Here is a 72089-nt window from a genome sequence, read left to right as displayed (position 1 = left end):
AGGGGGCCTTTAAGGGACAGTGGGAGTTGGCCACGCAAAGAAAGTGGCAGAGGGACTGGCAGGTTCTGAGGTGAGGGGGTGGGGCCATCGCAAAGAACCAAAAGGAGGTCAGGCATCTGATTAATTCTTCCACACACTGCAGACACCACACGTGGACTAAAATGGTAGCTGGAGGAAGACGGTGTCACACCAGAAGGCGGACAGGACACGGGCAATGAGGGATTCACACATGGAAAGCAGGTATTTGGATGAGTGAAAAATCAACCTTCTCTGGCAAAGTAGGTCTTGACGTTGCCCCGAGACAGGGCATTGCCTGTGACGTCAGGAGAAGCCACTGCTTTCCACCTGTTTTGTGGCCTTGGTTTGTGTCTCCGGGACATTAAGTCAGCTGATAAGTTGGGGAGACGTGTCTTCAGGGACCCACATAATCCACCTCTCTGTAGTGGGGTTCTCTGGTCCCATCAGGCGAACAGTCACACATCAGGAGGATTCTATCAGCTCTCACTTTGTTCCTAGATGGCTTGCCAAGCCACTGACTGAAAGGGATGGGGTTTGGTGTGTGACACCTCTTTTTCCGTTGTCTGGATCAAGTGACACAAAGAATTTGGGACTGTCAGGCAGAGGGGTTGAAGCAGAGACTGTCTTTGCTGAGTAACTGACAACGCAATGAGGGGATCAGTGAATCAGTCGTCATTGGGCTCCACTGCGTGCCAAGCTCCACTCGTTACCACGGCAGAGTCCAAGGTGCATCAGGCAGGGGTTTCAACTTATGCCTGCAGGGTGGAGATACCTGGGTAGCCTTCCAGCAAGGACGGCAGCCTGAACAAAGGCCTGGAGGCTGGGGAGCCAGGAGGTAAGAGCCTGACTAAGAAGGCAAACAGCTTCGGGGCTAGAAGGGAAGATCACAGAGGTGCAGAGGGAAGGGAAGGCCATATTCCAGAAGTTTGGAAAGTAGGATGAGCGGCTGCAACATTGGAACCGGCGCAGGGAGAGTCCCTGTGGATTCCTGGGAGCGAGTCTGCCGTGGTCTGAATGTTGTGTCCCCCTAAATTCCTACATGAAATCCTAACTCCCAGGGTGATGGAACTGTAGGTGAGGACTTGGGAGGTGCTTAGGTCACTGAGGGTGGAGCCCCATGAACGGGCTTCGGTGCTCGTCCCTCTGTGGCTGGGGCGATGACGTTCTCTGAACAAGAAGGAAGGGCCCAGCTTCACAGCCAGCCTGGAACCCAAACCCGCTGCAGCGCCACCCGCTGGAGAGAGCAGAGATTTGCCTCTTCTGCAAGCCAAGGGCCAGCTGTTTTCCCAGCTACCGGGGACCAGCCTGTGTGTGAAGGGGCCACAGGCTGGAGGAGAAGTAAGGGTTTCACCGCCTGAAGGGCCAGCATGGAATCGCTCCCTCGTGCTGGAGGTCACGGAGGAGGCAGCCCTGAGCAGGCCGCCGCTCGTCTGGGAGGCACCTCCCTCCTCCTCTGCTACGTGAAGCGAAGCCAGAGCGGGAACGCTGGGGCAGGTTGAAAAAGTCGGGTTTGGATCTGAAGTTCGAAGGTTCAGGACTCCTGACTTCACGGCGGTCTCATCAGCCCTGCGAGTTTCCAGCCATGGAAGCAGGTCCCGGACGCGTTTTAGGTTGATGGAAGCCTCTTCCTGAGTGTGGGCTCGGGCCTGAGAGTTCTACCTCTGTGATTCTTTACTTCTGGAAACTCCCGGCCTGTGCCTGCTGCAGAGATGCTCTTGTGCTTCTGTCATCTTTGCCCCGAGCCACGCTGGCTCCCTCTCTGCTGCCTCTCGTCTAAACGCTTCCTCTGTTTGTATTGACAGACAGAGCTCTTCCTGCGCCCCTGACGTAATTAGGGCCCTCAAAGACTGCCAAGCGCCGTGTCAGTGAGTAAATCTTCCCTGTTGGTCTGCACACTTATCATAGTTGCCTTCGTAAATCGACAGCGACTGGCAAAGTCTAAAGTAACTCTCCAGTTGAAAACAGGAAGGTAAAATTCAGATAAGTGAAGCGTTAATGCCTGATGACGTGAAAGAATCGTTACAGAATGGTCAGCGCTGGGCAGGGCAGAGCTGGTGCTCCTGGAGGTGAGGCCATGCCCGGCTGCATCTGGACACCCAAATGCAGGTCTCTCCACTCCTCTCGGCCTGTCTGTTCCACGTGTCCTTCTGCAGTGAGCTGGGCCTCCTGTCTCCTTGACTGAAATTTATTCATTTTTTTGTAGCACTTAACATGACCTGACATATATTTGTTTATTTAGTTTTTGTCGGTCTCCCCGCTTCCCCGTCATGGTTTGCTCAGGCTGCCGTAGCAAAATACCCCAGACTGGGTGGTTTAAACAACAGAAATTAATTTTCTCACGGTTCTGCGCGCTTAAGTCCAAGACCAAGGTTGCAGCAAGATTCAGTTTCTGGGAAAGGGCTCTTCTCCTGGCTTATACATGGGCTGCTTTCTGGTCAGGTCGTCACGTGGTGGAGAGAGATTCCTGTGTTGCTTCTTTTTTTATAAGGACACCGTTTCTATAGGCTCCACCCATATGACCTCATGCAGCCGTAATCACTTCCTTAAAGGCCCCCTTTCCAGTAGAGTCACATGTGGAGTTAGGCCTTCAACATACGGATTTGGCGGGGATACAATTCAGTCCATAGTAACCTCCGTTAAAACACAGACTCCTCTGGGGTAGGACTGTGTCTTTTTTGTCCATTCTTGTATTCCCATCGCTTAGAACATGTTCAGGTATATTATAGGTGCCCCATAGATATACATTAAAGGAATGAACGAATAAAAAGTAAATTTGGCTTGGAGAACAACCTTGTATCATACCAAAAGCCATGCCAGGCGGTGGTGTCAAAGTGTGTGTAGGCATCTCGTCCTACAGCTAGCACTGGAGGGTTTTGGTGGCTCTGATGCCAGGGCTTTCCCGCCCACCTGCCAGCCAGGTACGAGCTTTCTGTCGCCCATGAAGACTGGGGGTGGGACGTGCTGGGAGATCCACCTGCTCCTTCCTGTCGACCTTGGGTTAGCGCCGTCCACCTCTTGGCGCACGGGGCTTTACCGCTTGTGTTTGCTTTCATGCCTTTGATCCCATTTAATCTTTACAACAGCCCCTGAGGTCAGCCTCTTGATCAGCCCTGGGTAATAGGGACGCAGGAGAGGTCTGGAGGAGGGTGCTGAGCTGGATGTAGTCCGGGGGAGGGGCAGAGCCACAGCTCAGATGAGGCTCCAGGGATGGGCGGCTGTTACAGAGGACGTCCCGGGCTGGGAGACGGGGGACAGGGCTGTGGGTGCATTGCTCCCACCTAGAGCTCCCTCTGCCTCTCCATCCCAGGCCCCTGTGGCTCTTTTCACCTGGAGTGGGGAGAAGGAGCTCAAGCCCCAGGCAGCGCGGGCCAGTGTGGATCGGCTGTGCCCACCAGCTCACCAGCAGCTTTGCCTGTCCTGGGCCATGCAGGGAGGGAGCGGTACCCTCCACCACATCCCCAAGGACCCGGCTGGGTGCTTCGCGTCCTGGGTCAGGACTTCTAGAGGCAAAATTAAGAAGCGATGAAACATGGATGGAGAGAGACTAGAGAGAGAGAGAGGAGACTAGGAGAGAGACTAGATGGCCACAGCAGGCTACTCGGGGGAAATTTTGGAGTCAGCAGTCTCCCCAGAGCCCCTAAACACAGGGAACTGCCAGAGGAACCAAAGGGAGGGCCCAGCCTAGCTCCTGAGGCCCGGCACCTGGGGTCTGCAGGAACCCCAGGCCTGACCATGCTATTGTTCTGGGCCTGGCTGCCCAGCTGAGCTGGTCCCATCTTGGGACTGCGAGTCCGTCTCCTTCCTGCTGCGTTCAGTGGAGAGTTTCTCCTGTGTGTGCACCAGGAGTTCCTGCTTCATTATTTAGAAAGTCTTTAAGCTGATGCTCAACGTAGTTTTAGCCTCATTAACATATTTAAGTCACAATTAATTGGAAAATTACAGTAAGGTGTAAAGTGGGAATCATTGCTTTCAAATGGGTATCTATGCTTGTTGATGAAACCCAGTCGTTCGTTTCTTTCCAGGAAGTTTTCAGATCCCCAGCTGGGCTCTCGTGGACCTGGCACGTGGGAGCTGCATTACCAGAAGTACTGCTCTGCACTGCCACCCCCGCTTTGCCAGAAGGCGTGTGCGGCAGACCTGAAGGCCCCAGGCTGGCTGGCAGGAGGGCAGGTGCGGGAGGGAGCCCCCAGGAAGGGAACTGAAGCCCTCTCTGGACAAGGGTCGGCTCAATGGCAGTGGGCGCCCCTGCTTTATTCCAGAAGAGGTGGGGTCCTGGGGTCTGAGCTATGTTCTCCAGGGTCTCGTCTCCATCATGTATGTGGTGACAAGATACGAGACACTGGCCCCAGCGCTCCCCAGGGCAGGGCCCCAACTTTCTTGTTTCCACTGGGGCTCCAGGCCAGAGTAGATGAACATGCCGGCAATAATAACAACAATGGGGAACGTTTGTGGAGGTCATCTCGTCCCCTTAGTGGGTAGAGAGCTCACACTTGACCTTGTTGACTCCTTCCATTGACCTCCATCAAAGAGTCACTGAACTGAGGCTTGGAGGGGTCACTCGGCTAGCAAACTCAGATTGCTGGGGTGTGAATGCATGCAGGCTGGCTCCCAAATCAGGGCAACCGACCCCTGCATCCTCCTGCTTCCTGCCAAGGTGGTCCCCCCTCTCTCTCCCGACCAGGCGAGGTCCTGTGTGAGTGACGTGCACCCCGAGCCTCGCTACCTGGTCCGGCGACATATGAGGAGAGAGGATGCCGTGAGCACATACGGAGGAGCCCCAAGGGTACAGTCTTGCAACAACCAACATGATAGGCAGCCGGACTCTGGTCCCAGTGCCCTGGGGATCCACTGTGCAATATCCCTCGGGCAACCCGAGAACGAGAAACTTCCTCCAGTATGGGAGCGGCCTGGGATGTCGCAGCGGTGCTTCTCCTCTTGTGAGGCCCCTGAGCCAGGGGGCTGGAGCGGCTAAGATGCAGCCAGCCTTGGCCTTGGTTCCCCAGACTCTTTGTGAACTGGCTTCACACGCTGCAGGCACTAAATCAAGGTTGTAAGATGCCCGGAGGTTCGACTGAAAGCTGAGGAGGAAGAAGACCGTGGCCTCTGCTGTGGCGCGAGGCGGGCGGGGTCTGGCGTGCAAGGCTGAGTGAGACGGGGTCTTGGCTCCAGGCAGCCCCGCCTTTCCACCAGGACCTTGCCAGTCTGAGGCCCCCAACTTCCCACCTGCTCCGCAGGCATGCATCCCCTGAGGGGTTGGGGTGAGGGCATCCAGACCTTCCCTATAACTGATGGGGCCGCGTGGCCCTGCCTGTGATGGGGCAGCAGATACCCGGATAAGCGGTGATCGGAGCGCAGTGCTGGGGGATGCTTCCGTACTGGAGCGTGGGGATTCATTTCCCTTCCTGCAAACCGGAGGGATAAGTGGCAGGCATTTGCTTTTCCAGATTCCCTGAGTCGTCTCACGGGTTTGCTTCTGTCTGAGGCAGCCGTGCTCATTGCATAGCTGAAGGTCCACTGGCGTTTCTAGATATTTAACGCCTGCGCAATTAACCAGTCGTGTTACGTAATGTGTTCTTCAATGCTCCATTTATCTTGTAATTGAACATTTGTGCTTTCTGTTAGAGCGCATTGATTTTCACTTTAAAAACTTCCATTTGGAAGGGCAAGCAGCGGTTTAGATTTGAAGCAGGGAGCAGGGGGTGGGAGGTGATTTGGAAAGGGTCGGGCCTGCTGGAGGGCAGCCTCAGCTGCCTTCCCTGTCTTTCCTCTGGCCTCCTGGGCTGTGCATGCATGAGCTCCAGTCACTCTCCTGCAACCCTACTGCTGCCCCCTTTTTGGAGGGAAGTGTGGGCAGCCTGAGGAAGGACACACTGCTGCCCTGAGTGGGAAAGTGGGTCGGGATTCAAACCAGGCAGCGGGAGGCTGGAGACCAGCCCGTGACCACGGCAGGATGCTGCCTCGGATATCAGGCTCATGCCCAGAGGCCTCCGCCCACCCCTGGCCGTGCGCAGTCCCCTCCTGCCCCCACCTTTGGGGCTGGATTCTGGCTGGAGGGATGTCTGCTCCAGCAGCCCCTTGTCCGGAGCAGCCTCTGCTCTCTCCCCCACCGTCAGCTCCGGGCTTCCCGCGTGCAGGACCGCCCCCAGAGCGCACAGACTCCCTCTCTGATGAGCCCGTCCTGATGCTGTGAGAAAGGCAGAAATCAATAGTGACATCGGGGCTCCCTGTGCCCACAAGGCCCAGAAGCTGCCTTCTCAGCCAACTGTCTTCCAGGCAGAGCCCCCTGTGGGGAGAGGCGAAAGATACACGAACTAATGAAATCTCCTGCAGTTTCGACCTGCCCGTGTGTGCGCCTGCGTGTGTGCGTGTGCACGTCCTCTCTGGATGTCTGTGCAGTTTGTTTCTTCATACAAGAGCAGACAGATGGCTGTGTGCCGCGGTGCATATACGTTTCTATCTCCTGAGAGAGCTGCGTGCAGAACTGGAGATTTGAGTGTGTGTGCCTGTGTGTGAAATGAAGGTCTACAGCAACAGGTGTGTGTGTGGGGGGGGGGGAGTGCGTGTGTATGCAGTGTGGACCCATGCGTCTGAGTTTGTCCTGGGTCTGAGCGTAGATGGGGCGTATGTGCCTGAGCGCTTGAGTAGACTGTGTGTGTGTGTTGCCGTGTGTGGTGTGCGTATCTGCACACATGGGTGTGCATGTATGTGTGCCTGCTGGCTCGGGGAAGTGCGGTTTACAGGAGAAGTAAGCTGAGGTGTGGGCTTTTGCTAACCCCAAATCTGCATTAGCCGTAGACCTATGGGTGGGACTGCCTGCACTTGTGACCTTCTGCAGCAGACCCTGCCTGTCACCCTCGCCCCTCCAAGCAGCTGTGACCATGCCGTGGGGGCCCGTCACACTGCTCATCGCGGCTTTTCTTGGGATAGACACTTGACCCAGAGATATCCAGGTTTCCTGCCCATCCGAGTCCTCTGGTTCAACAAGATGAATTGAGATAAAGGGATTGTTCCTGGGAAATCATCACTTAGCTGTCCTCCACGGGGCTAGGTCACTGGCCTTTTTCTCTCATTGTCTGTGCACGAGGTTAGCAATGGAGACCAAAACAAGGAGCTGCAACTCCTGCTGCGGGGACTTAGCAATCCCCAGAGACCCAGGAGCCTGGTGGGTGGGCTTCAGCCTGTCAGCCTCTGCCTGTCCTTGGATGTCCATGGGATTCCCTTACTGCCTCTTCTTGTGTACCCACTATGTTTGGGCTAGCTGGAGAGAGCTGGAACATTCCCCAGGTGCAGAACACCTGGGCTTGGTCCTCCCTGGTCTTCCTGGCCGTGAGGATTAGAGGAGCTTGGGCATCCAAGTAAGTGTCAGCTGCTCACCATTCCACCCCTCTGACCCCTGCCATCTAGTCCTCAAAGGGTTTCAGTGGTTACGACGTCTCTGCCAAGTGCATCCATCATGGTGGGTTTGGCTGATGGTGGAGAAACTGTTGGGTACATGCGAGCTCCCCAAAATATAGCACACAGACCGCAGCCTGGGAGATGTACAACCAGGTCTGGTCTAACCATCACCTCCACCTTTAGTCTATGCTGTTTATTCATTTCCTTCATACAATTTATTTCTTAAAAAATAGTACATGGTCTCCCTTCAAACACCTAAGAGGACAAAGGTGCATGTGTGTGCGCGCGTGCACACACACACACACACACACACACACACACACACACACACACAGGAAATGCAATACCCAGACCCAAGACAGCCAGCCAACAAATCATCATCTTGGGAGAAATGTCATTCCCTGTGACTATAGCAGGTGGATTAAGAAAAGCATTTGGTGGCCCACCCATGCTTGGCCACTTTCCACGTGATCAGGCCCACCTGCCCAAGGCATATTTGTATGTTTCCCTCACTGTACACCCTGACTCACAGCAAATGGGCAGCAGGGCTTCTTTTGTACAAGTGCTAATTTTGCACTTATTAGGGTATGTTACTCACCCTATCTTGCTAAATCTGGAATTCTGCAGGTTGTATTAGTTTTCTAAGGCTGCCATAACAAATTACCACAAACAGCATGGCTTAAAGCAATAGGAGTTATTCTCTCACCTTCCCAGAGGCCAAAAGTCTGAAAACGAAGTGTCGGCGGGGCCGTGCTCTCTCTGATGGCTCTAGGGGAGGGTCTTCCCTTGCCTTGCGCTAGTGTCTGGTGACTGCTAGCAGCCCTGGGCATCCCTTCATTTTCAGATGTATTATTTCAGGCTCTGCCTCCGTCTTCATGTGGTATCATTCCTGTATGTGTCTCTGTGTCCACACCACCCTCTCCTTACAGGGACTCCAGTCATACTGGATCAGGGCCCACCCTATTCTAGGATGACCTCATCTTAACTTGATCACATCAGCAAAGACTCTATTTCCAAATACGGTCACGTTGGCAGGTTCCCGGTGGATGCATGTTTAGGGGACACTATTCAACCCAGTGCCTGGGCAGAGAATAAGCTTTGAAAAGTGAGATGCTATGCAAGCAGTCAGAAGACAGGGCAGGATTCCATGGGGACTCAAGATCCCCCTGGTGACTGACAGATTGTATGAAAAGCAAGGGCTGAGAAGTGTCCAAAGTAGGGCAGCTTCCAACAGGGAGGTGGTGGCTCGTCTCCAGGCAGCTGTGCCCAGGCCACCTCCTGCTTCGTCCACAGTGGGAGGGGCAACTGTGGCCGTCTGCACTCTCGGGCTCCTTTCCTGAGGGTGCACGGGGGCCGTTGCCCTCCTGGGAATTCCTGCCCAGTAGCTGGAATGCTTCCGCCTCGTGGATTTGTTCTTGGAAGAAGCAGCAAGTCTTAGTCTAGATGAGCAGTGAGTGAGAAGTGCCAACACCAGTGAGGAGACTCTCTCAGGCCAGTCAGGTGAGGAGGTCCTGCTGAGGAAAGGCAACAGGAAACCAGGTAGGATGGCAGAAAGCTCAGGGGTCAGAAAAGTGCCTGATGATGTCCCATACAAGAGCCGATCAAAGAAACATGCTCTCTTGTTCATTCTGAGCTTGGCCATTTCTCTCTTGAGCACACCTCTCCAGGGAGGGTTTGAGGCCATCGTTTGGACATATGTTTTCTTGCACTGTTGTAATGACTATGGGTTGCCTAGTGTTAGCTGAGAAATGCCAAATATTTTAAACTCTACTTTCTCGCTCTGTATGGCACTAAATTTTCTTGTTCCTCTCAATTACATCTGACAAGAATAGTAATTCACTCCAGATGTCCACATCAGAACAGGTGACCATAATCTCAAAGAAATCCACCGTTGTGTTATAGACGTTCTGTTAACTTATCCAAACCTTACTTACACAGTCTTTGGAAATAATGTTTAATAATGAATAAGCATGCTTTGTCCATATGAAGTTGAAAGAGTAAAAACTGTGTGAAAGGAATTTCCACAAAATCATGCTATTTCTAGTACCGTGCTTCTCAAACATTTTAAGGCCAACCCAGAGTAAGAAATACATTTTCCATCATAATCCAGCACTCATGCTTATGTAGTTGAAGCTAAAATTTGGGAAGACAATGCTTATATGAAATGCATTTTGATTCTCATCTATTCTATTCTCTCCTTTTTTTTTTAATGCTTGTCATGACCCTTTAAATTGATTTCATAGCCCACTAGTAGTTCATAGACTTGAAAAACATTGTTCTAGAGTCATCAAAACATTCACCATTTTGACAAGTTTCTCCTTGCAAGTATTTCTCAAAGCTCACTGTCGAGACTAAAAGGATACAAAAGAGGAAGTTCCCAGTATGCTTTGTATAAGTTAAACGTATAATTGAATACACCCTGAGTACCATGGTTCGCCAGTGGATATTCGTAAGGCAAATTGAAACTGATTAAATGGTAACCTTTAATGTGTTTCTTTTTTCCCAGACTAACAAAGGCTGAGCACCCAAAGGAACTTGGGTGCATGATGCCGTGCTGAGTCCTCCAGCACTGCAGCATCGGTACTGTTTGAACTCTCTGAGAAGGATGAAGCTCTCACCTGCACCATGACCAGTACGGTGTGCCTTGGCAATGGGGTTGTTTGTGTGTGACTTGATACAATATTTTGGTAAATATAGGCAATAACCCTGATGGGCAAGGTGGGCACATGAAATGTAGGGTGTAACCCAACACTGGTACAGCCATTCATTCATCCATCCATCACAACAGCATCATTTTTTTATGGAAAAAAATTTCAAACATACCTGTTACCAGGTCCTAGCTTGTACTGCTCATCACACAACTGGCCAGTAAATCAAGAGACAAGTTTTTGGGGCAAGGAATAGTGACTTTATTTGGAAGTCAGGAGACTGAGAAGATGGTGGACTTGTGTCCCAAAGAACCATCTTCCCTGAGTTAGAAGTCAAGCTTTTTTTATACTAAAAGCCGGGGTGGGGGGGGGGGGTAAAAAGCCAAACATTTCCTGGGGTTCCAGTCAGCTTCTGGAGGGGATGTGTTAATTTCTCCCTTCCTGCAGCCATTCACAGGCGGGCCTGGTCAGGATGTTTTCTGTGAGCTAAACAAAGGTATTTTAGCTTAAAGCTCATTACCTGGTAGGTAGGGTTCCCAGAGATGTATATTTTAAGCTTATAGGCAACATCCCTTTAGTGATGAGCTTGTAATAGAATACAAAAGGTTCTTCCCTATTACATACCTGCAAATGGAGAAAATTGTATCAATATAATGAACTCCCAACTACCCATCAGCAAGACTCAATAGTTATCAGGATCCTGCCTTCCTTGGATTTGTTTTTTGCCTGAAATATTTAAAAGCAAATTCCAGACACAATCTCATTTTGCTTCTACATATCTCGTTGTGAAGCTCTATAAAACGTAAACACTTTCTTATATCAGTACAATGCCATCATCATAAAACAAAGAGGAATACGCACTTGGAATCATCCAATACCCAACCCCCAGTCAAATGTCCTCAGTACTCTAGGGTCTGATGAAAGCATTTACATGAATCCAGATTCCAACAAGGTCCACACTTTATGTTTTGTCTCTAACTTTAAAGGACCCCCCTTTTGTTTCATTTGGGCCTATGATGTGCTGGGGAAGGCAGCTCAGCTGTCCTTCAGAGTGAATATCTCCGTTGTTTCCTTGCTGTGTCGTTTAGCACCTTAGACTGCCCCGTATTTCCTGTGAACTGGAAGCTACTTCTAAAGACTTGATTACTGTTTTGGTTCATTGTTGTGGACAAAGATCCTTCAAGTACTGCACCGAGTAGCACATCATGAGGCCCATACTGTCTGGTTGTCCACTTTTAATGATAACTGAAATCGATTGGTGAGTTCATAGGGCTGCATGACACCCACGTTGCAAAGTTCCTCATCAACCTTTCATTCAAAGGTTTCATGGACGGATCATCATTTCCTGAATAAGCTATTTCCTTGGGGTTTGCAAAACGGTGATTATTAATTCTATCATCCTTTCCATTTCATCAGCCAGAATTCTTCTGTAAAGGAGACTTTACCTCATCAACTAGGTTTATTTGTCTTCGGAAAAATATAGTTCATATAGGAGCCATTATACACTATGTGATTTCAATTGTTTGGATTTTTTTCTGCTCAGTGAACAGAGATAAGTAGTGGTATATTCTTTATAGAGATATTCATATTATAAACCTGGAATGATTCATCCCAAGGAGATTGCCATCTATGTGTCTCACTGCATCTTTAGGGTCAAAAGGAAGAGCCAAGGGTTTGTTGGCTGACTTAAGACTAACAGAGTTGCTTCCTCTCCCAAGAGGTTAGAGTGTCAGCAGCGCAGCTAACTTGTGTGGTTTTCTCCAGGCAGGTCCAGGAAACTTTGGCATTTCTGAACCCAGTCTCGGTAACGGTCCATGGCCACCCCCTCTCCTACAGAAAACCCCACTGCAGGATTTGGTATCTCTAGTAGGGAGAATTTGCCCAGTAAGTTCTCTAACCATGTTAGATTTGCAGAATGGAGGGAGGAGAGAGGAATTCATGGTCGGACACAGATGCGGGAGGGAACAGCTACAGAGGTGGAGATTCTCACCATGAGCTCTTCAATGATTCTTGGAAGGAGGCTTTGATCCACTCAATGGAGGGGCACTTCCTGCTTCCACTTGTCATTCGTCTGACTGTATGAGGGATTCTTTTCATCCTAGTCAACCCACTCCCACACAAAGCCATGGTTTAGATGGCATGCCAATCTTTCCATGATTTCCTTATAAGACATAGCATCTGAAGACCGACCACGTAGCTGAGGAAAGTGAGATGTTGGCTGCAAAAGAGAAAACATCTTGACTACCAGTTGGTCCCAAACTCTTGGTACTCGCTTATACATGGAATTAGGCTGAGATAAGAAGGGATCAGCATAGCAATTTGTAGTAAAAGTTACCCCTCCAACATGGCCCTCTGCTCCAGAAAGGTGGTAACACAGAGACACCAGTGACTGAGCCCAACCAGATTTTAACCCAGGGATACAAGCAAATGATCTGGCTTACCCCATGAGGGCTCAACTGGTTAAAACTGAATAAAGGGTACAGGTTGCAGGCTTTGCCCTCAAAACACCACAGGCTGTTATGTGAGAAACGGTCTGAGCATCCAATCAATAACTCATGTATTTACCAGTCAATTGTTTGACGAATCCAACCCACCACTGACAACATCACAGGTGGCTTGACTGAACGCATCCCTCCTTTCCTAGCCTCTTCTGTGTGTGCATACCGCCGAAGGGTCTGGGAGTATATCTCCAGGCATTTTTCTCCTGGAATCGACAGGTTCCAGACTTCGGACCAAGTACGCAGGCCAAGGCAGACATCCCAGAACACATCATGGTTGTGGGGAAGCCGGGTGTGCCTGGTTATTACAGATCACACGTAACAGTGTGTAAAATCTCCCGCTGTTCGGAGATTCTCGTGCTAAGCAGGTTAATTAAACCTTGATTTGAATCTCCCAGCTTATATGGGTCTGGCCTTGAAATTATCCCGCCTAATTCTCTGTCTGTGTGTGCATTAGTGGAGGGGGGCGGGGGACGGGCGAGGTAAGGCATTTTATATGCCTGAGTCATTAAATTGCCTTAATCTAATTAGTAGGTTGTGAAACAGTTGACGGGGTTTGATGGACACACACCTTAGGGAAGCCAGTAGATTTTAAAACATTATTTTTCTTTGCAAAACACCAACTGTAATGTTTCTGGTATGATAACATTCACGGTCAGATTAGATTAGCCGGCGTTACCCAGGTATCCCAGGCAGACGCGTTTGTCTCAGGCACCTAAGACTCTGGCTGGGGCCCCAGGACCCCGACTTCTGCAGCCACCGCAGTCTGGCTTTGGGGCAGTCAGCTCGTTTTATGACTCACAACATCCGGATATTTGTAAACTTCCAAATGCTTGGAGAAAACAGCCACGATCTTCATCCCCAGCCCCGCTGTCGCCTGTGACACACTCCCTGCCGCATACATGCTCACACCATCCCGGAGGCTCCTGGCGCTGGACCCGGATGGGGATGCCTAACCTCCTTTTCACCTTTACAATTGCAAATATAAATCAATCTGTCGTCACTGATGAGCCCTCGGGGAAATTCCCTGCCTCGGCTCAGGACACTAAAAGATGTTTGTGAGAATTTTCCAAACCCAACCACAAATTTGTCCTCTGTCGATTGCTAGCCATCAGGCCGCAAGGACTGCTTTCCTAATAGGGAAAAGCAAGTACATTTCCTCTGGTTCCGGATCACTAGTTTTTAACAGGTAAGAGTCCACCCTGTATGTTCGGAGCACTAAACTCCCACGGTCTGTCGCCTGGGCACCTCTGCCCACTGTATAAAAGCATCAACAAACAAACTGATGCAGGTACTCTGCTCCTGACTGGAAGCATCGGCAGAAAGAAATAAAATAAAGATAAGAACATCCTGTAAGTCTTGTAACGCAGAAGTGTTTTGGTGGTTGAAGTTGAGAAAAGGGTGCATTTACTAGTGCAACTCCATTCTCAACTCACTACAGGAGGCTGTGAGAAAATGGGCTAAAAACAGACAATCGATACTTTGTATCGCAGACACAGTGTGCTCTTAAATGGTCCAGTCTTCAGATGTCTTTGAAGAGAAGGGGAAGGGGTAAGGATACCTAGCCGGAAGTAACCAGCTGAAATACTTAGCTCTATGAACAAAGGTCTCTGAAGGAAGTTACAGGATGTTTGCTGCCTGGTTGACACCCTGCGGAGATAAACACAAGGGAATCTCATTTAGAAGGAGATGTACCAGCTTCAGTCAAGGGTCCGCCTGCTCCAAGGAGCTTTGGGCAGAACCAAGCTCAGGACCACAACAGAGAATCTCAGATGCCAGGTGTAGACGGGGCGGGGGGGGGGGGCACCTGACAAAATCCTCTCACGCCCCCCGCGAGGACCCAAGCCCTCAGATGGGTGGGACTGATGCCCAGATGTTGCCTTGGGACAACAGTCTAGGTGCCGTGGAGAGGAGGAAGGCCATCCTGCCTGTGAGAACACAGAACCTCGGAAAGCAAGGTGCCCGGCTGCCTCTTGCCAGACGGTAGAGCGTCTGGGCTGGTGTCACAGTTAATGGCGGGGGGACTTTGAAGTCAGGTTCCCTGGGTTTGAATCCAGATTGCCGCATACTAGCTGTGTGGCCTGGGACAGGCCACCTCGCCTCTTGGTACCTCTGTGTTCTCAGGGGTAAATCAGGGATGATCGTAGTTCCAACTTCACCAGGGCTAACTAAATTGTGAATGGGAAAGGCCGAAAATGCGCCTATGCAGGGAGGACATCGTGAGCATGAACCATGATGTTTTAGAAGGTTTGCTGCAGCCAGACCAGGCAGGACACTAATTGGTGTCCTCGTGACTTCCCGGCTGGCTCGTGGGGTTTTCCTTGGATCCTGTCCACTCGGTCCCGTTGGCGGAGGTACTGGCACCACCACTGCTGACATCTTCCGTGACTGGCGGCTGGCCACGTGGCGAGCCAGAGGCAGCCAGGTGTTTGGTAGGGGAGCCGTCGGTGTGGTTTCAGAGATTCCACGGCCACCCTGGCAGGCCACCACCCCTCTCGCCAGCCAGGAAGTCGGGTCTCTGCCTCCTGCTGGGTGAGCGGCAGCCTCTGAAGCCAGGTCTCCTTCGGCTCTCTTCCTGCGTGGGCTCTCTCAGCCTCCATGTGTCTATGCCTTGGACATCTTTACAGAGCTCAGGATGACCGTGCAGGCAGCCTCTGTGTTTAAAGTACTGGTCCTCTTGCCAGCCCGCACACCCTGGGGTAAGCGTGGAGCAGTGACATGCCCACTGCTCCCTTTGTAGGAAGGCATGTGGATATATGTGAAACGGGAGACTGAGTTTTATTCAACTTCTCTGGTTACTGGAGGGGAGAGTGGTTATCATCTTTTTATTTCCTTTTGTTGCGTTTTTTGGGACCGGTCCAGTAAAACATTCCATGCTCTTTTCTGAACGACTTGCAAAGCTCACTCCTCTTCCATCTCAAGGCCCCATGATGCCTCTCTGGGAGAAGACGACAGGTCCTCGGCTGGAAAAGTAAAGACTTGGAATTAGGTAGAGGTACCGACCTCTCCCCATGAACCAGGGCTTCTCAACCTTAAAGCTATTGATACTGGGGGCCGGGCGGGGCTCTGTGGTGGGGCGGGCTGGGCACTGGGAGATACTTAACGGCATCCATGGCATCGACCCACTAGATGCCAGCAGGACCCCACCAAAAGTTGTGCTACCGAAAAACCATGCATCTTCTGACGTCAGGAGAGGTTTATGTCCTGACTGCAGACGCTGAGATGCAAAGAGCCAGCTTTACCTGCAGCATCCATGCAAATCCGGCTCTCACAGCAGGTGCCCAGCCTGCCTCCTGGGACCCACCTGGGTGTGGGAAGTGTTTGCTGCACCGAGAGGAGAGGGTCCGGAGGAGGTGTAGGCGTCGGGCGGGAGCCAGGTGCAGGAGGCGGAGGCGAGGGTGGTGCAGTTGTCCTGCCCCAAAAGGGCCTGCCTTTCACCAGAGGGAGTAGGAAAAACTCTTGCGTTGATGGGGAACCAGGCCATGGGTACACATGGGACCAGGGGGATGCTGGGCTCCAGGAAGCAGTGCCTCACCTGGGGCAGCCACCGCAGCAGGACGGTTGGTAATCCCTGGACTGAATCATAGGTTACCTGGCAGGAAACCAGAGTGAGGCACTTTTCATTCTTCAAGTGAGGCCAGTGCCATGTCATCATCCCGAGGGAGGACTTGAGAGGAAACGGGTGTCTCTCGACCTCCTTTGGGGTTGCCTGACTGCGGTCCACCCTGGGGTGCAAAGACGTCCAGCATGCATTTCCCTCCGAGCCACACTCTCCCTCAAAGCCCCTCTGCACCAAGCCCGCTGTGGTTCCGAAGGTCAAGAACACGGGCCAAGGACATGCTGGACTTGGAGGCCACGCTCAGCACGGACATGCTTGATGGACTCTCATAACATTTGCTTTTATGTAAATTGAGAGATTCCAATGTCATTAAATTCAACTCTGTCCCCGCCGGTGCCGGGCTGGGTGTGTAGCAGTCGATATAGAGTTCGCTTCTCAACAGAGCTCTGGCTGGTGCGGCCACACAGGGGCTCTGAGGGGCCAGGAGGTGCCAGTGGGGGAGCGGCCGGAGGTGAGTGGGGTGCCCCTAGGCAGCGGCCAGGCCCCTCCGAGCTCCTTCTGGATCTTCTCCTCTGCTTGTCCGATCCTGGGCCCCGTGCTGGTTCTGGCTCTGATGAGGGCATCCGCCTGCTTCCCCTGCAGGTCATGCCCAGCTGCAAGGCTGGGGACTGAGAGGTGGCGGGGAAGCACCCGGGTTCCAGTCCATCCTGGGGGTCCAGCTCAGCTGCACAGGGGCCGCAAGGCCTGACCCCCCTGTGACGACCATCCTCCCTCCTTGATGGCGGGTCCCAGGGCCTTCTGGCTCCAGCATCAGACGCAGAAGTGTCAGGCCCGCCTAGACGGAGTATCTAGCCCCACATCCACTTAAGGAAGGACAAATGCCTTTAGTAAATTCTTTGTTATTTATACCCCTACATCAGAGCTTGAGTCATATGGGCAAGAACACATGTTGGCAGACATCCTTTTTAGGCCAGGAAACATTCTGATTCAGGCTTCTGAGCAGAATGGGATACCTCTTCCCCTGGCTGCTCCAGCCTGGGGGCGGCAGGGCAAGGCCATCAGCTATTCCAAGAACACCCCCCATTTCCGGTCCAGCTCTGTCTGGTCCTTTGTCTCTGCAGATACTGCAGAGTCAAGGTTTGTGGTGTTTTGACATTCCCAGGTCACTTGTCAAGTGACTGTGCGTATATACGTCTGTTTAGTTTTCCACTCTTTGATGAATTCTTATGATGTCCCAGAAACTGTGGAAGTAGCATTGTACGGTACCATTTGATTAAGCGTCATAAAACTTGGGAAGTAGGTTCTGCCCCTTTTTAGAGACAGGAAAGTAGAGGCAAAAGGAGGATAACCAGCCGGCCGCACACCATCTGCTCAGTGACAGGGAGAGCTCGGACCTGCCGCCTTCCTTGTGTGCAAATCAGACTGGCTTGCTTGCCTGTTTCTTTCTCTTTTTTTTCCTGGCCTTCATGGTTTTTTAGTCTAGATGCCATGACCTCACTGAGAATAGAGAAAGAGAATGAAAGTAAATGTGTTCAATTAAAAATAGCACAGCGAGAGGGATTGGCTGGTACTCAAAACATTCGTTTCAGGTGTCAAGATATCATGGGAGGCTTGCTGGCTTAGCATCTCCTGGTTTGAACTTTTCCAGGGGATGTAAAGTGCAGTTATTTGCAAAAATTAGTAAAGTGGCAGATTGTCATGTTTTTCGAGTCACTGTCCCGGTTAATTGAGGCATCTAACGATTACATGGAGAGAAGCCGAGGGTGTCACCCAAGAAACCTGACTCTCCAGGCTGGCGTGGCACGAGCAGCCTGGGCTTGATTTGGGAGGAAGGAGCCAAGTGGGTCTCGTGTTCCTCGTGCCAGTTGGTTAACAGAGCAGCATCAACGTGGGTCTCCAAGGACAGGCCTGCGGGGCCCACCTCCCGGCTCAAAGGAAATCTGCTCCCCTAGCGGCGGGGAGTGGAGCGCAGAGGTGGGGCCGGGAGAAGTGACAGATGACCTGTGGCCATCCCTACCTAGAGAGGCACCGCCTGCCAGTTCTTGGGTGAAGAGCTAGAGGGGAGCGCGCCAGAAAACCAGACGAAGTTTTCAAAGAAGTGTTTTCAAACTCGATAATGAATTCCACCTAAGTTAAATGTTCGCTTCTTCCGGTTAAAAACCTGATGGACGTATTATCGCGATTAGCTCGTGCTTGCCCCTTCGAAACCAGAATTAATGGCTCCAAAGTGTGTCTGCTTAGGGCATTTACCTGGAGCCTTAATGGGTAAAATAGATCTATTTTTCTTTATCAAAAACAAACCCCCTATAACCTGGGAACTCATGCATCTGTGCACCTGCCTCCAGCTTCATTTACTCCTTTTGGCCTGAAATCTAAACAGTTCATAAGAAAATCAGCTCTTTGAGAAAGTGTCAGGGGTCACTGAAGTTGTTTTTAAGTCTAACATCAAAATTGTAGGGAGGGGACTTGCCTGGCAGTCCAGGGGTCAGTACTCCGCGCTTCCAACACAGGCGGCACGGGTTCAATCCCTGGTCGGGCAGCTAAGATCCCACATGCTGCGTGGCACGGCCAGAAAACAAAAACAAAAACAACATGGTGGGGTGTGGGGAGCATGAAACGTATATCTGAAATGGAGCTATGAATTTGTTCTCAGAGACCAAATGGTGGAGCACGGAAAAGCTCAAACAGGGTAGATCACTTTGGGCGGGGGAGGTCCCCCAAGGGCTGGGCGGGCTGGCCGGCCTCACTCTGCCTGGCTTTATTAACTCATCCTTAATTAGCCCATAGCTCCGCTACAATTTAGCTTGTGCCATATGGGCTAATATAGCGCTGAACGGTACCCCCTGCGCAGGTGACAGTCTGTCACACTGAAGGCAGATTAGCATAAACCCACAACAGCACCTCCTTAACGGCCACGGTGCCATTTGCCACGCCAGAGTGATGGTCGTGTAAGCACTTCCATTAGAAACTCTTATTTTCAAAGATTTTATAAATTAGTCATTTAAAAAAAAATCACTCTGGGCTGGAATAAAACCCAACCAATCAGCTCACCGCCAGGAGGGTTTATGTTCAATGACACTCGGAAAAAACATGTGGCCAGCGCCCCAAGTTTGGGCTGTTCACTCCCTTTCCCCGGATTCCCTGAATCAAACACAAGCGCAATTTTATGTTGAGTGACAGATAAATGTTCGTGCTCTGGAGAGAAGGAAGTGTTCTCCAGGACTAGACTTACCTGGCCGGGCAGGTATCACTCATCGTTGCTTAGACTCCTGAGTTTGCGCTGCACGTTTGTGTCGATGGGAGGAGGGGGTCCCCTGCAACTACTGGGTGTGGACCCTGTGTTCACCCAAGGAAGGTGGATGCTGAGTGTTCATTCTAGGAGGTGTGTTCATTCCAGGAGGGTGGTTATAGAGCGAGAAGAAACTTACTCAGACGTATGTGAGTTTTCTCTTTGACGTGAATTCTGAGAACAAAACAGCAGTGAGGGATCTGACGGTACTTGTATTTTTCCATCATTCAGGGGCCAAAACTGTGAAATTGTTGAGATTCTTACGCGTGTTGCCTCGAGCTCTGGACCAGTTGACCGGGCCTTGCCGGACCTGCTTGAGCCTCGGTCCCAATGGCCCTGACGTCTTGGATTCTCGCCGTCACCGTGAGGGTCACTCACCACACTTGTAAGATCCCACTGGGCCAAGGCCCTTCCATGGGTCAAATCAATCCAAAGCCACTCGGTCTCCGAGTAGCCTTTTTCTGTGATTTTTAGCAGATAGTTCACTTCCTTTTTCCAAAGCTGAGATCCTTTCCTTCGGGATTTGGGTTCTGACGTCTTTCTACTCTGCTCAGTGTGTCACAGGCGCCCCAGGAGAACCCAAAGCCTTGAAGCCCCCCAGAGCCTTGAAGCCGTGCTGCTGAGCGGTTCCACACGGCCCCCTTCCAGATGCAAGAAGGGGGGAAGGAGCAGAGGCAGAGCAGCCCGAAGGGCCCTGTGAGTCTTGTTCTAATCTGTTGCCTCCAATGCATAAGCAGCTGGAGTTCAAGCAATTTTGAGCTTGGATAACCTAAATAATCACATCTCTCTGTTTTTCCTTAAGAAATGGACAGAATCCATGTTAACTTCGGCAGTGGGCTCTCCACCACACAACTGAGTGAGAGAGCTTCAGCTGGCCGAGAGGTCCCACACGGGATTTGGGACTGTCGTCTGCAAGGGGACAGTAAAAAAAACATTGCTTTTGTGGGGTTTGGACATTTCCATCCAGCTCACATGTGATCCTTCCCATAGGGAAGGAAGGACAAGGCATGGGAGAGAGGCTTAGGTATGTCTCCTCTAAGCACTGACCTTGCAGAAGGATGCCAAATCTTAAAGAAGGAAAGTACCAGCTGGGGTCAGCAGTCCGACTGCATGTGTCCCTTCCTAAGGGTCCGGATGGGAGATGAGAACTCCTTGGGCTATGGGGATGCCCAAATCCTCGGTGGCTTTTGATGCAAACATGGCTGTGCCTTGTGGGTCCCCTCTTGCTACTTCCCCTCTGTCCTGCTTCCCCGTCGAGGGTCTGCGCGTCGGCTGTGCTGGGGAGAAGGCATTTCCTCCAGGGCTGGTCCAGCCTTACTCTGCTTGGGGATGTATAGCTACCCACTTCTAATAACATTCGAGTCATGACACAGCACTGGATGGGAAATAGCATTTCTTTATTAAAACTGCTTTATGAAGTCTGTTTTTCACCAATGTGTAGTGGCGCTCCGTGTGTGTGTGTGTGTGTGTGTGTGTGTGTGTGTGTGTGTGTGTTTCCTCTACGGCTACAGAGAGTCTGGCAAGTTTCACAGACTTTTCTTTTGAAAGGCAGCTCTGCTGTTTTGCATCCCTGGAATACAATGACTTGTGCCGTGCAGATAGGAGCTACATTTCCCCACCTCTCATTGGCCATTATGTGACCCCACGGTTTTCAAATGGTGTGAGGCGAGAGGATGCCAAATGTCTTGCCATTTCATAACGAGCGGCAGACAGAGCTCTTTCCAAAATACCACCGCTCAGAGCATCTGTCGTTATTGAGTAAGACGCTCAAATGCTGTAGAGGACTTCAATTTCGTTTTCCCCATCCCTTATCGAGCTAGAATAATACACAGTTTGTGGACGAAACGAACGTGTTAGGGCCATTGTGCCAATGGCTGCATTTTTGTGTTCCTTTTTATTACCAACTATAAAATAAACTTTGGCCTTTTAAAATAAATATTATAAAAATGCTCTGTGAATCAGGAGGGTGTCACCCATTAAGTCCTTTTAACAGCATCATAATGAAAAATGCAACACGGTCACACATTCAGGACTGCCGTTCGTAAAAACCACATCACCAAACTAAGAAATTGCACTGCTACCTGACAGCCCTGCACTAGAAGGGGAGCAAAACAGGACCCCACACGGGTGTGTACACACACAGACAGACACACACACACACACACACACACACACACACACACACACAAGGCCCTCTTCTGCCCCCGGGTCTCTGGAACTCCCTGGCTGATTCGATAGCATCTCCAAAGGAATGCTTTTAGCTGCTTCGCACTTCCCTCTCAAGGAGCATTTGAACCCTAACAAAACGCAGACAGAGGCAGCCCTAGACAAGATGATTTCGTTTCGGTGAAAAGTCACAACGGGGAGAACTGTAGTGGCTGCAGCCATCTGGGGAGTGTCGGCGAGGCAGAAGGCTTTCTCCCTGCTCCATGTAAGCTCGTGGCCGCTTTTGATATTTGAAAATGATGCAAACCAGAGGGCCAGAGCGTGGGCGAGCTGGGGGATCCGTCTTGGGTGAGGGGTTGGCTGGCCTCTGTTCAAACCTTTCAGGGTCTGTCTTCGGAATCTGTGTCTCCACTTTCTCCAGGAGGCTTCCTGTGTTGTCTACTCCCAACATGAGGGCCTGGGTTGCCTCCGCCTGGGAGATGCCGGCTCAGATTAACCGGGTGCCAGAGTGTCCTGCTGTGCAGCTCCCATCGGTTTAAGATACAGATGTGACTCAAGAAGGCACAGCCCGTCGGCGCGTCAGGAGCTACTCCAGAGATGCTGGGCTGGGAGGGTGGGTTTTTGTCTGGCATTTGAAGTCTGTGCAGGCAGAATCCAGAATACTGACCTTTACAGGAAAGGAAAGAAAGACGTGGAATCCACACCATCAAACTTCATGCTTTATTTTCAAGGAATTTCTCTGCACGATCGCTTTCACGGAGGCTTCATTTAAGGGTTGAATGAAAATTCGTTATTTCTTGAATGGTTATTTGACCAAGAAAAACATTCTAAGAAGAGGGCAGGAGTGACAGTAGTGGGCTTTTTTCTCTGCCGTGGGAGACGGAAGTGAAGGACGGGCACCAGTCGCAGGAACGTGACCAAACGCACTGAGCAGCGTGCTGTTTATATGTGCCAACACCGGGGTCCCTGGTCGCTAGATTACAGACACAACTGCTCTTTCTTGAAATTTCTTGGGCTTGAACACAATCCCTCTCCCCTGTGCTTGGCCTTCTTTCATTTGATTTTCGTTTCTCAGCCACCCAGAGGGCCGACCCTCAGAGCACGTTCACCTGCCCGGTCACCTCTTCCCCCACTACCCCTGTCCCCTTTGGCCTCCATCCAGCCAAATAATGTGGATTCAGGAAGCCAGGGTGTGAGGCTCTCCTCTTCCCAGCTACCCAGAGAAACTTTAAGCCCCATCACAGCAAATAGAAAGGACCACTGCCATATAGTGATGCTTCAAAGTCACAGCTCAAAGACAACCCAAGGGTGCGGTGCCCCCATCCCAGGAGGGCCAGTTGCCTAAGACACCTGAGCCGTCTCTGAGCATCGGCCAATGATTCATTCCCTGTCTGGCTGAACTACTGTGGGCGCCAGGCTTCTCTGGACTCTTTTCCACTGTAAACTGATTTTTGCCCTGCAGGCTCTCAGCAGCATCAGTGTCACCAACCCAGAGGCATTTCTGCAACTGCAGCAACGGCGCCCCGCCCTTCCTCCCCCTCCCCGCCCCATGCCAGGGGCTCCTCGGCAGCTGGTAGCAATGCCCCACCAGACCCTGCAGAGGGGGATGTCCCACCGCCATGTCTTCCCCTGCAGGGCTGGCCTTCCACATGGATGGGCCCACTGCTCAGGTGACACACATTCTGTTAAAACCACACACAGACCCTGCAACCTCTACTTTCTCTCTCTGCTTCCTGTGGAGAAATTACCTCCGTCACAGCATGGGGGCTGAGAAGGACCTTGCAGAACACTTTGTCCTTTTAATTTGAAGATGGAGAAACTGAGGTTCAGAAAAGGGAAAATTTCCTGAATTTGGGAGCCAGGTGTGGCCAAGGCTGATCACCGCCCACCTGTGGTTGGGGTCTGATCCCTAGAATCGAGGCATTTCATGGGGGAGGGGCAGCTTCCTTCTGGGGCCGCCTTGGCTGTGACATCATCCAACAGGGCAGTTCTTTCTTTCAAAGGCCGTGGTACAAGAATCTTGTCTTCCTGCCTTCATTCCATCATTGAGGTGGGCTCCGTATGTGTGACTTACCTGCGTGGACACGTGCTGTGGCTTCCCCACGTCAGAATTAAGTTCAAAACCCAGGCTCTGTGCACTGTGGCCTGTTCCACCTACCTTTACTCGTGTCCCTGTTGTACCCTCGTTGCTCTACTCACCGACACTTGCGGTCCACTCTTGTCTGCCAAAACCTTCCATGCAGGGTTTTTTTTTTTTCATTAGGAAAACAAGCATAAACATTTTATTCATGTCAGAGTGATTATACCAATTTCTAAGGAAAAAATGCAGCAAGGAAATGTGCAGGTAATGAGACTTAATCAGAAAAGGAACAAATATTAGTAAACACAGTACTGGTCAGAATACACTGGATTATACCGCTGTAGCAAGCCCCAAGTCTCAGTGTCTTCATGCAGGAAAAGATTTTCTCCTGCTCTCCTATAGGTCCAGCTCAGGTTGGTGTTGCGGCGGGGGGCGGTGGGGGGGGGCGCGTCTCCACTCACTGAAGTTACCGGAGGCACACGATAGCTGGGGCTTTACACAGCTTCTGCTTCCAACATTTCCAGAGCTTCAGGGAAGGGAAATGGCAGCTCACATCTGGCTTTTAAAGCTTCATTAGGAGTGAAAGGGAAGCCTTCCATCCCCACTTCACTGGCCAAAGCAAGTTATGTGGCCGCACCCAGTTTGAAGACGGAGGGGAGTTCTCCCGAGAGAAGGAAGGATGGGTAACCCTTGCTGAGGACCTCCGCTTATGACCACAAGCGTGAGTTATGAGGCAGGCATTCCGCCAGGCTCGTGCAGTTTTATATAGTGCATCTTCACCCTCAAAGCCCCTCTCCTGCCTCTGGACTTATGCAGTCGTGCTAGGGTGGCCCTCACCCACACGCCCCACATCCTGCTTTCTTCCCCATCACTGTCCCTAGACCCTGGGCTATAACCTCCTGTTGCTGGCCAGCCTTTCAGTGAACTTCATGCGGTAGGGCTGCCTCTGCCTTGGGCAGCTTCCTAACCGCCGGTACTCACCAGGCGCTGGCGCTCCACAAATATCTCCTCGATGAGAAAGCGGTGGATGGAGACCATCTCCAAGGAGCTTTTTCCCATTATCCCCGGCAGCCACCCTCACTTGGTCTTCACAGAAACCGTTGGGCTTCATCGGTCCCCCTGTGTAGCTCTTATCAACGGCATCCTTGTGCCATAACAGTCACAGCAGTGCCTGTGCCGTTGTGATATTCACAAAAAGGAATGCAGCCCCCAGGCATTACAAGGCATCCTGCTCCCCATCCTTCCATGAGCTCCGCAGGGTGCCGGGCACTGTGTCAGCACGGGCTTCACACCAGAGTGGACACCTGCTTCACGAGGCAGCTTACAGCCCACGAGGGGCTGCAGCCTAGTGGGAATGTTGTCTATTATGGTTTGCATGCAGGGGGATATGGGGGTGGGAGAGGGGAAAACTGGGTGCTCCAAGAGGTGAGTTCGAGAAAAGGTAGGATAAGTGAGTAACCGAGTGAATGCACCCATAAAGGAATAAATGAAGGGGAGGGTGAATGAGTGAAGAACGAGGATGAGGCCAAGCCCACAGCACCTCCTTCTCCCCTTCGCCACCTGCTCCGATGTGACCTCTCCGCCACCTGAGGACACTCAGGGAAGTGCAGGGTTGCCTCCGTGTTTCCTCCTCTTGCCACTAACTGAGAATGGTGACTCGTTGTACTGGTTGAAGAAAAGTGGGCCAACTCTCCAACCTGGGTTCCTTTCTATTTCTGCAGACTAGACGTGACACTTTCATTTTTTTGTTGTTGTTTTTTAAAAATTTTATTTTATTATTTATTTTATACAGCAGTTTCTTATTAGTTATCTATTTTATACATGTCAGTGTATATATGTCAGTCCGAATCTCCCTATTCATCCCACCCCCACACCCTGCCCCTGTAGAGGTGACACTTCCATTTTAAATAATTTTAAATGATTACTTTAACTGTCTTCCATCGCTCCCAAGAACATAGTTTTTGTTTTTTCATCCAAAAGCCATCTCCAGATAGAGCACTGGGTCCCTTTGTCCGTCTCTGCTTCTGGGTTTCTTCCCTGATCCCAGCGCTCAGACACACCTCGTCTGTCTTTCTCCTTCGAGAGATTCTCCTCCCCACACCAGGACATCACCTGCAGACACAGAGTGAGATTCCCACAGCTGGCTCGAGATGCCTTCCTGCCAGTGTCATACGGCCAAAGTGGGATTTGTCACAAAACCCTCAGCACAGTCAGTGTGTATTCTCTTTCTCGCATGAAGTCAAAAATATAGCTGAATGGACTTGAGGACATGGGGAGGGGGAAGGGTAAGCTGGGACGAAGTGAGAGAGTGGCATGGACATATATACACTACCAAATGTAAAATAGATAGCAAGTGGGAAGCAGCTGCATAGCACAGGGAGATCAGCTCGGTGCTTTGTGACCACCTAGAGGGGTGGGATAGGGAGGGTGGGAGGGAGGGAGACGCAAGAGGGAAGAGATATGGGAACATATGTATATGTATAACTGATTCACTTTGTTATAAAGCAGAAACTAACACACCATTGTAAAGCAATTATACTCCAATAAAGATGTAAAAAAAAAAACTATAATTCAAAGAGATACACGCACCCCTATGTTCATAGCAGCACTATTCACAATAGCCAAGGCATGGAAACAACCTAAATGTCAATTGACAGAGGAATGGATAAAGAAGATGGGGTATATATACACAATGGAGTACTACTCAGCCATAAAAAAGAATGAAATAATGTCATTTGCAACAACGTGGATGAACCCAGAGATTATCACACTAAGTGAAGTAAGTCAGAAAGAGAAAGACAAACACCATATGATATTACTTACATGTGAAATCTAAAATATGACACAAAAGAACTTATCTACGAAACAGAAACAGACTCACAGACATAGAGAACAGACTTGCGGTTGCCAAGAGGGAGGGTGGGTCGGGGAGGGATGGATTGGGAGTTTGGGGTTTGCAGATGCAAACCATTATATATAGAATGGATAAACAACAAGGTCCTACTGTAGAGCACAGGGAACTATATTCAGTAACCTGTGATAAACCATAATGGAAAAGAATATGAAAAAGAGTGTGTGTATATATATATATGTATGTATGTATATATATGTATGTAAGAAGAATGTATGTATATATATGTATGTATGTGTATATATATGTATGTAAAAAGAATGTATGCATATATATATATAACTGAATCACTTTGCTGTACAGCAGAAATTAACACAACATTGTAAATCAACTATATTTCAATAAAAAAAATATATAGCTGCTTGCAATTCTGGTCTCCTGTTTGAGTTTTATGTTTGACTTTGTTATTTACAGACCAAGAATTTATAAAAAAGTCTTGAAGCAGCCTTGGGGTGACTGCCTGGGGGCCCCCTTGCCTCAGTAAGAGAGCTCAGAACCGGGCCATTTTTGTGTTGTGCTTGATGATTCCTAAGCCTGGTGCTGCTTCTCTCCATGTGTGCAAAGACGTCCCTGTCACTGCCACGTGGGGATCAGCAAGGGCCACTGCTTGGGGACTGGGGCTGGAAGTAAGGGAGCTGTCAGAATATGAAAAAGAAATAACTATCTTCTGCTCACCCCAGGACTCCCTTAATTTATGGGCCCTGAGCTGGGAGAGGTAGCCATCCTAGGCTCTGCCCCCATCAGCCCCTCTCCAAGGAAACTGGGCCAGAGCACAGGGTCCCCCCTGTGGATAACGCCAAGATCCAGGTCTCCCCCGCCCCCCACCCCCAGCTGCAGCAAAGCCCAGCCCAGTTAAACATGGCTCCCAGTCACTGGAGAGACCAAAGAGGCCTTTGATGGGAAGTGGGAGACCCCAGGACAAGCATTTTTCACACAAAGTCCACCAAATCCGGGGTGTGCGGGAGCTTGCCCCCAGGTGCAAGTCTTAGGGTTCCAGAAGTTTCCTGCGTTACAGTTGATGAGTAGGAGACTCACTGAACGGTGGTGGCTTACAATCAGTAAGACAACTAGTTTTGAAAGTGGAAGGAGAGACAAACCAAGGCAAACAGAGCTCAGGAAGGAAACCGGAAAGATAAAGGCTGATTCATCTGCATGGTTGTAAAGCCCTCCAAGAAGAGGCTCAGGGCTTGACAAACCACTGGGATTCCAACCATGCGATTTGCCTTCCACAGAGCCTGGAAGCCCTGAGACTCTTGTCCCTCACTTATCCCCTCTAGACAAAGAGGCCTCTAGTCACCGAGACCTGCCATGCTGTCTCCACCCTTTCAGATTCACCCTTTCCCTTCACACGGGTCCCTGCTGTGTCAGCCATACTAGGGAGCTCTAGGTTCAAATCTCAGTCCTTTCCATTCAGCATTCACCAAATACCTACCGAGATCTACAATGTGTCAAGGACTGTCCTAGCTGTGGGGCACTGGGCGAGTTCCCAATCTTTCCCGTACCTCTGTTTCCTTATAAGTAAAGGATAAAAATAAAAGCATCATAGAGTAAATGAGAGGATAAAATACGATAATGAACGTAAAGCACAGGGCATGATACTTGACACAAAGGAAGGAACAAATAAAAACATTAGTGATTATTATAGAGGAGTTGACTTCCTGAGCTAAATTTTGAAGGCCAGGTAGACTTGGGAGCTGAGGTGGGGAGGAACAGTGCTGGAGGCGACACTTAATGACCCTCCAATCATGGCCAGGGTGCTGCCCATCTCCTTGACTAAAATCAAGGCTTTTTGAAGGCATGTAACAATTTACCTGCCTCCTGAGGGTCCTCCCAGGACCCAGAACTCTGAGCACTGCTGTTAAATTCTTGCTCCTTGATCTGACGGACCAGTGGCCAGGGTGGAACGGTGGTCCCACTTCCTCTGATAAGAAAGATGCAGTAAGATCCAACAAGGAGTCTTTGCGCCACTGAGAAGAAGAGCCCTATGAAAACTTAACACCTGATGAGGATGTTCATTCGTGCTGTCATTACTATTATTGTTAGCGTTATGATTTTAATGATCTCCTATGCTCAGCCTTACTCAACTTGTCAAATACCTTGGTAATAAGTAGAAAAAAATGCTCAAGTAGGTGGGGTACTCACCCAACCTGGATACACAGGGGGTCTCAAATCCACCATGCTGTCTTTGGTTCCAACTGGTCAACCAGATGGCAACCAACCCGGAGTAGCATCATCTAGCCCGTGCATCTTCAGGCCATTCTAGTCCTGTCATGGGGTCAGAAAGTTTAAAAAAAGGAAAAAATATACATATAAACATTTCAACTATTAGATAATGGAAATGTATGAAAAGATGTTCTTAGAGATCACCTACGGGTCGGTGGAATGCTTTCTTTTCTGCTCTTTTTTTCTTTTCTTGGAATGTTCTTTCACCGTGGAAGAAAATAACAGGTCACCTCTATGCCTTTGGCAACTGGAAACTTTCCAAGGTGAACTAAAAATAAGTGATGGATGAGAAGGTGTTCTTCTGATACCGGTGAGAGAACTGGATTGGGTCAGAATGGCCCCGGTCTCTTTGAAGGAAGGGGGCATGCAGAGTGGCCAGGGCAGCGGCAGGTGGTCAGGGAAACCAGGTTTTGGTTTTGTCTCCATCAGTCATGAGTCAGGGCCTGCAGGGGCTTTATTCTCACCTGTAAATTGAGGCGGTTGGGCCACCACCTGAATGCTAAGAGCGCTCCTCTCTCTGAAGCGCCCCCCCTTCCTGTAGCTAAAAAGAGCGGTCGGTACTCTGTGGACCTCTCAGGATCCTGCCTGCCTGGGCACGGTGGCCCTCGGGGCACCTGGTGGCAGAGCCAAAGACACAACCATTAGCAACTTAGTAGCACACGATCCCCAGGTGTGGGACCAGGAATGACAGTGAGGAGCAGAGATGGGGGAAGATCTGGAGGTGGTACCACACCTGCCGGGCTCTGACTGTACGGACGTGGGGCGGTGCCGCTGCCAGCGAGGGGTGGGGAATTCTCCTGGCAACTCACTTTTAACAAACTACTTCCAAAGCTGCTTTAAATCATGTACCTGCTTCAATATCCCAACTGCCCGTGTATTTTTCAGCTGTTCCCATCCCTACAGGCGCTCTCTCCAATTCAGTAAATCCAATTTGTCATCACTCAGATATGTTTTCAGGCTCTGAACAACCATTTTTTATACAAACCCAGCGGGATTAACTTCCATCAATTGTTTAACTGCAATCAAGGCATGTTCATAAACAATGTAAATATATCTACTGTGTTCCTTTACGAGACCAGTGAGTGTACAACCGGCCAAGAAAGCGGGATCAAAGGGAACCCTTCTCCATGCTTTACGGGACTATTCATGAGTATGGATTGCTATGTCTCTTTAATTTTCCCTTGGCTTGAGGGAGCCTTATTTTCCTAGGGATTTAGGTTAGCTCCCAGGTGGTAAAAATCAGGATCAATCTTCTTTTCAAGTTAAAAACTCACTCTCACATCCATTCTTGCCATTCTTCCTCTAGGCCCTCATTTCCCACTACCTCGCTAAGAATAACTGCCAGGCGTTTGTGGAATTTGTTTGCTAATTCCCTCAGTACCAAAAGGTTCTTGCTGGTAACTTGCAATAAAGTCGACCAGCTCAAATTTCCTAAGTTATCTTGAGTCATCTTTGGATGTTTCCGGGTGGCTTTAAGCATTTCTGAGCTCTCTCAAGTTTAAGCGTTCTGTTTTTCTCGTGAAACAAAAGCAGTGCAGCGTTTTCCAGGGTTAGGAGGACCTCGTGTTTTACTTCTTGCGTCTGTTACTTGAGCATTTCATGGTTATATTTAAGGAGCGTCTCCCATTTATCAAACACCGCTCTCGTCACTAGGGATCCATCAGTGAACAGAGAGACATGGTTCCTGCCCTCATGAGGCTTCCCTTCTAGAGGAGTGAGACAGACCAAACAGAGTAACTAGGAGAAGTAGGTGAAGCAGGTGTTTTGGTAGAAGATAGTAAGCCGGAACAGGAGCACGAATGAAAAGATCGGTGGTGGCCTCTGGGTGGGTCCCCTGCTGTTTTTCTGAGGTGGGCCTGGCTGACATTCTGTCTGCTCTCCTCCGGTTCTAACCTGTCTACCTCCTGCTTCTCTTCACCTGTGCTCTGCACATCACTTTCCCCTCCCTCTGAGCCCTTCCTGGTGCCCCCTCTGCCCTGGTTCTGCTCTTTTATTCTCTGGTCTCTGGACACCCACTGAGGTCCCTTCCGTGATCGTCCTTTGCTCCTTGGCCTCTTGGATTTTAGTCTCTTTTTTTGTCCAACAAGCAGAAAGAATTCAGGCATGTTCTAAATAAGGCCAACAGTAAAGTGCTGCTGTATTTCTGTTATGAGAAAAGTCTCTTTTCAGTGAAGCAGGGGAGTGGAAATTGGAATAAAACATTGGAAAAGATCAGAAATAATTGGTTTTAGAAATACATTTGGATATCTTTATGTAAACCAGAAATTTGAACAGATTTTGTTAAAACACATTCCATAGAATTTGTGTTAAGAATCTCCATTTTTGGTCAATGTAGTCAGTCATGCCTTAATGTATAGGTCTTCACAGACCAAGTGTGAAAATGAGAGACATACTTGCCGTTTTGCAGAGAAAGATGCATTTCCTCAGGAGCCAGCCAGCATTTTGCAATTTATTATTTAACGTGTGTTGCTAGATTTTTGTAGACACTTTAAAGCCAGATTGGAAAGCGTATTTCAATGGGGAATCCATTCCATCTGACCTGTCTTTCTGGGCCACTGTCTGGGGCGCATCTCGGTTTCCTCCGTGTTTCTCCAGCCTCGTTGCTGCCTCTCCACAATCCTTCACTGGCCCCCCGCGCCCCCCCCCCGCCCCCGCCTCCCCATCGTTATGCCCCATGAATCCCGGGCATCCTGCCATCCCATTACAGCCTCCTTCCTCACGCCCCCCCCCTCCCCCTGACCTCTCAGGCAGTTCCTGGCACCCCTCCAGGACCCCCTACCTCTGGCTGTTAGAGTTTCAGAGCACAGCAGCTGTGACCCGCTTCTCTGCTGGGCCCTGACACTGGGCTGAATGGAAACCTCGGGTGCTCCAGCTTGCGCAGCCCTGGGGAACGCCCCCACGCGCGCTGCAGGCTGGGTGAGCTCTCGGGCCAGAACCAGGGCTCTGGCACCCAGCTGCCCCTCATCGGGTGGGAACTTGTCCTTAAAAGGGACACGGGAAGCCTACCTCAGTGCCCACTCACCAAAGTTACCACTGCCCTCGAAGACCAAAGTCCGAGCAACTGAAGCTGAAGGTTAAGTGTATCTCAGTTTGCGTTTTTTCCCTCTGATGAACGTTTCCAAGTTGTAACCTTCAAGGTGCTGCAGACTCACTGCTCTGGGATGTGCACTGGCCACGACTGGTCCCATCGTTGTACCCAGAGGAGGGAAGGGTGGAGGAGGAAGTGGGGGAAGGACCATTGCTCCCTTGCTCTGGCTCCATTTAAAAAAAAAAAAAAAAAAAGTGCATTGGGCTTCCCTGGTGGCGCAGTGGTTGAGAGTCCGCCTGCCGATGCAGGGGACACGGGTTCGTGCCCCGGTCCGGGAAGATCCCACATGCCGCGGAGCGGCTGGGCCCGTGAGCCATGGCCGCTGAGCCTGCGCGTCCGGAGCCTGTGCTCCGCAACGGGAGAGGCCACAGCGGTGAGAGGCCCGCGTACCGCCAAAATAAATAAATAAATTAATAAAATAAAAGAGCCTAAATCAAATACCTGTCTGCCCTTTGTAACAATCAAGTGATCACGCGAGTGCTGTGAGGAAAATTAGGTGAGCTCAAAACATCTTCACACGGAAACTGGGGGGAATGGCTCCACACCCCAACCTGGGTTATGGGGGCATTGATGGATCAGGGACCCGCAGCCTCAGCAGCCCCGGAATTAAATCCTCTGGGCCCTCTCACTCCTGCAAAGTATTGTTAGGGGGCTTCAAACTTTTCTTTCTGGTTTCCACTCTTTAATTCTTCTCTTTTCAGCTTTTAAAAAATGAAGCAAAGGAAGAGTGAGGCGTTGAGCAACACGATCTTCCCAAGGTAGGAAGCAGGGATACAAGGGCTCTTTGTTTCCATCCCTGAAGCCCTCGGACTGATGTCAATGCCAGAAGGCCACGCTGACAGCGATGCAGTCATCCTTCTGCCTCATTTACATTTCAGCCCGTCTGCGTTCTGACCTGTGTAGAGGAATGCATCTCATGTAGAAAACGTGAGAGCAGAAAAATAGACAAACGCTAGATGCCGTCAGAGAACAGATGCCATCTGCAGAGCCTGACGACACGCTCCATCCAATGTTCATGATTTCCAGCTACGTTCGAATAACTTCGGAGCCTCTGTTCATTGTCTCTGCAGTTTGAGTCACTGCCTGTGTTGTGTTTCTTTCTCTTTCCCCATTTAGTAGGTCAACGTACACACTGAAAAAAGATTCTTTCATCTCGTGCAGGAACTGGGATCTGAGAAGCTTCGACCTGGGTATCAAGTTCTGCTGTAGATGTTGGAGAGCTGCCTGGCACCATCTCGGTGGTTTCTGAGTCAGGTATCTTGTTAAGACCATTACAAGATCATTCTTCATAAGGCTGGAAGTACCCTCCATGATAGAACCGATAAAGACACTTCACAAACAAAGACACTGACTTTTCCAGTACCTTCCAGCTAGTTAATCGCCAGGTGCAGAAGTACCAACTGTTCTCACTTCTGGGCTACTTACTCCTAAACTTCAGTTTATATCTTTAAGACTAATGCTTTGCGAGAGATACTTTGCAGAAAGTCTGGAAGATTTTTTTTTCTTATTTTCATTGTTTTTATGGTAAAATTATCTTGTTACTTTCAATATTATTTTAGCTATGTTTTATATAATTTTCTTTTTTTGTAGCATCCTATTTGTTTTTGTTTTGTTTCCCCCCTTGAGAATATGGCATATAATTTTGTATTCAACACAGGGAAGGCAGGCCACCTTTTATAGAAATCCAAGTTACGTAAAATGTCAGAAATGAATGAGCATCTAACCATCCTGATACCTGACCCCAGATATACTCATAGTTGGAGATAAAAGTTAAAACCATTTTTCTGAAAGAGTTTCCTAAGGGCCTATTAGAGATGTTGGCTTCCACGCACAGAGCTGCTACCTACCAGGAAATGGTGAAATGCTCCAGGCTGCTGGGCCAGCCCAGCCTGGGCTATCATCTCCTGGGAGGGTGCCTTACATTCCAGAAGTGATGCCAACGCTTCCCAAAGAGGGGATGTGATGAACGCCCAGCTTGGCCACAGTGGGAGACAGAGCAAAAAAATTACTCTATACAACTTATTTAAGTGTGACCTAGCAGACACGCGGAGCACCTGAGCTGGTAAAAACACTCAATCGAATTAAAAACCGAACAATGAAATGAGTGGGTGGGAGAATGTGACAGTCCCGGACAGGCAGGGAGCACAGAGAGCTCTCCGCGGAGCCTCTTTTTCCAGGAATACTCCTCCTTCACTTCATCCCCCGTGGGAAGGGCTGGGTCTTGAACTCTTCGTGAAATCTTCAAACACATCGTAAGAATTAATCACAATTAGTTCTCTATTTTAACAGCTGCCTGCTACCTCTGAAGCCTGCTGCAGCTGTGCCCCCCTCCCTCTGCTGACATCATAATCCCATTACAGCTGGAAACTTGCACACATAAAATGCAGATTTAAGCTGATTTTGAAACAACTTATACTTGTTAATTGCTCCAATCTATATCACAAGCATAAAATTGCAGCTTTCACTTGGCAGCCGGCTCCTCCTGGCCAGGGGAAGTGGCCCTTTCAGTCTTTCTCTTGGTGAAGAGTGGACCCCAGTGCACAGCCCTATCTGGCCGCTTTCGATCGAATGACATACTTGTGGACAGAATTAGTCCAGAAGTGGCATCTGTCCATCTGCTCTTTGCTCATCTCTCTCCCCAGATGGACTTGGCTGGCGGCGGAGAGAACGTCTTGAAACCAGGTGAGCCTCGGGCAGCAGGGCCCCCGCTGCTGTCACAGCCCAGGACGCTTCTCTCCGGTTTCCACGAGGAAATCCGAGGCTCCTTTTGCTTGACTTGCTGAGTCAAGTGGGAGAACTTGATTTCCTGGTTTGGTTGGTGCTATTTTCCAACAGGGCACTTGACCGGTTCCACTCTAGCCTTTGTATCTTTGCCTTTGTTTTCACATTTCACGTTTGTGAATGGCCTGCAGCTTGACACATGAATTTCTTCCTCCGGTGGTGGCACAGGCTACGAAATCTAATGAAAAATGAGTATTTAAAGAATTTGCATGTGTGAATGCGTGCCCGCCTGCGGTATGCATGAACATACAAATACATGTTTTACCCCGGTTCTGAGATATTGGGGGGTGCTGGCGTTGCTGTGATTAAATGAATTATAGATAATTGTTTTGTCTTCTAGCAAATTGCATTGTAACAGGATGAAGGGAAGCCGGGAGGAAGAGTTCAAAATCTACGACGTTAAAAAAGTAAGTTAATTGTAACGCATGAGGCTATCTGGGCCGCTCTGCAAAAGTTCCAGTGTGACACAGACTCACTGACATTTTAAATCACAAAGAAGAGCCCTTTGTATATTTTGACATGGTTCTGAGTGAATTGTTTTTTAGGTTAAAAGGTTCTTTTTTCCCCCATGTCTTTAATCGGGTGACTTTTGTAGCCCCATCTGCTGTTCATCAGTGGAATTGTTAAGGATTATGAAAAGCCTGACATTTTTTCTTCCTTTATTCCAGTAGCATTTTGGATTTATTCCGCAGAAATTCAGACCTAGAGAAATCAGTGACTATGTGTTTTGATGACTATTCAAAAATATGCAACTATGATGGCAAATAGGATGAGAGAACTGCTTTTAAGAAGGAGAAACTTCGATGTCACCCAAGCCTGCCAAATATTTGGTATCACTCAACGAGAATTAGAGCCCTTCTTGGTTTCAGGCGATGGATCCAGGGGCAGACAATTCTTTTTCCTAGAGGCTATGACATCAGAATGAATCCTGAGCCCACGAAGATGTCCTGATTCTAGGTTAATCTTAGAGTTCATTTGGATAGAAAACGATGCTTGCCTCCCCCATGCAAAGGTAGGCTTTGGCAGGCTTGCCTCAGTGGCCCTCCCAGAGGGAATCAGGCTCTCAGTTGAGTATTTGGACCCTCTTCCTGGGTGGGGAGCTCCCAAGGGGAACCCCAGAATGCCTCAGAGCTCCATTCCCTGGCACCCTTTCATCACCACCTGCTGTTGTCGTGTAGGAGTTCTTCCAAGAGCGTCATGAATTGCCCGGCCCGTCAGGCCTCTGATCAAAGAAAGCAGTGCCCCAGTTTGGCCAACACCTGAGTCAAGATGATTCAGCCTGAATTGCCAAGTGTCTCTTCCTCTGGCAATATTTTAATAGACTGAGGTTTAGGTCGACATCCTTTGGACAGCCTTCCTCTGGCCCTCATGTTACCAACCCATCTTGTGCTGTTCTCACCACTGAGTTGCACTTTACCAAGCAGATGACCTTCCTTGGACATCATAGAACTTGGTCATTCTGTGTTCATACTGCAGAGCTGTGACCCCCGCTTTTTAAAATCAATTGGAGCGTAATAGCAATTCCTGAGCTGGATGGCAGTTGATATATCCTTCAATATATACATAAACATTGGGTCTCTGTCATGAAGAGAAAACCCAGCACTCAATTCGCTCTTTTCTTGTCCAATATGCACCACTATTGTAAGGACTAATGCCAGTTCAGAAAAAAACCTTAGCTGAAACTCTGCCTGCCCTGAGTCTCATGTCTTAGGAAGGATTCTTAAAGCCATACTCTAGGCTTGGAGTGGAGGTCTCTTTTGGAGAGGGGGTCCAGGACTAGAAATGCTCATCGCCAAAACACAGCTCTGGGAGGAATTATTTCATTTCATCTGTGTCAACTGATTGTTAAAGAATGATACACTTAAACTTCACACACAGATAAAAGTGTATATTTATTCAGGCTTCCTAGATACGCCCTAAATGAACCAACTGTATAACTCCCAATCCTTCCTGCACTGTTTGCACAGTTATGAAACCTAACAATGAATTTGCTTTCTTAACTAAATGCCACCTTGCATATCCAGACCGACATTCCATTTGAAATTCAGGTTTGTTTCTAAGTTTGGGGCCACGGAACACTTCTCCCTCATCTTGTCTAGGGTGAGGCGGACCGGGAGAGTGCAGGGGTAGGTTTTGATGGTGGGTCTGCTGGGGACAACCTCTGGCCGGAGCCAAGAGCAACTCTGGATAAAGACCCAAGGCAGCCGGGCTGTGTCTTTATCCTGTGTCTCTGCAGTTCTCTTGAGATGGCAGAAAAACTTTGGGGTAATTGGATACTTAGAATTCATGTGCCTGGACCATTTGCGGTGGTTTGTATTTTCCTCGTGTCCATCAGATTTCCCAGGTCTCTTTCGGTCCTGTGTTCCTAACCCTGCAGCATGTTCTTTCATCCGGTCGGTAAACAAGCAGTCCCTCCGGCTCCTGCACAAATGCCAGTGCATGGATTGGCCATTAAGAGAGCCTGTTATGGGAGCTGTCACCGCTCCTTCCGGGAAGGGAACACATCCCCAGGATGTTGTCCCCTGCTCCCCTACCCCAGAGTTGGGACTCTGCTGTCCCTGAGACGCAGGTCTTTTGATTTTAGTGGCGTGTGTTATAGCTTCATCCACTGTGTTCAATGATTTGTCTTTCAGTCTCCATTAATGCCTCTGATTTCATTTCACACTTAAGCAAATCGGACTCCTTGGTGGATCCACAAAAAGAAGGGGGTACACTTTGGGACTGTCACACTTTGATAACTGGAGCGGCCTTGAAGGCAAGGCCAGGCTGGTGATGGGCAGGTCCTGTCTGCCTGGAGCTGTTGTCCTAGTGGGTCTGCGAGCAGGGGACCCATGGCCTCTTGGGCCTCTCATGGGGGGAGATGGACGACTCAGCAGCCTCCGTGATGCGTGGACTGTCTGGCCCTGCATGACCCTGGCTGACCACAAACTTGACACTAAAGTTTCCAGAAAACAGTTGTCTGGTCCTGTATTTTCCAAACTGTGTTTTCCGAGAAGAATGAAGTCAGATAGAAGGAAAGCTAGATCTACCTCACAGCTGGCTTTGAGAATTAGAAAGGAAGGAAAGGTGGAAAGAAAGAGAGAAAGAAGGAAGGAAGGGAGGAAAAAAGGAAGAGAGGGAGGAGGAAAGAAAGTGGGAAATAGGGAGACGAAATGAACTAAACTCACTAGAGCTAATTAATAATTTTATATATAATACAGTATAACTTATATATAAATATTGTATATATTATATATAATAAATGTGCACACCATTTTTAGTAATAGCCACTATGTTTTAGATTTGTGCCTTAATTAAATTTGCAATTAAGTTAATAAGAACAAGCTGGGGTGAACTTGACATGACTTCCATTGTCTAAATTACACAGTCCTCATGTGTGAGGGTGTCTAAATACACTTGATGCAAAGGGGGCAGCTACGTATATTTCTCAGATCGTGACACTCAATGGTTTCTGTATTGGGGGACCCAGATAGTCAGTACCAAACGTGTGCTATCAGCATTCTTCCAGGTGAAGGCCCTAGTACCTGGGCCACCTCCAGCATCCTTTGTGAGGCTACTTAGCAGGTCCCTTGTGCTCTGACAGCCTCTTGATTTTGCCTCTTCTGAGCATCCTCTAGATGAGGATTTGCCTTGGGTAAGTCACTGAACTCTCTAGACTTCAGTTTTTTTAACCTGCAAATGATATCGTACAAAACTGCTCAATAAATATAATCTATTTGGCTGGCCGTCAACATGTATTGATGATCTGCTCTTAAATATTACCCTGGTTTGTTCACAGGTGGTTTTCACTTAGTTTTTTCTTTTTTTTTTTTAATTTATTTTTGGCTGTGTTGGGTCTTCCTTACTGCACGCGGGCTTTCTCTAGTTGTGGCGAGCGGGGGCTACTCTTCGTTGCAGTGCACGGGCTTCTCATTGCGGTGGCTTCTCTTGTTGCAGAGCATGGGCTCTAAGGTGAGCGGGTCTCAGTAGTTGTGGCTCACGGGCTTATTTGCTCCATGGCATGTGGAATCTTCTTGGATCAGGGCTCCAACCCATGTCCCCTGCATTGGCAGGTGGATTCTTAACTACTATGCCACCAGGGAAGTCCCTTCACTTAGTTTTAATTGGTTTTATTTTTGTATGAGATGCTGTTAAGAAGCCTTAAAATAATATGACATTCCTAATAATTTCCAAACAAACTGAAGTGCAGTGAGATTCTAGAAAAGTCCCAGATTATTAAAATAATTTTAATGATTTTTTTCTATGCGACTGATTCAAGAGCATATAAATAAATGCATGAATTCATTTTGGCATAATTTTTTATGAAACAATGAACTTAATTAAAAGTATCACTGGTCAAAAAGCTAATTAACATTTCGAGGTTTCTCCAACAAGGTAGAATGAATCAACAGCAAGGACAAAAATCTCTAACATAGCAAGAGAAAAAAAATTTGTTTACAGCAAAAGAAATCTGTGGTATTAGTTACAATTCATATTTTTAGGTAAATTTATTGCCAATCCTCATAAACATCTTGATGAGGAAACACCCAGCAGACAGTGTCAGAAATGAAGACTGAATTTCCACTGGCTGGTTTACGAACCAATGACACCTGAGTGGTTAAGGGCTATAAAGACCAGTTCTAGGGGCTTCCCTGGGGGTCCAGTGGTTAACACTCTGTGCTTCCACTGCAGGGGGCGTGGGTTTGATCCCTGGTGGAGGAACTAAAATCCTGCCTGCTGTGCAGTGTGGCCAAAAAATAAAATGATTTAAAAAAAAAAAAAAACAGTTCTAATCCCATGATACCTCAAACACTTGGCTTTTTGCAATTTTCTTTTTTATTGAGATGTGATTGACATATACATTACATAAGGTGTACAATGTGTTGATTTCATACATTTGTGTATTTCAATCAATACGATTAGCACCTTACCGTTGGCAACCCTTTTATCACCTCACATAATTATATTTGTCTGTGTGTGTGTGTGTGCCAGGGTGATGAGACAATTTAAGATCTATCTTCACAACTTTGAGGTATATATTACAGTGCTGTCGACTGTAATCACTGCGCTGTGCGTTAGATCTCTGGGACTTATTCATCTTCTAATTCTGCAGTTTTATCTTGGCAGGGACACTTTAGTACTTTGTGCAGAAAAATGCATTTCCATTTTATGTTAGAAAAGCTCCAAGGAGACAACACCAATCAAGGTGTGGACTGGATCTGAGGTGACACTGAGGCTCCCCGCACACAGAGGAGGCTGCATCCCTGGCATCCTTCACTCCCCCAGCATTTGCTCTCCACGTGCCGTGGACTGGCACAATGCCAGGTGCTGGGAATCCCAAAGTGAGCACGAAAACACCTAACCCGCCCTCGTGGAGCTTCAGGTTGAAAATTTCTTCCCCTGAATGTTAAAGAAGTATGAAAATTGTGCACTTTATACAAACACCCCCTTATTCCTTCTAAAAATACAATAGAGAAATGATTGATAATAAAGTTGTGTAAAGTACAGAAATCACATCCCATCATCAAGGATTCCATCTCCCCAACAAGTCTTCTCTTTAAGGGTTTCCACTAGGTATTGAAAGCTGGTGTGAAGATCAGTGGATGGGAAGGAATGTATCAATGAGTAAAATTCAATGCAAACTCAGAGTAACCGGACTGCACCTGCCTTATTAGAAAATAGGTCTTTCTCATAGAGTTTGTATAAAAGTTGGCCAAAGGTCTGACCTGGCATTCTTCATACTCCATTTTGTTTCTGGAAGAAATGAAAATATAGATGCTATCGGGGCTCAACAGAGGTTATCAGCATGCCAGGTTTCATCGTTTTGTTCTGGAGGTTAATTTAAAAAAGGAACTGCTGGGGCTATCTCAGCTCCACAGGCAGACAGGCTTCACGTCATGAGTATTACCCGGATTTTCAGTCGCTGTGTCGGGTCTATGGTCACCCATGAATGTCCATCAGGCACTTATCGCATAAGGTCCCAGACTCCCATGGGCACCCAGGAGTCCTCCCAAAATAGGCGTGAAACCTGGTCTTGGCCACCCTCTTTCTAAGAGGGTACACCCAAGGCTTTTTGGATTTTGTCATATCTTGCATGCCGTGTCACTCTTTTCTTGTTTACCGAGTTGAAAGGGACCATGATTTGGAGCTTGGAAACTCGGGGATCTGAGCGGAAGTCTCTGAGTAAACAACGCTGACGGCCAGCATGATGATATGTTCAGAAATCTATTTCTCATTTATTACTGGTGACTTAAAATAGTAGCACCACGCAAAGTCGCTGCTGTGTTTTGGACGCTGCACACCAGAGGATAATCAGGTGACGATCGACTGACTCTCTTATTCCGCAGTGACTTTTAATATTTATCTGTTGATCAAATCCACATTTTGGGGGGTATCTTCTCTTGCCTTTTCCCAAACTGAGGTGTTTAAGAATTTCTGTCATCAATTCTCTTCAGAGGACAAACAACTGCATTTTCTTCCCAATGGTCCTTATCACCGCAAGAGAAATATTTCCCGAGCAGACATACCTTATGCCTACATCTGTATGTCCGTATATCTCTCTGTATATAGATATATGTGGGTACAAACACATATATATGTGCACGTACACATATAAATAAATAAATAAGTAATGCCCATAGATGACACTTGGAGAGCCCATCGAAAGGGATTGACTTTCTTTTTAACATTTTTGAAGACTGCTTCGTGGTCCTGTTGACCTGCTATTAGTGAAAGCTTAGCTTTCAGCAAAGGTAATTAAATTATAAAATCACTGCTGCAATCATCAAACTACTCATAAAATAAGAAATGAAAAAAAGAAACCCGAAATAAAAATCGTGTAGGCTTCTCTTCCTGTAATATTGCTCCCTGATGTTAATTACATTTAAATGGGCGAGTACTATTTTGGTATCATTCATCCGCCTCCAAAAGAACTTTCCAGTTTATCATACCTGTCAACCTCGGTGCATCACAGGCTAACACTTTATTAAGAAAAAAATCATTAGGGAGCCGCTGATCCCATTTAAGTACATTGGGCAGAATGTAAGACTAATTAAAAAGCATATTTTTACATTATTAATTTCTGAGTTTCACACTTAATGAATGTGAAATGACAGGGCTACTATTTTTACATTCAGGCACTCTGGGCTTTCCAGTCAGGGGAATTAAATTCTGGGGATTTTTGCAAAGATGTTGCTTGAGAGAGATATGTTTTCAAGGAAAGCTAAGCTTTTTAGCTCTGCCTTTTCCTGGGAAATTATCCGAGAGCACATAACAGCCGCTTAAAAAGAGTAGTTAAATAGATGTTATTTTTTTCATCCTACTGCTCTAAAAGTATTTTAGATAAGGTATAAAATATGGTTTTTAAATGATATTATGATTTGCAAACACTAAAAAATAATTGCAGTGCAGTTGAGAGAGAGACAACATCTAATCTTTATTGTGTAAGACAATGTGATAAAATAGTTTACAGCCCAGAGCTCATTTTGCATCTGGAAAATTGTGTAAACGGATGGGGAAAATCTCATTAAAACGAAAGGTTAGTTTTTTAATATTCTCAGAACAAAGCAACACATTACCACCGCATTTTTCTTTTTTCCTCTTTGTTGAATCAGTCATGCAAGTGTCTAACGTTCGATATAAATAAAGGCATAAAATGACAAGACCATCCATGTAGATGGACGAAGATGAATGATGTCAGGATGCAAGAGATCCATGTTAAGAAAGATGGTGGGGGTTCTGTAGGAGCTCATTAGCCATAGGCAGACGATTAGGACTAGGTGTTGTGTTACTTAAAACTGCGCTGGCTGAACGCCGGCTTCCCTTTCTAAGCATTTGTACACACAGCCCATTTTTGTAGGGCTACGGGAGGAGGAGGGAAAAAATCCTTTCTTTTCTTTCCCCTTTCTTTTTCAAATGTGCTTACAATTACCTCTCTGTATTTTTATTGTCTTTTTACAAACCACAAAAGTCACACTGGAGGCAGAGCTTAACTGCTGAGGCTTTCCTCATGTAAATATTAGGAAATTACATTTGTACAAACTGCGGGGCTTTGTCAGTGGGGGCTGGAGAACCTCCAACACAAATTAATCAGGATAAAGTTGCTCTGGGTTGAACATGACCAGAGTTTATTTTCTTAAAGTATTAATTTGTCAACAGCTTTCCTGCTCCGGCTTGACTCGTTTGGAGGGCAGAGAAGGAAGGCACATTTGCAGCCTTCCCGGCTCTTGCAGCGCATGGTTTGAGAAACCGACTGCAGTCAGTCAAACCAAGGGCGGGCTTAATTTTTCAGTATTGATTTTCATATAAACATCTGATATCACGGGACGGAGATGTGAATAGACGTGTAGGTGCTTCAAGAAGGCTTGTTTTCAGGGGGGGAAAATGAAACCGATTTAGTTTGATGCTGAATAATTGACATGATGTTGTGTGTTTGAAAGGATTTCCAAAAGAAATGCTTTCAGTCTTCATCTCTAATTTTCCGTTCCTTGTGAAATCCACTCCGTGGGCCCCCGGATCACACCGCAGCGTCAGTTACATTCACCACCTCCTGCCTCCTCGGTTCCGAAGACATGGCGGTATTTTTAATTATATCTCGATTTTCTTAAAATATTTGTTCCTTGTTATGTCTCTGGCATGGAGGAGTGTGGGTAATGACCTCTATTTCTCAGAATTGCCAAAACAAATGAAGGACGATGTTCCGCTCTCCCCTTGCCAAATGTTTTAATGCTCTTCCATGAAAGCAAGTCTTATTTGTAATGTGTATTAAACCTGAAGTAAATAATGCATCCTGTCAGAGGCAAATGCTATTGTGTCACAGTTACCAATTTTGCCTTTGATGAAAATAGATCAGATGAAGGATCGTGTCATTTAAAGAACACATACATCCATGTAGTCTGCGCAGGAATCCAGCACGCCTATAAAATGTTCCACCCAGGTACAGTGAATTAATGACATCTCTTTGAACCACCTACTTATCAGCTAGTTCTTCAAAAAAAAAAAAAAAAAACCTCAAGTATTATGTTGACCAGGTGTCAAAGCGAATGCAAATGAACTCTCAAAACTCCCACTTTAATTTTCCCCACCTAGGATTAAGGTAGTATAACGATGGACTAGTTTCATGGTGTTCCTACTCTTTCTTCCCCACCCTCTGCTCCACACGCAAGTGCAGAAGCAACAGGCCCAAGTTCAGAGCTGCCCAGGCTGGGATGAGGGGCAGAGGTCTCCTCCCCGGAACTCAGGAAAGGACCTGGCAGGACCAAACGGCTTATTTTCCACAGGTCACCACATGTATTTTGAAGGAAGATCGCCCTTAAGAACAGTTCATAAGAGACGATCCTGTACGTGAGGATTAACTGGCTTCCACCGCCCCTTAGGTCTTCCTGGGTTGTTTATGTTAACAAACATCTTCAAATATTATTGACACTCCCCGTGTTTTATGAGTTTGCATTCACCTTGTTCACCATTTTATTATTCAAGGTTTCCGTCGTCGTTGCCAGGCATTAATCAGTGTTTTATGCCGCTCCGACGGGCTAGCCGTACAGAACAGGGTGCCTCTAGGGTTAACACAGTCAAGAACGAGAAAAGTGTTTTAGACATGGATACAACATGTGGTTTACTATTGTCATGAAATGAGGTGAACTGAGACTCTATACATATGGATTTTGAATTGCATAAATTTTGATTGATATCATTTGAAGACCGAGGCTCTGAAAGCCTAGATTTTGTGAAAGACGATACGCAGACCAGCTATTACCACATACAATCATACCAGGAAAAGCATCTGAAATGAGCAAGACAGCTGGCTTTTAAATAGCTAAAACATAACATCAATACTTATTTTGAATAATGGAAAAAAGAGGTAAAAGACGTTGACCCCTGCCTGACAGAAACATGTTCCCAAAGTAGAACTGGCCCCCTGGGGGCAGCCCCTGCTCCACGGTAGCTGTCAATCCTCCTCTCTCTTTCTTTCTCCCTCTTTCTGCCACTTTCTCAGTCCCCTGCCCCACCTCCATCCTCTTTTCTTTCTCTCCCTCAAAAAAGAAAAAGAAAAAAAAAAAAGGTAAATATTTTTTGGAGCAGGAAGTCACCATGGACAAGCGGCTAGAAACAGAATTTTCACAAATTCAGGAAACACTTGAGAGGTAAAACCAACATCCTGAGACAGAAGACAGGCCAGCTTCTGACACCAGGTTGGACCTGTGAGGCCTGAAACCTCCAGCCAGGAAGTGCTAGCCACTGGGTCAGGGCTCCAGAGGCCCTGGCCAAGGCAGGGGGACGGGAGCAGAACTTTCCATGCACCATCGAAACCAACTGGCCTCTTCATGGGAAATTGGCTGAAAATGTGCTGACCGGCATAAAACTTTTATTAGAATCCGAGGACAGGCAGGCTGAATTTCCAGGGAATGATGGTTTGGCGAGGGCGCAGCCAGGACGGGGTGCTCCACGGCCCCCGCCCAGTCTTTCCGGGTTCCTCCCGCCCCCCACCCCGCGAGTCCCTGGCGGCCCCTGCGACCCCGGCGCAGCACACCGGGCCGGGATCGATCGGGGCGCTGGGCCCCGACCCCAAATTCCTGCGCCCTGGGGGTCGGGGGCGCGCGAACCCTCCTGGCAGCTGAGCTGCCCGACCAGGGGGTGGTGCAGACTTTCTGGAGGGGGAAAGGGACATAAATCAGGGAATAAAAAAAAAAAGTTTCTGCACATTTTCAAAACCCACGTTGCGCTCTCTGAGGTCCTTTTCATTTTAACCAAATCAGGGGGAACTTGTCCTCACAGCGGCGAGGCAGATGGAACAATAAATCACGGGCGCCGTTGCCGGCCTGCAGCGCACTCTCCACAGCTGTCACTTTTTTGTCTCTTTGGTTTTAGCTGACACGGTTTGAGGTCCACGGTGAACCAATCTGGACCTTTTTTTTACAGTCATATCCATCAAAACGACCAGTGGCCATCAGCCCGCTGCGGACATCGATCCGGTGGCCCCTGCCTCTCCGACCGCCCCGCGCCACCGGGCTCCTAGGTGAGGCTGGGAAGCAGCACCTCGTTTTGGCGTTTTTTTTTTTTTCCTCTCCCCCCCCCCCCTTTGCCTCCAGCTACAGCTGTGATTTTGTGAGCAGCCTTGGCTAACGTTATTAAAGTTGCATCACGATAGATACAGAGCAAAGCAGAGCCGGGCTTCCGCGCTGGAGCAAGGAAGACCGGCTGCCTCGGTTGCAGTTGTTTTTTAAGTGCGCGGAGGCGCCGGCGATGCTCGGAGTTTCCAACTCGTTGCTTATTTTGCAAAGTAAACAAGCAAATGTTATGTGCATAACCTTAGCTGTCTCGCTAAAGGTCAGCGCGCCTCTGCTCATTTCCCGGGCCGCCTTTGGGGGGCACTCTGATGCCGAGGATTTCCTCGGGTGCTGGGGAAACAAGACGTGCTCGCCTAACAAAGACTCAATCTACAAAGGCTGCAAAAACAAAACAGTGATTACATATGAACTGGAGCGCGGAAGTTTACTTCGGTGTATGAAATATCAACCCCGTGAGCGCTAAATAGCGAGCAGGCTGGGCTGGGGGCCAGGGTGTCTGGTGTTCCCCCGGGCGCATTCCGTAGACTTTTCTTGGAGAGGGAGATGCCCCGTGGCGGGCTCCTACAATAGTTGCCCAGGACAGGATGCCACCGAAAATTCAGGAGATTGGAGGCTAGGTTAAAATAGTCCTTTCAAAGTTTCTTTTAGAATTGCATTTTCTTCCAAAATGGCATCTCCCCTTAAAATCTTTGAAAGCACTTTCATGTAAGCAGAGCTAATGTCACAAAGGTACACAAGTTTGAACTCAAGAAAGAACGAGCCAAAAAAAAAGACCGTTTATATGCGGGCATAGGGAGCTCACAGATAGACAATTAAAAAAAAAGGCTGCTTAAAAATCCCCAGTTAGGTCAGGTTAAATTTATTATATTCTTTTATAGCTGAACTCTATGGTTTTGACTTGAGGTGACAGCTGAAATGCACCAGAAACCTTTGGAATTTCAGTACTATATATTACTATAAGGAAGAAAATAGTTCTACCATTAGAAGGTAGGGGTTTGCCTTAAAACGTTCAAGGGAAAAAAAAAGATGTTAATTTTTTCCTGCAATTCTTTTTTTTCAAGTATGAAGTGAGTTACGTGAGCAGAACAGCCAACCGAGCATAATATAAACAACTATGAAACACTGCCCTTGCTCCGGATTACAAATATTCAGGTGGCTCTAATGCAAAAGGGAAGGATTGCTCCTATTTTTAAGTGAAAACACCTAATTGGGTTAATGTGTATATTTGTCCTTACGAAAAACATCTTCTGGGCAGGACCCTCAGCAGCTGTTCTTGTGCTCTGAGCACCACTGACCAAAGATACCGTCCAAGAGGACAAAACATGAATCTTTTTATATGAAGCTGCCAATGGCTGTCCACAGTTCCATTCCAAATGAAATACAGAAAACGCTCTACATTTTAAGAGGAATCTGTGCATACAGTTTCTTTTTTTTTTTTTTTTTTTTAGCTTTCCTGTTAAAATCACTTCTGACTTCAGAAAAGAGATTAAATATGGAATCCATTCTTGAAATAATATCTGTGTCGGGTGGCAAATGCCTTGCCCTATGTCAGGTGTCTGCAGTGGATTTTGTACTCCATACCCTCCAGGCGATCGCAATAAAGAGAACCTCTTAAAGTACCCGGAAGGCCATGAGCAGATGCCAGGAAGAAGTTACCCGACTGTTCTCTTATGACTGGAAGTAAGAAGTCGCAAACTGAACGGTCCTAATGACATTGAGCCAGGCAATGTTGCTGCAGTGCAGCTGAAGGTCATAGGTACTGTTTTCCGTACTGTTTGTCAGGGGTTTTGTCTTCCAAGGGTACAGCCAACCTCCGGCCAAACTGTGCAGCTGTAGCATAAAGCAGTTTTATTGGGGCAACAATGGAGGAAAAGAAAGGCAAAACTAAAAAAAAAAAAAAAATCAAGAACAAAAAAACTGAATGCAAGTCCTAATAAACTAAGGTCATATTTCCTTGTACTTTCTGATTTGTATTTGATGGAAATCTGGCAGAAAGGGCCAGCTTTCAAACTCCAGAGGCAGGATCTTGAAGGGCCAGTGTCCAGAGCTGCAATGTGTGTGTGTATAAATGCAAGAAATTAATGTCCTCTTCCTGGGAAAGGCATGAGAGCAGGGTCTGTATTTTTCACTCTCGGAGTGCATTTGGCACAAAGAGTGGAAGAAATTCTCGAATTCTGCCCTAACCGCAGAGTCACAGAGCTTTCCAGCTGCATTCCCAGCAGACAGGGGTGTGCTTGGTGGCAATTAAGGAATCTTCTTGGTTTGCACAACAGATTTTTCAAATCATACAAACCATTAAAAATAAACAAAACACCTTTGCCGCCAGTGCTGTCTGGTGCTCTGCTTTCGCCGCCATCCTTAAATCTGCATTCTAAGAGCTAAATAACCAGGTTGTCAGCTCAAGATGAGATTGTATTTTTCACTGTGGCCTGAAACACTCCCAGATGATACGGCTGAGGGACAAAGCCTCCCTGTGGTTGTGCTATTGTTTGATTTCTAGTTTTCACTTGACTCCAACCTCTACTGCAAAAGTACTGGGAAACCAGAGAGTCACTGGGGCTTGATGTTTCTTGCATTTGTCATCCCGAGGAGAGGAGTTTACTTGCTTCTTTAACCGAACAGTTTAGTGCCTTCTAGGGCTGCGGAGAAACTCCTCGAAGGGAATTCTGTTTATCGACAACACCACTTTTAGATATTCAACTGAATTTTGCAGTATCCCTTTTTTAGCTGGCTTTTTTTTCCTTTGCATTTCTTTCTTGTGTTAAATGCACAACAGAAAAAAAGACATTATTTAAATCTCTGCACCTCCGTCTGTCAAGACCTAAGACTTGATAAGGACATATTTTTCTTATTTTAGGTCTTCAAAGGAGCAAAACGAAAAAAAATAACATGCATACTATATTTCCTCAAGCTTTTTTCTCATGTCACCTAAATCACTCATTATTTATTAAGTATAAATCCTGCCGTGGGCTTCTAAGAAAAATACCCAGGAATGGAAAAAAAAAAAAGAAAGGAATTTACAAATAAGTATTATCCAGGATGGGAGATTAAGGTTAACGGCCAAGATTATACTGATGTGTTGTAGGGTGATGTGCCCGGGTGACCAGCTGACCTGAGCAATCTGTCCCCTTTCAGGAATCACAGCCGGGCTTGGCCAACCCTACGGGTGGTTGGTGGTGGTATTTTTAAGTTATTCACATTTTATTCTCTATTTCTTTTAAAAGAGTATGACCAGCAGTGCTCAGTGATTACCTATCTTTGTTCTAGAGGTTTTTTAAAGAGCACATGAATAGGTAGACATGTATTTGCAGAATCATCCCACCTCAACAAGGGAGTGGCTCCGTGGGCTGAGTCCTCTCCCCTGCAGACCTCACTGCTGTAGGAAGTGGAGGGTCTGTAATGGCGAAGAGGACTGACCTGAGCACAGAGCTGGCCTTTCTCCTCACACCATTTGAATATCTTAAGTACAGAGCAGCTGTGAGCAAAACAAAACACGTCATGTGCCCAGGTGACATTTTGTAGCAAACAAGCAAATCACAATCCAGGAAGGGTTGTATTTTATGCCAACAACAACCTGACAGTTTTCTCTGTAAAGAAAACATGACACTTTTCCAAATATCAGAGGAGGCGTCCTCTGCTCAAGGGATTCCTGTCCTGTCACTGAGCTGGAAGGTCGCAGGCTGGCCTCGTGATTTCTGTGGCTTCACGAGGTGATGGTGGAGGGTTTGCACGCTAAATGCTGTAGGCTAAGGGAAATCTTTCCCTTCATCTCTGAAAGCAGTGACAGGAGGAAAAAGGTCCTTGGTTGACAGCAAGTAACCTCTAGGTGTAGAGGCTTTGCCCTAAGCAAGGGGAAGTAAAATCGCCCATGTTAATGTGTGGCCAGAGATGCCCCACATATGCAAGGGGCAGGGATGCCATGCATACTCCTCCCCGACCCAGGTGCTGCTGTGGACCTTGGCGGGAGGAACTCCTATTATGTGCAAAAAAACAAGAAAAATACCCGCAAACATGTTTTCATAACAGCCTGGGACTCCCAGTCCTTGCAACCTCCGCTCTGTGCTGGAGTTGATCACACGGACTCCCTCTGCCCTGTGTCCTGCACACAGCGGGGTGGGGAGCTCCCTGGAGGGGGCCCCACACTGAAGTTCAAGGGAACTTGCTTCTAGGACACCTTCTCTGTTGAACTGCTTTGAGGTGTCTTCAAGTGCTTGTGGTTACTCTGTCATTTCCAAAAGGTGTGCACCAGGAGAGAGCCTCTGTGCGTGCGGGTACCGGGCAGGTGAGCGTGAGGTAACAGGAACCGGCGAGCATCCTAGGAGGCACAGGAGACCAGGGGAAAGCAGCATTAACAAGAATACAAGGCTGACAATGAAGACACACTTTGGTCCCTTTCACAGTCAGGAGACTCAACTTTGAACCCTGATAAACATTGATGCCCTGTTTTTATCTGGTCTCAGCTGTGTCGAGGAAATAAAAAATTCTTTCAACCTATTTCTTTTAAGAGTGGGGTTCCATTTTCATCAGTAGAAAGGCAAAATGTCGCTTGCCATGTCAATACATAATTCTTTGAGTTAAAGTCAAACAGGCTCTGCCCACAACGAGAAAGGGAAAGAAATCCAATCCAATCCCAGGCTTGAAAGCAGAATGGAAACCAGTGTGCTCCCTGACCCCCACTGGCACACCACCCCTGCCCCCTGCCCTGCCCACACCTTCCACTGCTACTTATATACTTCCTGTTGCCCCTTTTATAAGCAATAAGAATTTAATAACTGAGGGCAACTCTAGAGCAATATTTATATGGGTCAAGTGGCTTAAAAGTATGCAATAAATGTAAAGTTATGAACCACATTGCCCCTTTTTAAATAATGCAGTGAGCATGGAGATATTATGTTTCATATTCTGGAAAAAGGTGTTTCGGGCTAAGCTCCTGGCAGACATGAAAAGTTACACGGCGCCCATAACAAAGTCGCTGCCTCCTTAATAAGGCGTGTTATGTCAGTTCCTCAACCTAATCTCAGCCCACAGCAAGAAGGTCCCAGATGGTATCAACGAAACCTCAGCTCTTCTCATTAGCAATCAGCAAATTCTCCTGGTGTCTGCAAGTTTCAAATCAAGGCAAGTGCCTCTACCCCTAGTGTGGAAGCCCAGTAGGATAATAGAAATAATGTTGCCTGATCAGTGGGGTCCCACATTCATAACGGGCTGGAGTGAATCTGGTGAATTTGCATCGAGCAGCTTTCACAAGTTCCAGGGGCCCCAGGAACCCACGGGGCGCCGGGGGCAGGGGCAAGGCTGAGCACACACAGCCCCTGCTGTGGGACCTGGACGGCCCAGCCACTGTGACGCCCTCCCGGGGAGTGGTGGGAGGGCAGCTTCATTGTTCAGAAGTTTGCGGAAGTTGGATTTCCCGAGATTCCCTCTCTAAACTGGAGTGAAGCAAGTTGCCTGGGCTCGGGGTCTGTGGATGGAGGAGATGATGACTTTGTAGTTGGCTCTCCCTGGGGCTGCAATTCTGCCCTGATGCCTGGGCCTGACTGGTTCTGCCCTGGCTCCGTGAGGAACTTGACAGAAGCCAGCCAAGCGGGTGCTGGGCGTAGTGATCTCCTCGCCCGGGTCAGGAGAATACCTGTGCTTTACCCTGAGGTCTGCGCCCCTGCACTCGGGTCTGCACAGCTGCCCTCGGCTCCAGGAAAGCAGTGCCTGCAGTGGTGAGACCTTTTCTTTTAGTGAAAAACAAAACGTCAAATCAAATCACAGTCTTCACCAGGACAGGCCTCATGTGGGCAGGCTTCAGGAGGGATAGACTTTTCCAGAGCTGGACGGGCAGGGCTCCCCGCCAGCAACCTGCACGCTCCCAGTAGCCACCCAAGATCTATGGACACCAGGTCAGGAAGCAGATCAGAGAAGCAGCTCAGGAGACGGGAAAAGCTCTCCAAGGAGGGCCCCTCCCCCCGCCCCACCCCCTGGGGCCAGTGGGCAGGTCAGTGTAGAGCAGGTGAGGTGCCCAGCTGTGCCTCAGTTTGGGGGGATGGGGTGTTGGAGCTCTGCTTGCTTGCCAGCCTCCCAGTCCTTGCTGCCAAGGTGACAGCCCAGGGTCCCTGCCTTCTGTTTGGAGAATGGGCATCTGTGTGTCTGCACCATTGGGCGCCTTCTCCATGGTCAACACGGGGATGCTCTGTACACGGATTAAACACGTGGTAGATTATCAGCGAAAACACTCTTCTTTCCCAACCAGCTCCTTTGCTACTTCGGCCCTCAGTTAGCATCCCACACTCTGTGTTAACAGAAAGAGTGCTCATTTGAGATAGTCTGAGCCGGGCAAAGCTAGGAAGGTGGTGATGGTGACGAAAAGCCATGGACTCGAGGTCCAAGCCTACCACGTGTGCCACGTTGGTTTTCATTGTGCCTGGATTATGGGGTCGGGGTCGGGGGGACAAAGCTTCTCTCATGCAAATAGACTGCCTCCACTCTCTATATGTATCACAGACATTTTATTACTCAACTTCCTTATAGCCTGAAAAAGGAAGGAGTTGGACGGACAGAGCAAAGAGGGAGGGAGGGAAGGGCAGGGAAACTACATTAGCTGCTTACAATGTGACTCCGTACCAATATTTTCTTTCTTCGTGTAGTTTGAAATCATTTCTATTTGTTCTGATGCAGCAGCTCTGTCCCAGCCTACTTGTTTTTTCTTTTAAACAATAAGTTTGCCATACAGAATACATATCTACAATTTTTGTTGTTTGTTTTTAAGTCCCACATTTTCTTTCAGTAGGCAAAGGTAGGCAATGCCATGGGAGAGCTCTGAGCCCGCAGTACCTCTCCCCTCCCATTTCCTCCCCAGCAAATTAAGGTCACTGAACTTCTGAGAGCATCTGCAATGGGATGAAGACTGAACTTCTAGAAACACCTACATCCTTCAAAGAGAAAGGCTTAGCTCGAGTCCAGCTCATGACCCAGCATCTTTGCCATGTTATGAGGCATTTTTAGACCTCCCTGAGCGTGAATCAGTGGAGACCAAAGATACAATCCTTACTCTATGGACATAGATTTTTCAGGGCATCAGGAATGATACTTTTGGCTCTGCTTTTATATCCTGGCAACCCTAAGAGTTTATTTCCTCCACGAAATTATTGACCTCGATGCTTGGGAATTGAATTTAATTCTGAAGGGTGGCTCGATGGAGGTGAGTTGGAAGTAGCAGAAGAGGTTTCCACCCTGCAGATGCAACTGAGATGAGGGAGGACCCTCCAAGAGGGAGCAGTGCGTGCTCTCAGCGCTCACAACGGAACTGGACCCAGGGCGCTCGCAGAGGGTGTTAGATGCACGTGACCTGGGTCCAGTCCTATCTGATGGTAACTCACCTTTGGAAACTTGAACGGGTCACCACCTTCTGTAGAACCTCAGCTTCTTCTCTTGGAAGTTGTAGACACTAGTAATCCTACATTAAGGGTTAGTTGAGCAAAGGTTTGCAGAGCACTCAGTATAATTCCTGCATGTATAATTATAACATGCATAACTCTATACATGTTCATTCTTTCTTTATTTAGTACCAGGGCCATGCATTTGTTCTGTAAAGGGCCAGAGAGTAAGCATTTTCAGCTTCCTGAGATATGATCTCTGTTGCAGCTATTCAACTCTGCCACTGCAGTGTGAAAGAAGCCGCAGACAATAGGTCAATGAATGGTGTGATTGTGTTTCAATAAAACTTTATTTACAGAAACAGAGAGAGGGCGGGATTTGCCTGCAGGCTGTACTTTGCTGACTCCTGATTTATATATTGTTACTTCTATCACCACCACTGCCCCCTTGATAGAAACTTGTATGCTGTTTTCCAGTGGTCCCAGGCTGCTCTTGGCCAGCCCAGATCCTGCTGTGGGGGGAATCTCATTGTCCCTGGAAATCAGTGTCCCATTGATCTTAAATACCTTCATTTTGTGTCTTAACTCAGCTTTAAAAGCACAATTGTGAAAGGAAAAGAGTTTTGTTACCACTAAAGATAGTGGTACTGATACAATAATGTCACTACTGCCTAGGATGATGGGCCAAGCTCTCTGTCTGCATGACCTCATTGAAGTTTAAATTGAACCCTTGGTTGTCAGGCACATAATGAAGGAAAAAGTCACATTTCATATGTGGAGGAAGAATTTTTTTTTGTATCTATTTATTTTTTAAACATCTTTGCTGGAGTATAATTGCTTTACAATGGTGTGTTAGTTTCTGTTTTATAACAAAGTGAATCAGCTGTACATATACGTGTATCCCCATATCTCCTCCCTCTGCGTCTCCCTCCCACCCTCCCTATCCCACCCCTCTAGGTGGTCACAAAGCACCCAGCTGATCTCCCTGTGCTATGCGGCTGCTTCCCACTAGCTATCTATTTTACCTTTGGTAGTGCATATATGTCCATGCCACTCTCTCAGCTTATCAGCTTCATCCCAGCTTACCCTTTCCCCTCCCCGTGTCCTCAAGTCCATTCTCTATGTCTGCATCTTTATTCCTTTCCTGCCCCTAGGTTCTCCAGAACCATTTTTTTTTAATATTCCATATATATGTATTATAATACAGTATTTGTTTTTCTCTTTCTGACTTACTTCACTCTGTATGACAGACTCTAGGTCCATCCACCTCACTACAAATAACTCATTTCGTTTCCTTTTATGGCTGAGTAATATTCCATTGTATATATGTGCCACATCTTCTTTATCCATTCATCTGTTGATGGATACTTAGGTTGCTTCCATGTCCTGGCTATTGTAAATAGAGCTTCAATGAACATTGTGGTACATGCCTCTTTTTGAATTATGGTTTTCTCAGGGTATGCCCAGCAGTGGGATTGCTGGGTTGTATGGTAGTTCTATTTTTAGTTTTTTAAGGAATCTCCATAGTGGCTGTATCAATTGACATTCCTACCAACAGTGCAAGGGGGTTCCCTTTTCTCCACACCCTCTCCAGCATATATTGTTTGTAGATTATTTGATGATGGCCATTCTGGCTGGTGTGAGGTGATATCTCATTGCAGTTTTGATTTGCATTTCTCTAATAATTAGTGATGTTGAGCATCCTATCATGTGTTTGTTGGCAATCTGTATCTCTTCTTTGGAGAAATGTCTATTTAGGTCTTCTGCCCATTTTTGGATTGGGTTGTTTGCTTTTTTGATATTGAGCAGCATGAGTTGCTTGTAAATTTTGGAGATTAATCCTTTTTCAGTTGCTTTGTTGGCAAATATTTTCTCCCATCCTGAGGGTTGTCTTTTTGTCTTGTTTATGGTTTCCATTGCTGTGCAAAAGCTTTTAAGTTTCATTAGGTCCCATTTGTTTATTTTTGTTTTTATTTCCATTTCTCTAGGAGGTGCATCAAAAGGGTCTTTCTGTGATTTATGTCATAGAATGTTCTGCCTATGTTTTCCTCTAAGAGTTTTATAGTGTCTGGCCTTACCATTGGGTCTTTAATCCATTTTGAGTTTATTTTTGTGTGTGTGTGTATGGTGTTAGGGAATGTTCTAATTTCATTCTTTTACATGGAGCTGTCCAGTTTTCCCAGCACCACTTATTGAAGAGGCTGTGTTTTCTCCACTGTATATTCTTGCCCCCTTTATCAAAAATAAGGTGACCAATTGTGAGTGGGTTTTTCTGGGCTTTCTATCCTGCTCCACTGATCTATATTTCTGTTTTTGTGCCAGTGCCATACTGTCTTGGTTACTGTAGCTTTGTACTATAGTCTGAAGTCCAGGAGCCTGATTCCTCCAGCTCTGTTTTTCTTTCTCAAGATTGCTTTGGCTATTCGGGGTCTTTTGTGTGTCCATACAGATTGATAAATTTTTTGTTCTAGTTCTGTGAAAAATGCCATTGGTAGTTTGATAGGGATTGCATAGAATCTGAAGATTGCTTTGGGTAATATCGTCATTTTCACAATGTTGAGTCTTCCAATCCAAGAACATGGTATATCTCTCCATCTGTTTGTATCATCTTTAATTTTTTCAGCAGTGTCTTAGTTTTCTGCATACAGGTCTTTTGTCTCCTTAGGTAGGTTTATTCCTAGGTATTTTATTCTTTCTGTTGCAGTAGTAAATGGGAGTGTTTTCTTAATTTCTCTTTCAGATATTTTATCATTAGTATATAGGAATGCAAGAGATGTCTGTGCATTAATTTTGTATCCTGCTACTTTACCAAATTCATTGATTAGCTCTAGTAGTTTTCTGGTAGCATCTTTAGGATTTCTATGTATAGTATCATGTCATCGGCAAACAGTGACAGCTTTACTTCATCTTTTCCAATTTGGATTCCTTTTTTTCTTTTTCTTCTCTGACTGCTGTGGCTAAAACTTCAAAAACTATGTTGAATAATAGTGGTGAGTGGACAACCTTGTCTTGTTCCTGATCTTAGAGGAAATAGTTTCAGTTTTTCACCATTGAGAATGATGTTTGCTGTGGGTTTGTCATATATGGCCTTTATTATGTTGAGTAAGTTCCCTCTATGCCTACTTTCTGGAGAGTTTTTTTTTTATCATAAACGGATGTTGAATTTTGTTGAAAGTTTTTTTGTTCTTCTTTCTCTAATTGCTTTAGGTGTAAGTTTAGGTTGTTTATTTGAGATCTTTCCTGTTTCTTGAGGTAGGATTGTATTGCTATAAACTTCCCTCTTTGAACTGCTTTTGCTGCATCCCATAGGTTTTGGGTCATCGTATTTTCATTGTCATTTGTTTCTAGGTATTTTTTTAATTTTCTCTTTGATTTCTTCACTGATCTCTTGGTAATTTAGTAGTGTATTGTTTAGCCTCCATGTGTTTGTATTTTTTACAGAGTTTTTCCTGTAATTGATATCTAGTCTCATAGTGTTGTGGTCAGAAAAGATACTTGATATGATTTCAATTTTCTTAAATTTACCAAGGCCTGATTTGTGACCCAAGATATGATCTATCCTGGAGAATGTTCCATGAGCACTTAAGAAGAAAGTGTACTCTGCTCGTTTTGGATGGGAAGTCCTATAAATATAAATTAAGTCCATCTTGTTTAATGTATCATTTAAAGTTTGTGCTTCCTTATATATTTTCATTTTGGATCACCTGTCCATTGGTGAAAGTGGGGTGTTAAAGTCCCCTACTATGAATGTGTTACTGTTGATTTCCCCTTTTATGGCTGTTGGCATTTGCCTTATATATTGAGGTGCTCCTACGTTGGGTGCCTAAATATTTACAATTGTTATAGCTTCTTCTTGGATTGATTTCTTGATCATTATGTAGTGTCCTTCTTTGTCTCTTGCAATAGTCTTTATTTTAAAGTCAATTTTGCCTGATATGAGAATTGCTACTCCAGCTTTCTTTTGATTTCCACTTGCATGGAATATCTTTTTCCATCCCCTCACTTTCAGTCTGTATGTGTCCCTAGGTCTGAAGTGGATCTCTTGTAGACAGCATATACACGGGTCTTGTTTTCATATCCATTCAGCCAGTCTGTGTCTTTTGGTGGGAGCATTTAATCCATTTACATTTAAGGTAATGATCAATATGTATGTTCCTATTACCATTTTCTTAATTGTTTTGGATTTGTTATTGTAGGTCTTTTCCTTCTCTTGTGTTTCCTGCCTAGAGAAGTTCCTTTAGCATTTGTTGTAAAGCTGGTTTTGTGGTGCTGAATTCTCTTAGCTTTTGCTTGTATCTAAAGGTTTTAATTTCTCCATAAAATCTGAATGAGATCCTTGCTGGGTAGAGCAATCTTTGTTGTAGGTTTTTCTCTTTCATCACTTTAAATATGTCCTGCCACTCCCTTCTGGCTTGCAGAGTTTCTGCTGAAAGGTCAACTGTTAACCTTATGGGAATTTCCTTGTATGTTATTTTTTCCTTGCTGCTTTTAATATTTTTTCTTTGTATTTAATTTTTGATGGTTTGATTAATACATGTCTTAGTGTGTTTCTCCTTGGATTTATCCTGTATGGGACTCTCTGCACTTCCTGGACTTGATTGACTATTTCCTTTCCCATATTAGGGAAGTTTTCAACTATAATCTCTTCAAATATTTTCTCAGTCTCTTTTATTTCTCTTCTTCTTCTGGGACCTCTATAATTTGAATGTTGGTGTGTTTAATGTTGTCCCAGAGGTCTCTGAGACTGTCCTTAATTCTTTTCATTCTTTTTTCTTTATTCTGCTCTGTGGTAGTTATTTCCACTATTTTATCTTCCAGGTCACTTATCCGTTTTTCTGCCTCAGTTATTCTGCTATTGATTCCCTCTAGAGAATTTTTAATTTCATTTATTGTGTTGTTCATCATTGTTTGTTTGCTCTTTTGTTCTTCTAGGTCCTTGTTAAATGTTTCTTGTATTTTTCCATTCTATTTCCAAGATTTTGGATCATCTTTACTATCATTACTCTGAATTCTTTTTCAGATAGACTGTCTATTTCCTCTTCATTTGTTTGGTCTGGTGGGCTTTTACCTTGCCCCTTCATCTGCTTCACTCTTCTCTGTCTTCTCATTTTGTTTCACTACTGTGTTTGGGGTCTCCTTTTTGCAGGCTCAGTTTCATAGTTCCCGTTGTTTCTGGTGTCTTGCCCCAGTGGGTAAGGTTGGTTCAGTGGGTTATGTAGGCTTCCTGGTGGAGGGGACTGGTGCCTGTGTTCTGGTGGATGAGGCTGGTTCTTGTCTTTCTGGTGGGCAGGACTACCTCTGGTGGTGTGTTTTGGGGTGTCTGTGACCTAATTATGATTTTAGGCAACCTCTCTGTTAATGGGTGGGGTTTTGTTCCTGTCTTGCTAGTTGTTTGGCATATGGTGTCCAGCACTGGAGCTTGCTGGTCATTGAGTGGAGCTGGATCTTGGCATTGAGATGGAGATCTCTGGGAGAGCTTTCGCCATTTGATATTGTGTGGTGCCAGGAGAGCTCTGGTGAACCAATGTCCTGAACTCAGCTCTCCCACCTCAGAGGCTCAGGCCTGATACCTGGCCAGAGCACCAAGACCCTGTCACCCACACAGCTCAGAAGAAAAGGGAGAAAGAAAGAAAGAATGAAAGAAAGAAAGAAAGAAAGAAAAAATAAAATAAAATTATTAAAATAAAAAATTATCAAAAAATTAAAAAGTAATAAAAAGAAAAGAAAGAAGAGAGCAACCAAACAAAAAAACAAATCCACCAATCGTAACAAGCGCTAAAATCTATACAGAAAAAAAAAAAAAAACAAAAACGGACAGACAGAACCCTAGAAGAAATGGTAGAAGCAAAGCTATACAGACAAAATCACACAAAGAAGCATACACATACAGACTCACAAAAAGAGAAAAAGGTAAAAAATATCTATCTATCTATCTATCTATATATATATATATAACAAAAAGGAAGAGAGCCACCAAATCAATAAGCAAATGTATCAATCATAGTAAACTCTAAATAGTAAACTAAGATAAACATAAAACCAGAAACAAATTAGATCCAGAAAGCAAACCCCAAGTCTACAGTTGCTCCCAAAGTCCACTGCCTCAATTTTGGGATGATTCATTGTCTATTCAGGTATTCCTGAGATGCAGTGCACATCAAGTTGATTGTGGAGATTTAATCCGCTGCCCCTGAGGCTTCTGGGAGAGATTTCCCTTTCTCTTCTTTGTTTGCAGAGCTCCCGGTGTTCAGGTTTGGATTTGGACCCGCCTCTGCATGTAGGTCGCCTTAGGGTGTCTGTTCCCTGCCCAGACAGGACGGGGTTAAAGCAGCAGCTGATTAGGGGGCTCTGGCTCACTCAGACCGTGGGGAGGGAGGAGTACGGAGTGCGGGGCAAGCCTGAGGCGGCAGAGGCCAATATGACATTGCAACAGCCTGAGGTGCGCCGTGTGTTCTCCCAGGGAAGTTGTCCCTGGATCACAGGACCCTGGCAATGGCGGGCTGCACAGGCTCCTGGGAGGGGAGGTGTGGACAGTGACCTGTGTTTGCACACAGGCTTCTTGGTGGCTGCAGTAGCAGCCCTAGCATCTCATACCCATCTCTCGTGTCCGCACTGATAGCTGCGGCTCACACCCATCTCTGGAGCTCATTTAGGCGGTGCTCTGCTACCCTCTCCTCGCACACTTGGAAATAAGTCTCTTGCCTCTTCGGCAGGTCCAGACTTTTTCCCAGTCTCCCTCCTGGCTAGCTGTGGCGCTCTGGCCCCCTTCAGGCTGTGTTCACACAGCCAACCCCAGTCCTCTCCCTGGGGTCCGACCTCTGAAGCCCGAGCCTCAGCTCCCAGCTCCCGCCCACCCCGGCAGGTGAGCAGACAAGCCTTTCAGGCTGGTGAGTGCTGGTCGGCACCGATCCTTTGTGCAGGAATCTCTCCACTTTGCCCTCTGCACTCCCGTTGCTGTGCTCTCCTCTGTGTCTCTGAAGCTTCCCCTCTGCCCATCCCCTGTCTCCACCAGTGAAGGGGCTTCCTAGTGTGTGGAAACTTTTCCTCCTTCACAGCTCCCTCCCACTGGTGCAGGTCCCGTCCCTATCCTTTTGTCTCTGTTTTTTTCTTTTTCTTTTGCCCTACCCAGGTACATGCGGAGTTTCTTGCCTTTTGGGAAGTCTGAGGTCTTCTGCCAGCGTTCAGTAGGTGTTCTGTAGGAGTTGTTCCACATGTCGATGTATTCCTGATGTATTTGTGGGGAGGAGGGTGATCTCCACGTCTTACTCCTCCGCCATCTTGAAGGTCTCTCCGGTTTTTGTATTTAGAGTCTACCAGACTTTTTAAGACTAAGGAAGCTTCATTGTTCTTGAGATGAAATCTTCACCTGGCACCTTGGTCCTATTCCATTTCCTTGCCTTGGTCATCTGACTCTTAGAACAGTCCCTTGGAGATATCTGAGAGGCTGTGTCCTGGGCTCAAGTTCTCAGCAAGTGTGTGCTGAATGAAACATAATTCTCAACTTCCAGGTTGTGCATTTTTTTTTCAGTCCATATCCTCTAAACAAGAAATGCGAAGGCCAAAAGCACATCCAAAGCCAGCAAGGAGCAAACCACAGAATCGTATTTATCTGGCGTCTGACGCTAGATGCTTTTTGGAGGAAGAATTGATATAGCTCATAATTTTCAGGTCTCTCTAGGAATATATTCTGCCTAAAAGAGTCATCATTTTTTTGCTTTTTATTTGTTTAATATACTCTTAAACAAGTAATCTGTGTGCCTTCACAAATCAAATCAATAGGCTCTGAGCCAATGTAAATTCTTCAACTGAATTGAAGTGTTATTGTAAAGATATTTCCCATGGAATTTTCCAATGAACTAATTTGTGGTTGTTTTATTTTGAGGCAAACGCAACCATCTGCCCCAACCCCAGTGCTGGATGGTGGATGGACTTGAGAAGTTCCATGTTCAGGTCAACAGCAGTCGTTGAGGCCACTGGTCTGCAGTCCTGAACGTAAAAGATGACAAAAACATGGTGCTGTCATCCAGGGAAGGACCAGTGTCGGAAGATGTTCAGTAAGACAGGACCAGGACAGGGGCGGCTCTCGGTTCCCTAGTAGAGGAACCCGTCAGAAGGTTCCAGATTTCCCCAAACTAAGGGCACTGAGGCCCTTGGTTCTGGTCTGTCATCTCCTCCTCCTCCTCCTCCATCAAAGCTTTGCACATTGAAGCAACATTCATCCATCAAATTAAGAAGATTGAGCAGCTGCCATGCTCAGGGCAGCCCCCAGACTTTTTCTTCCTCCTGCAGAGGAAGGGATGATCTTCCACAAAGATGGAAAGTCAATTTCCTGCCTGTGTCAACTCAGATGAGGGAGTCTGGTGTTGGAGAGAATGGGAGTCTGCTTTCCACTTTTCTGCTGTGAGGTTCTGTGGGGTTGAGGACATCCTTGTAGCCACCCAGGTGCTTCCAGGTTGCCATGCCTGTGCTGGAGTGTGAGAGCCTCAAGGGCAAGGCAGGCTTAGCTCCATCTTTGTATCTGCTGTGCAGGCAGAGTGCCTGGAGTGTTGGGGATGGGCCCTGTATTATTCATGCAACCACACTGAACATCCTTGTGCACCAGGCAATGGATGTACAGAGGGAAACCCAAAAGCCAGGCACTACCCCAGGAAGCCACTGCACAGGAAACCTGCATTGACAGGATGGATGGCCTCGTAACTGAGAGGCTTTGGATACAGGTGACTGCATGCTTGAGTCGTCCAACCCTCCCTCCAGGCCCGATTCCATGCAGCAGAAGCTGGTATAATCCTGACCCCCCACTTCCAGATGTGGGAACTGGGGCAGAGGAAGGTTAGGCACTCTCTCCAGGGTCACATGTAACTGACTTGGGGTTTAAACCCAGCATCCTGACTTCAGAACTCACTCCTCTAACTACTGCGATGAGCACATTGCCTGAAGTCATGGAAAGATTTCTGATTTTGCCCACAATACCAACCCAACTTATGGGAAGACTTAACTTCTCTTGAAAGCTTCCTTTCCATAAGTTGGGTGTGGTGTGTTCTGGAGCTGTGGCCAGACTTCTTCACTCAGGTGGGTCGGCTCCACCTGGGGAGCCCCCCACCTCTCTGACTATCCATCCAGGCCAGAAACGGTACAGAATGGGGTGATTCAAAGTTCTCCATCCAGGACTGGCCAGAGTTGTGCAGGAGAGGAGGATGTGGTAACAGGTAAAGATGCAGGAGATGCTGCTAGAGAAAGGGACAACAGGTGTGCATTCATTGCATTTCCTTTGCCTCTTCTTCAGTCCATGACCACCTTGAACAACCATCTAAGGGATCTCCTTGTGGACCAAGGGCTGGACAACATTTTTGTGGTCGCGTTGGTGGAGCTCAGCCCAGCGAACAAATGAGGAGTCTTCCTTTTTCTTGAAGAACTCACTATTTTGTCAAAATCAAGCAGAGCAGACTTTGGGGACACAAACATCTCTGAGGAGGACCAGACATATGTGCTTTGAAGTAGTTGTCATCCTAATATCATGAAAACATGCAAATTTAAATGTTAATTAAGTCTCCTGTTTGCTCTTCATTTGTTCCTTCCCTACACATCTATAGTTACTAGATTTTTTTGGGGGGGGAGCATAGTGGTGGACCATACAATTGGTTTATATTTGCAAAAAAAAAAAAAATGTCTGGCTCCAGGCTGTGCTTGGAAGCTGAACTTGTGTGGGCTCACTCAGACCTTTCTTTACAAGGTGACAAAGAGCTGGACGGTGCATAAAGCAATGAGACTTGGTTTCAGTCCGTGCTCTGCCATCACCAGCCAAGCCACCTTGGGCACAACACTGAAGGCATTTACTTATCCCACGTCATCTCTCTGGGCCTTGGTTCTATCTCCCGGAAGATAGAAAATCCAACCTGTGTGAGGTTAAGAGATGGGGCCAGACGATCCTTGGACACTTTTCCAGCACATGATTCCATGAACAGACGCATGTACAATATCTCGGCAGACCTTCCCTTAATTAAATCTAGGGAACCCTTTTAACTTTCTCCCTTCAAAAGTAGGGTTATCATTTTGACACAAAACAGACATGGAAGAAAAATGGTATATTCAGTCCCTTATACAGAACTCCATTGATGCCAGAGAAAGTTGAGAGCAAATCTTAAAGAAGAGAATTTGGTCTGTTGAGGATTTGTGCCCGGGAGAGATGGGGAGAGATTAATGACCAAGAGTTAGAGTGCTCATTTTGACAAAAGAGGGAAGCTATTGTAAGTGTGGCCTGTGGGGCTGACGTGCATGACCACAGCAGTGCTGCAAAGAGCCGCAGACCGACTGACCTGCCAAGTGGTTTATTTTGAAGTACAGTGTCAACCGCTGAGAGGAGACCATCGGAGAGAGTGGGTCTCTGAAGCTGAGGTGACCCTCAGCCATGTGGTGGGAGATGAAAAACTGGTCCTTGAACGGAAGGCAAGGAGCAGAATGTTGGAGAGAAACACTCGTCACCAACGGGGTTGGCAGGGGGGCGGGCGGTGAGGAAGGCCTTTGCTGTTCAGGAACCTGAGAGGCATTTGGGGAAAATAACAACAGGTTTACAATTGGGAAAAGATCTAGCTCAGAACCTGTTGATGGTTCAAGTTTGCCGATTTCTCAGCTTCTTAATCTTTTAAGGACAATTTAACAAAATAGCACGTGCAACTCTGAGCTTTCAAGAAATCAAAGCTGTGTGCTCAAATCATAGGATTCTGTCTGAAAAGGGCACTTCCAGCAGCTGAGCCTGAGACGCCTGGGCCAGGCGCAGAGCACTCGGCACGTTCCACACAAAGACACAGCCTTTGAGGCTGAAAATCTTCTGAGCTGCTCCTTTATTTTATTGTTTTTTCTCATCAAGCCTAAAATGTTATCACTAGTAACAGACTGATGTGTCCCTAAATTTGTTTCACTTCACAAGATTCCTTCCCAACTAATTTAGAACAAAATGTGTCCAACATTTGCTCTTTCCTTGATTTCACAAAATGTCATTTTTGTCCACAGGAGCCTGCAAAACACTGAAAAGAGAGATTGAAGCCAACTCAATTTACATAAATGTTTTTCCACTTAATCAACAGCCATCTTGCAGACCAGGGCTGATGGAGAGTTGAGTCCAAGACCCACAGACAGCCAGCGAAGCCCAGGGGAGAATGGCTCTGACCCCCTTCAAGGCTGCTGGGGGCCTTGTCCCATCCGGGGTCCTTGGGTGTGGACCTCAGTTGGAGGAGACAGTGGAGGCATCGGGAATCTCAAGGAAACAGATCTAGCAAAAGCCATCGCAGGTAACTGGCTCGGGCTGCTGTCTCCACCGATGTGAAATAGCTACGGTGAAGACAGAGAAAGTCCCACACATCACACAGACATTTGAAGGATGCTCGTCGTTGGTTCTGATAGGGGGGATTGTCACAGCATTTATTGAAGGAAAAGGGAGAGCCAGGGGGATGTGTACGTCCCAGTAAGTTCAGTGGGCACCACTACACCCACGCCCTTTGAAGCCCATGGACTATAACATTTTAATCCTTAGCAAGCCCCAGAGAACTGGAAGCAGAGCTGTGAGACCCTCTCCTGCAGGGGCCGTAGGGCAGCAGTGGTCTGGCGGGGGTGCTCCTGTCCTGCACGGTGTGCATTGGGACGATGAGAGGGCAGGCCGGCGGGAACGCTTCTGACTAGACACACGTCCCTGGAGATGGAGGCCATCAGGCTGGGGACACCTAACCTGGGATGGGGTTCCTTCACCCAGAACCTCTCCTTCCCGATGCGAAGTCAGCAACTGAACTAATGAATGATGTTTGGGCAATTCGAGTTCTGAAGGAGACAAAGCAAAGTCTTCGGGGTAATAATATTATTACAAAGGTTCCCCAATAAGCCTGCTCAGGCCCCTCATTACGTGGGCCCGTAAGTGCCAGCTGTCACTCTCCACCCAGCCTGCCATCTGAAAACTAACCTTTCTGTCACCTCCTCTTGTCTCCCTCGTTTGTCCTATTATGCAGAATGGCGCTGAGTCATTGTTTCAAGCAGGGGGTGACATGGTAATAGCTTAATAATAGTATAATCTCACAAATCATAATATGCTGTCACCCTGTCTGAAGCACAGTGTTTACAGGGGATGTGGTAATGTATGATGACAGTAATTTGAATAAAAATGAATTTACTGCTCTTGTCTCATTTGCAGTAAATTTTCGCATCTTTCATGCTCCCTGACCTCGCTCGTCACTGTGTTGGCGGCTGGCTTGCAAGTGAGAGGGGGTCGCAAGAAACAGAAGCCTGCAGCTCACAACGGGCTTCCCGAAAGGAGCTCACACTGGCTTCCAGAAAAATCTTGCTTCGCTTGTTTCCCAAGATGAGGCGGCGCCAGCCAGATGGTTTCATTAATCCAAAGCTGATGGCGGAGCGGACATGGATGGATGTGATTTCGGGTCGACAGTGTACGGAATTATTGGAGGGGGTTGCGTGGAAGATGGGGGAGCCCTTGGTGATGGCTCAGACTTGGCCAGTTTGCAGGAAAGGCCCCCTTCAGTCCGATCACTCTACAGCCCCTCCCTGGGGACCCCACGTCAGCTGCTGCAGCTTCATACACACACTCTCCAGGAGCGTGACGGCAAACCGGACAGTTGAGTCTGAAAAGGCACGCACAAGTCCGTGGTCACCTAGATGTGCCCTCCTGGACACCATTTGCAAAGACTCGCCACGGGCGGTCCCTGGCTACCTGGGATTACCGCCTTCTCAGTGGAGGAAAATTAAAGTGTGAATAACTGGTCTCCAGTGAAGCTGTGAGTAAGTAATGCTGAGTGTAGACAGAAGAACGTTTTGCCATCAAGCTCACGGGCTTGTGCTAGACACGATTGGATTGAATGAGGGCAACAAACTGGAATTTGCTGGGACTTAAAGAGTGACAAGGAAGCGTTTCCAGAAATGTTCCAAGCTTTAGGCATGGCAGACGTGTCGACAACAAGAAGAGATTGAAGGCTGGGGGTAAACGTGGGGTGGCGGGAGCCCCCTGGGGCAGCTACCTAGCAATCCTCCCCCCCAGGGAAGGTCCTCCTGGGGCAGATGAAGGTGCTTCTAAACTGGAGGGCACCGAAGAAGAATTTACCTACATGCCAGAGAAGGTGTCAAAGGTTCGTGCTCCATAAGGGAGGAGGGTCTGGAGTGGCCTGCGGAGTTAATTTGTGAGTCCTGGGATGGCATTTTGACCCAAGCACGGTACCATTTAAGGTCTTTAGAACGCGTTACCAGAAAACGCTGAGTCATTTTGTAAATGGGTGGAAAGAAGCTTGCACTTAAAGCGGGGTGGGTGGAGAGACAATTCATTAACAAATTAACCTTAAAGGAGATCGGAGGCCTTTCACAAGTTGCCTCAACATGCATCTTGGCCATATTCTACCCCTGGAATTACTGCAAATCAGGTAACCCAGCCAGCAGTGATTCTCCCAGAGTGCCCTCCTTGGAGAATCTTGCTGTCACCATGCCCCCACCTGCCCCGAATCATGCCATTTCTTTTTTGAACATCTTTACTGGAGTATAATTGCTTTACAGTGTTGTGTTAGTTTCTGCTTTATAACAAAGTAAATCAGTTATACATATACATATATCCCCATATCCCCTCCCTCTTGCCTCTCCCTCCCACCCTCCCTATCCCAGCCCTCTAGGTGGTCACAAGCACCGAGCTGATCTCCCTGTGCTGTGCGGCTGTTTCCCACTTGCAATCCATTTTAAATTTGGTAGTGTATATATGTCCATGCCACTCTCTCACTTCGTCCCAGCTTACCCTTCCCCCTCCTTGTGTCCTCAAGTCTATTCTCTACATCTGCGTCTTTATTCCTGTCCTGTCCCTAGTTTCATTAGAACCATTTTTTTCTTTTTTTAGATTCCATATATATGTGTCAGCATACGGTATTTGTCTTTCTCTTTCTGACTTACTTCACTCTGTAGGACAGACTCTAGGTCCATCCACCTCACTACAAATAACTCAATTTCATTTCTTTTTATGGCTGTGTAATATTCCATTGTATATATGTGCCACATCTTCTTCATGCATTCATCTGTCGATGGACACTTAGGTTGCTTCCGTGTCCTGGCTGTTGTAAATAGTCATGCTATTTCTTTAAGCACAAATGATGTAACTGACTGTCAGATACACAGGAATGTAATTTCTAGTATGAATAGCAGGCCTTGTGCTGGTGTTTTGCCCTGTGTGGTAACAGTTGCTGCGTTTACACGGACAGGGGAGTATCTACAACAAACTTTCACTTTAAGTTTTGCTGAACATGTCACATTAATGTCACTTAGTCGCAAGTACCCATGACACTGCAATTATCAGTAGTTTCCAGTTCTTTATTTTCCGTTATCTGTTTCTACTAGGAAATTTCATAGATGCTACTGACTTTTCACTCACTATAATAAGTCAGCTGATCATCATGTCAATACTCACTCATAAAAATGAGAAAACAGGTAACTATCTGATTAAGAGTGATGTCTGTCCCCTGAATGCAGTAGGCAAAGCTGAGGTTCCCATCACATAATTTTATTCGCCCCAGGCTGAAGTAAACCTTGCGATCTGACTTCTGAAATGATTCCCTTGAAGACCAAATGCCTAGGAAAATGCCAGATGCGTGGACCCCTGTCTTCCCTCAGGTGGGAGGCTCTTGGAGACTTCTCAGAGTTCCGTTTCTCCTCCGCTTTGCCCGTCCCTGTCCTCTTGCTCCCCAGGGACCTATCTCCCTGACACCCTTTGCTGCCTTACCCCCACCCCCAGCTCACCCTGGGTTCCTAGTTCTGCAGCCTCCATCAGTGCCTCCGGCCCCACATCCCTGCCCCACCCCCACCCCCAGGACTTTCACTTCTCCCCCTGCCCATCCCGAGGGGGACTGTCAGGTTAATCACCCCAATAATCGCATTCACTCCTTTTCATCCGCCAGGCAAGTGGGAGCCTTTGCAGGTTTTGGAGAAGACTTCAGGGCTTCAAGGACTGCCAGAGGCTTCCCTGCAGATTGGAGTTTCTTCTCTTCTCTCTTCATATTGACCTCCTGTCTTTGCTGACTGTCTTCCACCCAAATACACACCACTCTTCCGGGAAAATGCACCATGCTTTCATGTCGCCTCATACGTCCTCAGTGGGTAGTCTCACCACTAACACCCCGTTCCCTCAAACTGGAACCCTCATTTAGTTTTCATCCTCTCTGAAGCTACCTCTATTTGCCTTTTTTTTTGGTATTTCCCAGCATTTAAAAAGTTTAATACCTCAATTCCTTCACAACAACAGCAAAAATCATGTTATTTTCCAGTTATAAAGGTAAAATGTAAATATGATCTAGATTTTGGAAAGTACAGAAAATTGAAAGAAGAGGGAAAAAAATCACTGATATTTTCACCCACACATGAGCCCTTGTTATTTTTTTTCTAGTCTTTAAAGGTTAGAGTAAAAAAAAATACAAGTTTTTTTTTTAAATATTTATGCTGTGAGTTTTAGGTTCTGTGTCAGTGCTTGTACTGCTTTTTTTTGTTGTTGTTGTTATTTTAACATCTTTATTGGAGTATAATTGCTTTACAATGGTGTGTTAGTTTCTGCTTTATCACAAAGTGAATCAGTTATACATATACATATGTCCCCATATCCCCTCCCTCTTGCATCTCCCTCCCTCCCACCCTCCCTATCCCACCCCTCTAGGTGGTCACAAAGCACTGAGCTGATCTCCCTGTGTTATGCAGCTGCTTCCCACTAGCTATCTGTTTTACATTTGGTAGTGTATATATGTCCATGCCACTCTCTCACTTTGTCCCAGCTTACCCTTCCCCCTCCCCATGTCCTCAAGTCCATTCTCTATGTCTGCATCTTTATTCCTGTCCTGCACCTAGGTTCTTCAGAACTTTTTTTCTTTTTTTAGATTCCATATATATGTGTTAGCATACAGTATTTTTTTTCTCTTTCTGACTTCACTCTGTAACAAATTTTTATATACAGTATGATTTCAATCATTTTCTATCAAAGGCTGTGTTTCTTTTCCTCTTTAACAATTATTAGAATTTCCCCACATCATTAACTCCTTATAAATATTGCTTTTAGTGGCTTCATATCATTCCACTGGGTAGATACTCTAAATTTATGAACCCATTCCCCCATGGTTGAACAGTTAGGCTGATTCCAAACTTTTGCTTTTATAAATAACTCTGCAGTGAGTAAGTGTGAACACAAACCTTTTGCTGAATTTCAGATTATTTCTGTAGGACAGAGTCAAAGAAATGGAATTATAAAGGGTAAAGGAAAAAATATTCAAAGTCTACAGACATATATTGCCAAAATGCTTTTGGAAAAAATAATATATATACCAGTTTTGTAATAATGAAAATGACTTAATATCTTTTTGTATCTGAAATGTTTACTTTCCCTAACCCTCTGTGCCCTGGTAGTTAGGAATGTTCGTTTTTCACTGCCACACCATTTTGAGACGTTACCAATGGTTTATTTTCAACCTTTAGATGCCAAAGAACTTTATTTTGAGAGATATATATGTGCATGTGTATATATGTATATACACACATACATATATACACCTTTTTTTTACTTTTTATTTTAAGACGTTTTCAGACACAGAAAGGTTGCATGAACAGCACAAATAACTCTCTCATATCCTCCCCCCCACTCACCTTTCTCCTTGAATTGGGTCTCTTAGGGCCAAATGGTCCGGGCTGCATCCTGGTGTCCTGCCTGTGTAGCCTCCTTCAGTCTTGAACGGTTACTTGATCTTTGACCTTTATGGCCTTAACACTTCAGCCGACTACGGACCAGTCATTTTGCAGAGTATCCTTCAATGTGTGTTTATTTAATGCTTTCTCATGCTTAGGCCCATGTTTTGTTTTGTTTGGCCAGAATATCACAGTAGCCCTGCTGTTGCCTTGTCAGCCTGGTGCACAGTGTTGATTTGTGTCATTTCTAATCATGGTCACGATGGTGACCTGATTGAGGTGGTGTCTGCCAGGTCTGTCCTCTGTACAGTTGCTCTCCCCCTTTCTCATGGATAAGTGCTATGGGAGGAGATGTTTGAGGTTTTGTGAAACACATTCCTTATCCCACTTTTACTTACTTAACCTCCATGCGTGTTTCTGGCCTGTGTGAATTATTGCTACGATGTTTTCCAATCGATGGCTTTCTACCTCCACCTTTCCTTCTACGTTTAGCAGTTGTCTTTCAAAGGAGAAGAACTGTTTTCTTTTCTCCCAAGTTATTTGCTTGTTTCTTTATGTAACTGTGGGTTCATTGATCTGCATTTTATGCCGTGGGTTATAATTTCTTATTATTTATTTTGCTACTCAAACTGTCCCAGATTTGGCCATTAGGAGCCCTTGAAGTTGCACCTTTGACCTTTAGATATGTCCTCCTCATTCTGCAAGCTCTTCTTTACTTTCTGGCACTTTTAAATGATATTCTATGATAACCTAGTTCTTTTCCCAATCTAGCCATTTCTCCAAGAAGAAAGAAGGCCAGGATATTTTAAAGCAAAGAATGGTATCTAGAAACCAAGATCTGGCACTAGGTGTGCTCATTGTTAGTGGGGTGTTGCTGCTTCCAGCCCCCTCAGTGGACAGAGCTAGGAAACATGTGTGTACGTACATGCAGGTGCATCTTCATCTATATTTATTTTTATACCTATCCATGAAAACCGTGTGTTTACACCAATACCTCCAATTCCAATCCAGCCTCAGGGTACACTCTAGCTTCCCTATTTTTTTTATAATTGTCTCTCCCTTTTTTGACAGTGAAAACCTGACTCCCATTACCCTTAATATATTTTCTTGTTTGCTCAATTCTCTCTACTGAAGCTAATTTATTTACCTAGCCAGGCTGCTGCCCCACTTGAATTCCCTCCTAGAATGTCCCCTGGGTGGCACTGGTTGCCATCTCCTCCCTCCCACCTCACCTGGGTTGCTGTTCTCCCTCCTCCCAGCCCTCCTACCTGCTGCTCCAGGACCTGGTGAGCTGCACTGCAGCTGCCTGGACAGCAAGGTGGGTGCCTAAATTCCTGCCCAGACCACAGTTTTAAAATCCCACCTCACTTCTCCCCACCCCGTCACAACAGGAAAAGGGTTCATTGAACCGTGAGTGGCTACTGGGGCTGTGTCCTGCAAGACGTGAGCTTATAAAGGCTTGCCGGCCCAGATAAGAACAACTGATTTTTGACAGAGACATTTGGAGTTGGGGGCCTTCTGGGCATCTTTCAAATTATAGGATATAGGAGACAAAGCCAAAGATTGGGGTGCCCTGAGATCCTAGAGTTGCCGCCTGTTATAGACTGAATCGTGTCTCCCGCAAAGTCACATGTTGAAACCCTAACCCCCAGTACCTCAGAATGTGGCTGTATTTGGAGATAGGGTCTTTGAAGGCCTTTGAAGGAGTAGCTAAGGCTAAATGAGGTCTTTAGGATGAGGCTTAATCTGTATCACTGGTGTCTTTACAAAAAGAGGAGACGAGGACACAGACACACACAGAAGAAAGACCATGTGAGGACACAGGGAGAAGGTGGCTGTCTACAAGGCAAGGAGAGAGGCATCACAAGAAACCAACCCTGTCCACATCTTGATCTCAGACTTCTGGTCTCTAGAACAGTGAGGAAATAAATTTCTTTTGTTTAAGCTGCCCAGTCTGTGGTACTTTGTTAAGGCAGCTCAAACAAACCCATATACCCACCAACTCCTCTGTGACCTTGGGTGACTCATCCAGCATCTCTGAGGATCAGAGACGTTCTGCGTGCAAGGAGGAATTTATATCCCTCTGGCTCTCATAGCCTACACTTCTGAGGCTCTACTCCACATAGCGTGTAACTACTTTTTTAATAGGAATCCCAGGAAAATCATGTAAAGGAACTAGATCATAGTGTCTTGACTGGTCCTGTGCTGTCTATATTGAGCTGCTCAGTGACTCTGTGGAACAGTGGAAGAAGTTAGCAGCCACTACATAAGGATGAATTTTTATTAACTTATTTCTTAATTTGTAGTTCTAATACCCTGACACGTTCACAATCATTATCTC

Source organism: Delphinus delphis, chromosome 16 (genome assembly GCF_949987515.2).
Source record: "Delphinus delphis chromosome 16, mDelDel1.2, whole genome shotgun sequence".
NCBI classification, from domain to species: domain Eukaryota; kingdom Metazoa; phylum Chordata; class Mammalia; order Artiodactyla; family Delphinidae; genus Delphinus; species Delphinus delphis.
The sequence above is the reverse complement of the archived record's forward strand: the minus strand, read 5'-3'. Positions refer to the sequence as shown.